This window comes from Lactuca virosa, chromosome 5, assembly GCF_052849685.1.
Source record: "Lactuca virosa cultivar CGN04683 chromosome 5, Lactuca_virosa_CGN04683_v6, whole genome shotgun sequence".
NCBI lineage: Eukaryota > Viridiplantae > Streptophyta > Magnoliopsida > Asterales > Asteraceae > Lactuca > Lactuca virosa.
Genome location: NC_136430.1, coordinates 408,272,365 through 408,344,453, shown reverse-complemented (window position 1 = coordinate 408,344,453; position 72,089 = coordinate 408,272,365). Strand labels below are relative to the sequence as shown.

Below are 72,089 nucleotides of genomic sequence, written 5' to 3'. Positions count from 1 at the left end.
TGATATGTATCCAGAGATCAGCTGGACTTTTAGAAATCAATACTTTATTGACTTTCTTACCAAAGTTCAGATTTCTGATACGCAATTGCTTTGATAAGACTTTATCAAAATCATACACCTTTCCTTAGATAGCTCACTTGTGTGTCTAAACAATTATGAAGAGGGATGCCGTAATCATAATGTTTAGACCTTTTGTCATTCTCACAATTGCTATCTACTTAAAATCTACTTAGTGAAAGAGTTTCCTCACCATCATTTTAATGAATCGGAGAGAAACCTTATGACACTTAGATTTTATGGTGTAAGTGTTCCTATCCATGTGAATTTGTCATAACCATAATCACAAGACAAGGTTAGTGGCAAATCCAAACACATATGGACTGAACTAGTTTCTTGCCACCCGGCAGCACAAGGGCCTACCATTGCTTCCAGGTTGTTATGCAAACAATTGAGAACTCATAGAACTCACAAGCATAGTCAACTTTTAACTGGAATAGACACAGAAATAAGAATATGTCAACACGATAGGTTATAAACCTCAAGTCATGGGCTAGTGATTAACAAAGCTCTTGATTAGTTCTTGAAACTATTTCAGAATCTTTTAAACTCCCACTGTCCTCTTGACATATAAGACTCTCTTGCCCAATATTCAAGAGATAGTGTGGATTCTTTTACAAACACTTCACACAATTGGCCTTAGTTGGTCTTTGTTTTATCCAAAACATCACAACTTACCAATTTCAAATGTACAAGAGTAAGAAAACATTTTACTCTACATTTGACAAGTGTTTTAAACCTTTCTTAAGATTATGTCACTCAAGGCTCAATCTTGGAGTATGACTGTAAGATTTTATTTTGGAATGAAGTATGATTTATCTTTTGATTTAACCATTTCCACAATTCACGATTCCTCTCCTTAGCCAACAAATGCACTAAGGTGTCCTTAGAGGATCAATTGCGATATGGTTCCATAATCACTAAGATAATCATAAAACAAGATACACAAGTACTCTCCCATCTCTTCAAATTGGAGAAACTTTTATCTTTCTGCCTTATTTGATTCTTCTTATTCATTCTGCCATATATTGAAACTTTTCCAATATTTCAGCATTACACTTAAACTTGTAAGCATAATCATATTTACTAAACTTTAGTAAATCATAACGAATAATCTTATCAACCTTTGTGGTGGACCTGACTAGTGCACAACCTAATGTACCCGATCCTTTAGTCCTTCGCTTGACTCACATGTGAATGTGAACAAGGAATTAGTCTTAATTTACCAAAGATGAAAAATCTCATTCATCACACAATACAACTTGCATGATTCCAAGTTTCTATCCAACTGAAACTTGGGTGATGAGAATCTTTCCTTATTTGATAAATTATGACACTACCATAAACGAAAGAATCAAATTCATTTTTCAATATTGCTTATCAATGGAAACATATAAACAACAATTTTTCACGAATGTCTTTGTAAGGATACTTAAAATAAATAAAATCAAAACTTTTCTTTTATTTTAAAACTTGCGGAAAAACTTATCCTTAGAATGCAAATTCATATGAAAACTTTGTTGTTATCTATTCCTAAGCAATATCTCATAACTCTTATGCAGTGGCTCAAAATTCTGGTCATCGAACCATGCGATCAGAATCAGCATACTTTTTCTTTAAGCTTCCTTTGATTCTTCAAAAACATCAAAATGTAATTACATTACATCATGTAGTAAGAATCTCCAAAAGAGACTTAATAGAGTTAGATAACGGACTTTACCTGAAGTAGAGTCAAACTTTTGACTTTACCATCCTTATGAGGTTTCAAGTAAATTCGGTAGCTTCGCAACCAATGCCCCTTTACTTTGGCAATAGGCACACATGGACTCTTTGGGAATGGTACATGGGACTATCTCAGACTTAGCCTTTCTCTTTACCATTTGGTCAACCGAGTTGACTATGGCCGATCCCTTTCCATTGGGAAGAGAAAGTTTTTCTGGATTTCCAGTGTCACCATTGTCAATGTCCATGAAGTTTTGGGAAGTCGATCTTCTAATTAAATTTGCTTTACCAGTGTTCCAAATCATTGTTGATTCAGCAGCACCAAGAAAATAGATAAGATCATTAAAGGGTCATGTCGTGATCTGTCATCAGGGAGTGACTGAAGAACCAAGTCAACAGCCAGCTACCTCGAGACTTCGACACCCGACTCTCTCGGCTTGTCAATATGTGACTTAATCTCCAAGACCTAAGCACATATAGACTTTGTTTGCCAATAGGGATTGAGTGACTTAGAACTTATCAAGTCTTGAAACTTGTGGGATAGGGAGATTTATTGGACGAGGTGGAGGAAGTGAAGTATGATTTCCAGTCCCACTAATACACAACAAAGGGATTGATCTTTCACCTTGATTGCCATTTGGGATATCATCTTCATTAGGATAGCTTGTTCCTAAAGATTTGGGAAGACCATAGTTGTCTGAAGGAGACATCTATAAGGGAGAAATTCAAGTTAGTTCATTTAAAGTCCTTAATATAACACCCAATATGAAATATTAAGGCTAGGATCCAACAACCTATTTATAACTGGAAGAGGGATGCCGTAATCCGAGTTATAAAATAGTTGAAGGTAGGTAAATGACGATTTACCAATTTCCACCATGAAAAACGAAATATAATTAAGTTTTAATTGGATTTGAAACTCCTAGATCTTTTGAGATACATTGAACTTTCAATGGCATGTTTGAATCTCGATTGTGCCCTCTCAAGTTTGTGACTGGGATGCCGAGGATCACAAACAAGGTGTGAATAACCATGCAAATTGACTTGGTAACCTTAACTTTATCACCTAATCGATGTGCTGGTTAACCACACACGCTCCAGCGATCTATAATAAAGTCAAGTTACCCTTTGCCACTCTTACTAGTCCTTATTAGTGTGCCGGTTAAACACACACGCTCCACTAACGACTTGGTAAGGTACAAAGTGTAATTTCATGGGTTAGCACCTATTTCACATTTTCCTAAGTAACTAAGATTGGGAATTAAGAAGTGTTTAGTTACTTAGTATTTATCATTATACTTTTAATTAAGGGAGAATTATAGTCCTTTCCTACCCGTTCGGCTAACGACCCTCCACCAGTCAAGGAAGCGGTGGGTGAGAGTGGACACCCATTAAACTGCCATTTTATAGGCAGTAACCTTATACCCCCCCCCCCCTTATAGACCGGCTTCGTGAATGAGGCCTACTAACGGTAAGACTGACTTTATCTTATACATATCTATATAATTAAAATTATAATAATAGTATAAGTGTTGAATTTTAAACTTTTAAAATTCTAAGGTTCAATTTGGAATTAAAGTATACATGAGGGGTAACTTTACAAATTCCAAAACTTGAGGGCAAGTTTTGAAACTATTCAAGACTTTTCATTTCATAACTTATGAGTTTAATGGTTCATTAAAATGAAGACTCTTCACTTTTATGTAACCTCTTATTCTTTAAAAACACTTTTAAAGAAGTGACTCTTAAACATCCATAACTTGAGGACAAGTTATGGAGTCATAAAACAATTTAATGAAAAAGACTCTTCGTTTTTGTGTAACCTATGGCACTTTTATGAGTCTTAAGATTCATAAATATGACTTTTCATATAAATTGAGGACAAGTTACAAAAACATATTTTATGAACTTCTTTTAGATCAATATGGATTGAATGAAGACTCTTCACTTTTACTGAACAGGCACCACCTCGTGGTAAATTTTACCACCTCGTGGTGAACTGGCAGATTCCAAAAAAACGATTTTTCTTGCAAATAGCATCAAGTATAATTGAAAACAAGCATTGGCTCTGATACCACTGTTGGGTTTTGAGCATTCTAACACTCCTATGGTGTACACGCAACCCTAAATACCTTGGATCTATGTTTTCTCTATTATACATGCAAATATCAATTTTCCAATGTATTGTTCTAACTAGCATAATATAAAGTACACATAATATAAATTCTAGTAGAATTACATACCTCTTGTTTGGTGCTTGACTCCATGGATCTCAAGAGCCTAGTGCCCCAAGTGTGACACCTCAAACGGTTCACACAACATCATGAACACTTGGAATAACTTGAGAGAAAGTAGAACACTTCTAAAATCGGTTTGCCCTCACTTGTTTCTCTAGTAGCCGATTTCTTCAATCATAAGATCATTATATAGTTAGTCAAAATTAGGGTAAACCCTAATTGTCATGGCTTTCCATTTCCTTGGATCCATGGGTTCAAATACACCATGGAGCATCCATGGAGCATCCTATGGGTTTTAGCCCAACTTGATAATCCATGGAGCATAAGCCCACTATATAAGTATGGATGATTTACACAATCAACCCATATATTTAATTAGACTTCTTTTGATCACTTAATTAATTCTAGATTAATTCTTGATCAATACTAATTAAATAATCTTATTAATATATTAGAACTTATAATATATTAATAAACCTTAAGTGTTATTTCTCTCATTTTCGTCTATCCAAATGCATGATGCCATGCAACCCAAATCGACCATGCCGGGTCGGGTCAAGAATATAACAATTATAGTTATGGACTTAGACACTAATCCAACAGTATTTACATGAAATGGTTAGGCGAGTGCATAGTAAGAAATTTGAAAAGAACGCGCAAATTCATGAGACATAAAAGAATCTGAGGCACCAGAATCAAATAAGATGTGAGCAGGTCTAGAATTTACGAGAAATGTACCAGTCACAACATTCGGGTCCTCGCGTGCCTCCTCTGTGATAATCTGGAATGCACTGTCTTTAGCTTTTGACACTTCCTCCTTTTTAGTTGAAGTACTCATCGGTTGTTGAATGGAAGCTTGACTTCCCGCCATTTGGCTAATAAGAGTAGGGCAGAAACGTTTCCTATGGCCAGTAACACCACAAGCATAGCATGTAACATTCTTCCTCGGGCAAACGGGCTTTGTGTGACCCTTTTCTCCGCATCCATAGCAAATCACCGGTCCTTTTCTATTCTGCATTGACCCTGGTGATTCTTTCCACATTTTCGACACGATGGTGACTGAAGAGAAAAAGATTGTGACCTACCGCGGCCACGAAAGGTATTATGAGATTGTACTTGTCTGCTAGGATCAGATCGAGCAGATTGAGCCAATGGAATAGAGGAAACAGAAACAGTTCGATTGACACGTGGATGCATCGAAACAGAAAGAATGGCACCACATATCTCTAAGTCGTGATCGGGATTTCAGGTATATTATTTATCTTTTAGCACATATTAGCATATAAGGCATCTCCCTTAAAGTATGCTAGTTCACACTATAGCAAGTGAGGTATTCAACCTAAGGCATGCTATAACAATTCAATTAGCATATAATATTACTTAAGGCATATACCCTACTTAAGTCTTTCCTATGGTTTGTATCCATATACTCACAATGAATCCGTTCATATATTGAACTTCCGACGGTTTAAGTCTAAATATCAATCCGTGGTATTTAGTTTACTTAAACTACTGTTTTGATACCATTATTGTAAGAACCCTTTCATATTTAACATTTATCATCAAGTCAAAAAACATGCTACATGCATATTGATATTTTATTACAAAAGACTGGATACAAACCGACTAACGAGGTTTTTACAAAGTTTTATATATTACATAACATCCCAGGAATTTATACACTAAGTAGAAAAGTGATAATATTAACTATTCTACATCTTCTTATAGTACATGACTATATTGGATGCTTATCACCTGCAATAGTTAAACACTGAGAGGGATAAGTGGGTGACGCTTAGTGAGTTCAACAATAGTTACAATATACGCTACGCCATATATATAACAACACGACAAAAGAAAAGATGGACAAAGAATAAAAAAGGCATATGTGTATCATATGACAGGCTTTCCATATCAACCAATGATTTGATTCAAAGATTTACGATCAATGAGACACAATGATTTCAACATGATATACATCATAAAAACTCCAACTCAAGAGACACAGAAAATACCATTTCTGCTTATCATTTTGCTAGCATATACAGGCTTTCAGCCCTACCTAGCCCTATGCCAATACCAAAGTGACACGAGTCATTCTCTACATGGCCAAAGGCACAAAGACATTACCAAAGTGATACGAGACATGCTCTACATGGCCAAAGGCATAATACCAATACCAAAGTGACACGAGTCATTCTCTACATGGCCAAAGGCACCAAACCAATATCAAAGTGATACGAGGCATGCTCTACATTGCCAAAGGTATTAAAACTATTACTTGAATAACACAGGAAAGAGCATTGCACATATAACACATAACATACAATTGTGCCTATATTGTACTCACCGTGAAATAACTGAATGATAAAATGATAATTTGGGTAGCACTTCATTTCTAAAAATGACTTTCTCTGATGAAACCGAGGATTTTAATTGAAAACCGGGCATTGTGTGGGCAGAGTTTCGAATGAAAATATTATTTTCTCGGGGTCATCGGTACGTCGGGACTTGCTTCGGGTGTTGGGGTAGTTCCCTAGGCTTCGGCGGTGTTAGGGTAGCTTGAAAGGAAGTAGAGGGTGTGAAAAGGTAAAATTTTATAAACAAAATCGGGCAGCTTCGCATGCCTTTTATAGGTGGTCCGAGGGCTCGCATTACGTTGGGCGTACTTTGGTACGCTGGGCGTACCTCGTTACGCTGGGCGTACCTTTGTACGCTGCGCGTAGGTGAGACGTGGCTTCTGATCGGAACCCGGGCCTCGGACGTGGCTAATTTGTGTCGATATGCGAAGGAAGGGCGACGTGGCTGGCTGCTGACCTTGTTTCCGAGTACGTTGGGCGTACGTACGAAGTACGCTGGGCTTACTTCTCTGGTCCAGCCTCGTAATTTGTGCCATAAACTTCAAAACTTCATATCTTTCGCATACGAGCTCCATTTTTGACGTTCTTTATATCCACGCGTAGGTGAGATTATAGTCTACAACTTTCGTTTAGATTCCGCCGGATAATTTTGAATTTATTTTTTATATTATATTTTAAACAGGCAAGGACAGGAAAAGTCCGTTAAAAATTCATAGCTTGTTCATCCGACGTCCGTTTTCGTCTGTCTTTTTACCGTTGAGCTATTATTGACGAGATCTTTGATTCTCTTTAAGGTAGTATCGGCTAAAAATTGTTCGATCTATAATTCGAATTTCGAGCTCCACACTCTTATGTCGATTCTTAAAAAAAATCATAACTTCCTCATACGAAGTCAGATTTGGACGTTCTTTTTATAAAAGTTCTCGGTTTAACGAATTCTACGAATTTCATTTAGATCACAAAGGCTAAAAAGTAGTTTATCGTAAACTCACTTTTTACGTCATATGGCGTCGTGTCGGTTCTGTCACGAAACTTCAATAAGTCGTAACTTCTTCGTCATAACTCGGATTTCAGTGAGGTTTTCGCCTAAATGTTTCTAACGAGATAATTTAAAACTTTCAATAACATTAGTTTTACTTATTTCCAACTTAAATGTTATATTTTTGTTAATTTTGATAATTGAATTTTGATCGGAATCTCATAAGACTTCCAATACATCCCGAATGATTCTAAACATAGTTTTACTTCAAATCTCATAAAACTATCTTGTTAGAACTCAATGCTTAAGACCATATATTATTTAATAATATTCATTTTTAAACTAACAAAACATGATAACTCAACGTGTATGTTACATTAAATTAGGAGGTCGCGTAGGTTACATAATTCTGGAATTAAATAGTTTTAGAGAATGTGACATTTGTTACACAGCTCTCGTCTGAGTCCAACCGTAATAGGGAAAAATCATACGGTCTAAAAAATTATTAATTTTGGTAGTATTCCCCATATCAGACAACATTAAGTAGAACATGTAGTAGCATCATGAATCCTCGAGAATCCTAGAATGAATTAATTCAAGAACCCTTCGAAATATCATAAGGGTTCAATATCTTTTGACTCTATCTTCCAGTAAGTACTTGACTGATGTCACTACCACTTTATGTTCCAGTAAGTACTTGATTGATGTCACTACCACTTATGTTCCAGTAAGTACTTGACTGAAGTCACTGCCACTCTGTATCGGAAAGTACTTGTCTGATGACACTCTCATTATCTCTCACAACAAAGATCAAATCGAAAGTCAACCTTAGGGAGTCGATTACTCTCTATAAAACTAAACTATGAATATAAAGCATATTACTTAGTTAGTACACTAAACAAACACTATGTAACTATATATAAAGGATGATATAATTACAAGGGGAAGAAATCAAAATCCACACAAAATCTCTCAATAGTGCATTCGCATCAAGCACTAAAATTTGAATTTATGGGACGAAATTTCCTTAAACATGGGGAGGATGTGACAACCCAAGAAATACGCCCCCAACCGCCATCGATAGTCAAACAAAAAAACACGATAAAACAACCTTGTAAACACCAAAAATTCCAACCATCACTCTTATTAACATAAAAACCATAAACTCAAAAATAAGTGTGGAAAAAGTTGTGTCACTTTGCGAGTAGGTTAACATATTTAGATTCTACACGCTATCGCAATACTAGAAATATAAATTTGGCAAAAATCCGACATAGTATGAGCCAGATATGACATTTATAGGAAATAAATGTCTTTCGTACTTAAAAAGTTACAACGACGACAACTACAAGGAGATTGGTCGACTTTTGGTAAAACTCACCAACTAGACAAACGTAGTACTACTTAAAGTAGGAATTATGGAGAAAAGAACGCCTAAGACGGAAATCATATGAGGGAGATATGATTTTTAATGATAATAAAAACTAATCGAAAAAAGAAAGTCAAAACTAGCCAAAACAACCAAAATGAAAGTTGTAAAGAGTGAAGAGGTCTACACAAAAATATAAGAGTCATCGAAAACCGAGTTGGTATGCGAGGGTTACGAATTTTCAAAGTTGAATTATCTCGTCACGCGTACTCACATGCAGTTTGTCGCGTGCACTGACACATGATTTCATCGAGATACGGGATGATATGCCACACTGAGGAGATGACATGTTGCACCATCGTACGGCTCGAACATAATTGCACAGTGAACAATGTGCGACGCATACCCTTAAACCTCCTGTAAATAGCAAGCTTTAACAGCCCATTTTCCTCACCCCTCTCACTCATTCTCTCTCTATATTGATTCTTGTGCCATTATCCCAAATGCCTATCGATATCCTAGCTTGTGGATTCCTACCCTACATCAATGGTTTCATAACTCTCAAGCGCATTCATGTCCCTGTTTTCAAATCTTTTCAGTGGGGAATACATGTCTAAAATACAACTTTACGTAGTTACTACTAATTATAGTTAGATAATTAGGCCCATAACATTAGGATAATATTATACCCTATAGTTACTCTGCCCAAAATCTTTAGCTAATATTATGTCTATTTGTTATGTTGAACCACTATGATAGATAAGATCATACCTAGTTAGTTGTCAAGAAATGCTGAAACTCGTTATTATATCCACATTTGGAAAAGCTTAGTACCTAGTGTTACTCTGCGCAAATTCTCTGCTACGCTAAACACTATATATATATATATATATATATATATATATATATATATATATATATATAAGTATACCATATAAAATACAACGCGAATAACAGCACGAACGACCAGGGGAGGCCCCCTCGACAATAGTTAGATGAGACACAATTCATCACCACGTTGATTGATATTCAACTAGCACCCGACCTATAATCGTTAATTCTTAAATGAGAAAGAGAGATATGTATAGATCTATACATGATTGTCACTCCCACCTGTGGTTGCTAGCTACAACCCGACGACAAGTCGAAGCATTCATAACTTTCTTACCACAGTGATGTCCGATGAAGTGTCACGTTATTTCTTTCGAGGTCAACAATCATAGCTCGATTATAGGAGATCATCATAACTTATTTAAACTAAAACTAGCTATCATAAACTACTAATAAGAATTAATCAAGTAGTGATAGTACACACAAACTCGGGGAGCCAAGTTTAGGTCAAACTAAAAACTTAAGTATCATAAACTATGAATACTATACGTAGTGATAGTTCACACAAACTCGAGGACACGAGTTTGAATTCAACATCCACCATTCTTGAGGAACGCCTTGGTAAGTATTACCTACAACACAATAAGAATATTAGGAGAATATTATAAGAACACTAACCTTGAGATAAGGTAGCAAGCAAAATATACATCTTCTATCCAAATCAGGATTCAGATTTAGTCACTAAACTATCTGGATCCTATTATCAAAAATACTAGAAAATACGCTAACATGTTAACCTAGGTTCAGGTTACAATTAGTGCTAACTTAAGAACATCAACAAAGTATTTTCACACTTACCAAACCTATGAACTCACTAACATTATGTTGTCCCTCTCAAAATCACATGTATTCCTAGGTCAACCTACAGAGATAAAAGACTAAAACACTGAGTATAGACGATTGTCAGATTATAAAATGAATGAAACTTGACACAAAGGCCCCTTCTAGAAAGCCAAAAACTCTGAAATTCACACCGCTCGGTGTTTCCGCCACCAGGGTGAGGTGTGACATTTCGTATATTTATTATTAATAAATAAGATCAATTCTTGTATTTAATTAGAGAATAATTATTATTTTATGAAAATAATTACTAAAATAGAATATAACTAGTTATTATATAATATTTTATGATTTAATAAGTCATGTACAAAGGTTTGGACACTTTGGTTAACCATGATTAAGTTAATGAGTTAACATACCCTCATTAACAAACTAGCTATACAATTTTTGCCTTCTTGTTAAGCACAACCGGAATTGTTATTATAAGAACAGAGGTTTCTTATCAACCTTCTTCTTATGTCCCCCATGCTTCTAAAAGGCTACAAATACGTTATGTTATTATAATGTAAATGTATGCCTTGCATGGGAGTATAAAAGGGATGCATGTGTTTTCATTTTTTGGCTAGTTTATGATATTTCTCTTTTGTAGCCGAAACCATTCCTTTTAAATGTAACAAGATGAAAAAATGACCACTTTGAAGATGACTTAACCACTTTAGACCATAATCATAACCATGAGCTTCTACTCTTGGTTTTGGGTTTGATTATAGTGTTAATTGTTTAAGTGTTACAACCATTAAAACATGAAGACTTGAAGTTCTTTTAGCAAGCAATATTTTTCTTGGAAAGTGGGAGCTTGAAGACCTTTTGAAGAGTCCCCTAAGTCCTTTAGTAAAGACATAATAATTTTTATGATGACTCACAAAATTATTACTAGACATGGCTTTGTTTATACACATTTTAATGCATGCATGTGATGTTTATTTTATGATTTGTTTATCTTATGTTTGATGTATGAAAATGGTTTTTACAATCTAAATTACATTTTATCATAAAATAATATCATTTAGAGTTTGAGTAAAATATATTTAAAAGATAACATAAGATGTTCATAAATGGATATTTCTAAAAACGTTTTTACCGGTTAAATTAAAATCGATTTTTTGTTAAAAATAGTTGTATTGTAAACTTATAAATAGCCAACTTTAAAATATTTCAAATGGTTTAAAATGTCTTTAAACATTATATAAACTCCATTATTTATAATAAAAGATTTTTTCATTAAAATGACTAGAATCGGTTTATAGTATTATAACAGCAAATAATAAAACTAGTGATTATTTTTGCTTCAAAACTTAATATATGATATTAGTATTTTAAAAATAACATAAAAATTTATATTATTTTTTATTCATTCCAAATGAGATTTAAAACATAAGTACCATCACCTAAGTTTTGGTTTATCAAAATATGAATTTTATTATAAGATGCATAAAATTGAGTTTATAAAATAAAATGAATTTATTCTAAAGATTCATGAGGTTAGAAGTTTTTGATTGTTAAAAGGAGATTTAGAATTGTGATTTTAGAACACATTCAAAACTCCAAGTATTAAGTAGAAAATAAAGTTTTCTTAAGACTATTACCGGTTCTTAAAACCGCTCTACGACTAAATTTCAAAATATCGGATTTTTGTTTATAGTTGATCGTGACTAACGATAAATAAAATGAAGTTTTATTTGATACCTAAAGAACCATATAACACGTGATGTAAATTTTAGAAAAAGGTACATGAAATGTTGGATGCACGTAATATTTATGACACCATGTTTTTTAAAATTATATTTGTAAACACATATATATAACCATTTCTTAAAAATACAAGTCATTCCCATCTTTTTTAAAAACACATGGCATCATTTGTATGGTCTTAGTAGGCGATCGGTCACCTGACCACTAGGATTATCCTATAATGTTTGGGTAGATTTGTAGTTTCTTGTGACGAAAGAATCATCTTGTCACTAGTTAGTTGCAATTCTGTAAGTTGTTTCATGTAGGAAGACTTAATCAGAATCTTGTGTGATAAAGGCCACCTAAGAATGAGATGTCTGAGACATAGTTGGGATCAAACATATCAAGTTAAGAAAAGGTTGTTTGGGATCCCATTATCTAGGAGTTATATATCTTATGCAATTGGTAATTGCTACCTATCGAGTTTGATTAAGTGAATGGGTTAAATGGTCACCTATAAGTTACTTGTTTCGTTACTTGGATCCTAGACTTTAGTAAATTAATGTTTTAGAAACAATAAAAGGCATTAATTTTTAAAGACTTAATATTGAAAATACTAAATGAAATTTGTTTAAATTATGTATATAACTGTTAATACTCTTACACCCATGTAAACCTTTTCTTTTAATGAGTATCAAGAGATAGTGGCATTTGATGGTTATAATTTCTATGACCAGTATAATACCTTGATGTTCTACCATAAGGATAAATAGAAATTATATAGACTGAAAGATCCCATACCTGAAGAACCTCTATAAACCAGTTAGTCTGATCATGATGCTTTGATGGACGTATTATTGTAATGATATTTATGTGTATCACATCATGCTGTAATAATTGCCCTTGACTTGCATAAAGTCTTGGATAATTATGAAACATATCAGATGTCTCATCAAGTAAAGGAGATAATCATTATCAACAGTAGAACGTGCTTCAAACCTGTTGAAACATTGTATAAAAGGATGATCTAAGAGATTGTGTACTCTAATAGACCTATAGTTTAGTTAAGGGAAATACATCATAAACCCATAAATCAATAAAGGAACTATTATTATCATTGTTGTTTCTATTGTGGAAGAAACTGAACATTGAAAGAGAAACTGCTACTCTAATCGCATCGAGTTCAGGAATTCTGACTTGACCAATACTTCAAATATCTATATGATAGAACTATTTATTTTTCAATCATTCAATTGATTATGTTATACTTCATGTGACACTAATAATTGATATTATGTGTTAATGACTGGGAGAAAAAATTAAGTAATTATAAATGAATGGCATTTCGTGCTGAAGATATAACAATTGATGTTATAATCTGTACTTGAACAATAGATGTTTTGTACTCATTCTTATAGGAACATGTAATAGTTGAAATTTATGAATAAATCTGGATTTACTTATCATTTAATGGATGTTCACATTCATGTTCTGAAACAAAGTATTCTATGTTAAGAATACTTTCTCATAATGTTATTTATGGAGTAAATTATAAGCTTTCATTAAATTGATAGTTTTGATCATAACACTTAAATAATCAAATGATATTGATTTAAACTTATCTATCTCATAATTATCATGACTATGTAAATGTGAAACACATATGCCAACTTCAAAAGGAATTATTGAAGGAAAATGAGCTTGATTTATATGATATATGTGAATCCTATTTATCTGGGAAGATGATTCACAAGTGTCTTTACTTGTTAGTAGTTAAAGAATAAAAGGATTGACAAATAATTATAGATAAGTGATGTATGTAATCTTTTCAATCCATGAATAGATTTGGTGATAGATACATTGCTAATTTCACTGACAAATTTTATTCATTTTTGTTGAAACTTTTGATATGCTCAAGTTATTTCATAGTGAAGATTGAAATACAACTTAATGACACCACCATTAACCTTTCTTTATGATAAATAAAATGTTTTTTGTAAACCAAGTCTTCTTGGAACATCTTAAAGGGTTGTGGAATCGATTCACAGCTCATTCCGTCAAAAACACTCACTCATCATTTGTACGATTCTTGTGGTACGGGATTACCTGGTCACTTGGATCTATGTTTTGATGAATAAAAATATTTTCAAGATTAAAGCTAACATCTCAAAGTAAGAATCTTCTTTCCCATAAGTTAACTACATAGTGTGATTTAATTATAGATCAAGATGACTCTTATGTTTCCGATAAAGCTAGTGGGAGCGCAATAACATTCCTAGTGTTATATGTAGTCAACATACTAATTTTTGGAATAAAGATATATATAGATAGATCATGACAACTTAAAGGATTAAGTGAAATTACATTAATTGTCAAGGGTCTTAAAGAGCTTAAGATAAAGGACTTTGAGAGAGTTATCTTGTCAAATACCATTTGACATGATTTTGATCACCACTCAAAGAAGTTAAGATCAATCTCATTAATTGTCAAGGATCTTCAAGAGCTTAAGATAAAGGACTCTGAGAGAGTTATATTGTCAAACATCAGGTTGGCACATTTTGTATATTTATTATTAATATGATTATTAATAAATAATATCAATTCTGATATATAATTAAAGAAATATTATTGTTTTGTAAAAATAATAATTAAAAGAGAGTATAACTAGTTATTATATCATATGTTATGATTTAATAAGTCATGTACAAAGTTTTGGACATTTTGGTTAACCATGATTAAGTTAGTGAGTTAACATACCATGGTTAATAAACTAGCTAGACAACTTTTGTCTCTTTATTAAGCATGGTCGAAATTATTATCATAAGAAGAGAGGTTGTCTATCAACCTTGTTCTTATATACCTCATGCTTCTAAAAGGCTACAAATATTTTATGTTATTATAATATAAAGGTATGTCTTGCATGAGAGTATAAAAGGATGCATGTACTTGCATTTTTTGGCTAGTTTATGCTATTTCTCTCTTATGGGCGAAACCATTCTTCTACTCCTCATATCTCTCTCCATCTCTCTATCTCTCTCTCTCTATCTCTCTCTCTCTCTCTTTCTCTCTTTCTATATATATATATATATATATATATATATATATATATATCTTTTGAAGCTAGTTTGGTGATTAGAAGCTCCCTTGAGTTGTCTCCTTTAATGCTTATTTGAGTTAAGTACTTAAAGTATTAAGAAACTCAAGAATACAAGAAGTAACTAGCATTCCAAGTGCCTTATCTGCATGGTGGATACTTGTAGAGAAAAAATCATTCTCTTTGATTTTTCTATCTTCACCAACACCCCAAAACTCAGTAGGTTCAAAGGCTCAACAGGTTGTCATTCTAAAACACTCTATGGTTGTTTTTTAATGTCATTCTAACCTTTATAAATGAATCCTAGATGGTTTGGTTTTGTTATAAACTCAAAACTAAACTTGTTATTTTTAAAAGCTTCTGTTGCGGTTTTATGAAAAACTAGCTTATATTTTGTATCAAAACCTGTTAGCATCCACATTGGTGAGTTGGTTTGAAAGGTTCTTGACTTCTTGACAGTAGGCATCCATATTGGCATAGTTTTCAAGTTTTGTGTTGGTGAATTTATATTGAAGGTATTGAGCTCTTCCAGGTTTACCAAATTGAAGAATAACAACGATACGACGATTATGTGGATTGTTATGTATATACTCTTGCATCTTGTACGCATAATCGCCCCACAAATAGACATGAAGTTGCAAGCCTCTGAAAAGTAAACTATTTATCAAAAAATGATATATTAACATGATATAATTTAAAATTTAAAAGACAAAATTGCAAAAATGGTCCTTGTGGTATGCATTTTTTTAGGTTTAGTCCAAACCTCGATTTTTTTGGGTTGGTGGTCCTTTTAAGCTAGTTTACTTGTAGTTTTGATCCATGTCGAAACTAAAAAGACTATTATACCCTTAATTATTTTAATTTTTATTTTTCTTTCACTTTTTAAAATTATTATTATTATTATTATTAAATATAAATTGGATCCACATCTCTCTCTCTCTCTCTCTCTCTCTCTCTCTCTTACCTAAAATGATCAGATGATGAACGTCAACTAATATTCGTGCGACTAATTGGCATCAATGCGCTATACGTTGATGCAAAATGGTTGAGAATTAGTAGGAATTAGAAGAAAAAAATGTCGCAGAGCAATATTACTACTAGTAACTTGAATGTACCGGTGAGTGAAGTCTACTGGTCTGTTGTAGCTAAAGCCGATAAAAAGTTCTCCTAAATTAGGGATTTGTTGTATTACGAACGCAAAAGGTCAATTTCTTTCTCTTTGTTGTAATTTAGTTTGTATTAGTGTATGTAATAAAGCTAGCGATATGTCCAGAATCTCGTTTGGTGAATCGTATGTCTGGAAACTTATACAAATACATTTGAGCATGTTGCTGTTAATAACTTATACAAATTCTGCATTTAAAGTGATGGGAAGTATGTGATATTGCATTGCGAATAGGGCTAATTTATTTCAGACAATATATGAGAACAAGTGTGGCTAGTTATCTGTCAGATCATATATCTTTTATGAAGCAATCTTAACTAGTGAGTATTTCAAAGATGGACTCTTACAGGATGTGAATCTTGCCAACAAGCAGTTGAGGTTCGTTGCAAGATTCTTGACTATTTTCTTAATGTTGAACAAACGGGAAATGGTTTATCGGTTGGTAAGTCAGCTGAAAGTGTTAGCTGCTAACTGCAAGAGGACTTTTCAGGTATTTAATCTTAGGGTTTATGTCATATATCTGGAAAGTGATCTGATCATGGGCACTCTTGAAGACATATTCTTTGCTGGCATATAAAAAATCTTCATCAGGAGGAGCAGTGAATGAATTTTACGGTATGATTTTGGTGTGTATGTGTGCATTTGTGTTCATCCTCATATGTTGAATCTGACATCAATTTTGGGTTTGATTGGGTTTGATTGCAGTGGAGGTCCGACAATGGTGAGAAACAAATGTTACAGACGGATCTGATTGGGTTCATCCGTTGGCATGTTACAAACAGATATGAGTAGACTTGTGATAAAGAATGACGGAAAAATGGCAACGGGGGTCGGTGACGATCTGAATATGGTGAGCAGTGATGGTGGAAACTCCAACTATAGTCTGAAAATGGTGAGAGGGGGATGTTCAGTAGCTGCCGGAGGTGGTTGATTATGTGTCAAATGAATTTATGAAGTAGTCTCGTCTTCTACCTTTCTCCGGTGGAAACTCCGATGGCATTCACGTTCAAGAAAGATTTGGGTTTGACTCCAGGTTTGAATTACTGTGTGTGTTTTCTGATCAGAACTATGTGGGTTTTCTTAGGAGAGAGAGAGAGAGAGAATGGGTTGTTGGAAAATTAATTTTATTAATTTCCAAAATGGATTTTCTCCATTTTTGAGCACAAATTTTGGACTCTAAGTATAATAAAAAAAAGTTATTGATTATATATTCGTGTTCTCCTCTGTGATATCTTTGTTTTGATATATCACACGTCCAAAACGTATTAAAAATGAATGAGAAATTACTTGTCAAAGTAGGGCAATTGGAAGAGAAAATAAAAGAGTTAAGTGGGTTTTAAAACTCATCCCACATTGGTGGAAGAATGAAAAGGAAATTGGTTTATAATTACAAAGACTAACTACCTTTGTAAGACTTATTAGAACCAAGGCTCTCTCTTGCGCGCGCGCACGCAGGGGGTGCAAGTGCGAGCCAAATTGGCTTCGGGCCACTGAACTTGTGTGCGAGCGCGCGTCCTGTGGGCACGAATACACCACTTGTCGACCAGAAAAGTTCAAGGACCTTTTTTGTATTTTTTTTCCTTTTGGTTAACAGTTACAAAAAGTAATTAAGAGCAATTAATCATAGATTTCGGTTTTTATTTCTTGATTAATTTTCTTATTTAAATTGTGACAGTTACAATTTCGTTTTAATTACATTGGGTAGTATATATACAACGTCTATGTGACTGATTCATTACACCGAATGAAACAAAATCATTCTCTTCCTCTCTTACGCTTCTGCTTCATCTTTTCTCTCCTGCGGCAACCAAGGTATCATCCGGGTCAAGTGAGGGTTCGGGCAATCTAGAAGAATTGCTTTCTACTGTTGTATCCTGGGAAACAAACACCCATATAGGGCGAATTTGTTTTAAGGAAACTGTGTTAAACACACGCCTCAGTCAAGAAGTTTTTGTATTTTGTTCTTTCGCACAGTTTTGGTTTATATTTTCCTAACAGTCTTAAAACAAATCGTTTGTGCGAAACGTGTTGGGTTTTCTACGCATCAAATACACTCTAAAACTAGGCAGCGGAAAAATCGAAACAACGATATACCTAAGTGTACATGCATCCTATGGATCTATGGCTTCATGCTAATTACATCAACCCAAGAAAAACTAGAAACAAAGAAGAAAACATACCTCTTATGTTGCCCTTGATCTTCATGCTTGAGATCTTGAACCTCCATGAAGTTGCTTGGATGAAAGGATCCAAACCAAAATCCCTCTAATGGTATCACACCCAATGAAACCAAAGAGTGGAATAAAAATAAGTAGGAGAAGGGTCAATTTCACAAACCCAAAGGGGTTAGAAATCGTCCCTAAGGGAGGGAGGAAGAAGGGTTGGCGAAACTTCAAGCCAAGGTGCAAGGAGGAATGAAATCCCTAAGGCCCTATTTATAGCCTTGGATGCCTCCTAGGGTTTAGTACTCCTTCCCATGTGGGATGGGAGCATAACCACGAAATTTCACTCCTTTCCCATGTGGGATGGAGTGATTTTCATCCAACCCTAATTCCATAAGGGTTCTGGAACATTCCTGATTAACCAACTATCGATTAATGAACATTCAACCCTTTAATTAATTAAACTGTTAATTAATTCCCATAATATATTTCCAAAATATATTTCAATTAGTTTCTAATTAATTATTAGTCCTAATAATTAATAAACCAATTTCTCCTTTATTTATTCTACTCAATTTGGGTCTTGAGGGCAACCCAAAAGGACCTTGTTATTATTAGAAATATGACCAATAGTTAATGACCTTGGACACTATTCCAACAGTCTCCCACTTGGACAAGTCATCAACTATACGAGGACCAATATTTCTCAACAATCAACAGAGAGTTAGCCATCCAATGCAACTACCGAACTCTTGATCTAATCAAGATTCAACCCTTAGATAAGTGATCAACTATCCCTTCGTTCTATGATATCTGTATAAATTCGAGACATGGATAATGGTCAATCTCAAGAATTCAAGATTATGTTTCCCGATATAGATTTGTGACGACTACATCTGACTACTAAATCGAACACATCAATTCCAGTCAGGGCTCGGCCAAGCACTTTAGATGTCAGCACCAAATCATCGAGGGGCCCAGAGATATCACTTCTCCTATTAAGGCAGAAGGAACGAATAAACTTCGACTACATAGTTTTTATCTATTTCATCATGTCACACATGGACATACCCTTTATAACTACCAGTTACAATGAGCGTTGGAGTAGACCAACGCATAACAGAATCATAAAGCAAAACCCCACATGTATCTAGGTTTGAAGAATAGAAGATATTATCGTCTTAGAATTACTTGTGACTGAATCCATGAAGTAATCTCTAAGCGTGGGTTGGTTCAATACTTAAATCTCTATTAAGCACTCATGAGTGTTAGCGCAATCACTATGCTATGTCTAATAAATATGGACAATCCACCAATACTCATGACAGTCTTGAATCACTACTTACTTCCAAGAGTATGACCGACTGTGGACGTTTGAGTAAATTAATACTCGGGAAGTGGGTTCCAAACATGCAAAAGTGAGAATGCAGTGATAATCTAATTGAAATGACCGAACTCCATCATATATAAAGATCACCACTTAATAATCGCCAAATCAAATTAAACTTATACCGCTTAAAGTTCTCGGGTTTTTAAAACAAACCAAACTAAGAGTTTTTAAGCCAATTCACTTGCAAATCTAATGCCTATCGACTTTGTCTGACTGTCAGACTTGGTCAATGACATCATCTTAGGAATGGATCGACAAGATTATCTTTCGATATGACATATTGACTATGATGTCTTTACATTTGACTCACTATTAAATGTGTTGGTACTTACTGAGTATGTGTAATATGATCTTGTGTGACTTGGGATCCATACTCGAGGTAAGTTCACCCAAAGTCACAAGAAACTTCATAAGGACCATCAATGATTGAATTTCAACAAAGATGTCACTAATGAATCTCTTTTAGTCACATTGTCCACTTTGCAATTTAACCAACTGCAATATACTCTAAGTATGTTAAATCCACTATGGTGTATTACCCGGTACTCTTTCAAGCTAATATACCATCATTCAGTAAAAGCACGAATTCCGACTGCGAACGGAATTGCCTTTATTAGTGCGGAACTTAGCATCAATGTAACTCTTACAATGATCTCTTCTATACTATCAAGATCATCTCTTCTGTCCTCCAAGGACACTTAAGAATGTTCTTGATCTTGATTCATTGATTCTTGCTAAATTGATCTAATCCAACTTGTCATGCTCAAGGCATACGAGTCATCAGATCTGGTACATGTCATGGCATATATGATCGAACCCATAGAAAAACATGTGGGACACGACTCATAACCTCTAGTAGAACTTAGGACATTAGCATCGCTCAATTTTATGCCATATTATGCACGAACCTTTCCAAGTTCTGCATGTTGAGTTTCCTCAACATTCCATGTACTTTGGCTTAATCCAATGAATCACCTTGATATATGTACGTGTTCTGTATCTCCCATGTATATCATAGCGAAACAATTCTCATACCAAGCCAAGCTTTTACACTTGCTAAGTTAGAATATAATTTCCTATGAATCGTACATTATCTATGTACAATACAAGGATGACTATAGTGCTCCCACTAGCACTGACATATATATGGCTTATCTATGTTTCTCGAAATTCAAACTCCTTGAACATTCTCATTGAAACAAAGAATCCAATTACTCCCACTAGCTTTCACATATGTATGGCTCATCTTTATTTCTCGAAATTCATACACTTTGAACTTTCTCATTGAAATAATGATCCATCTTGCGAGATGCTTATTTCGGTCCATAAATGAACTTGTTAAGCTTACACATCCTTCAAAACCTATCTTGGTTTAATTATGTGTCTGTTCCTATCCATGATTGTATCTACTTGAAGATCCACTTGCATTTAAGGGCTAAGGTCAAATGCTTGATCTACCAAAATACAACATACATGGATTGAATCTCGCTTTCCAATTCCTCCTTATATGTTGTAGCCTTTAGGGCCTACCATAGCTTCCGATAGCTGGTACACTCTACCAGTGACTCACATACCTTAGTAATATAAACTCTTATATAACTAGGTGTATGACGCCCTCTATCAGATTTATAAGGAAAAAAGTGGAAATATGTCAGTTTCCTTAATAGCTCTTTCAATTCTAAATTGAATGCTATGTCCAACTTTAGGCTCTTTGTTGGTTGACTCTTGAATCTTATCAATATCAATGTGGCTCCCACTAGCCCTTTTGGAAATTAGCTCCCTCTCATGGAAGACAGCCCTTCGAGCAACATACACTTTGTTCTCAGAAGGATTCTTAAACAATTATCCAAAATGCTTGATGGGTTCTCCAACAAGGACAACCCATCTCTATTCAAAGTCCTAGATTGTCGAGCGCTTCACGACGAGCGTAAGCCTCATAATCTTAGACTTCCATATATGGAAGTAAGGATAGAATCCCACTTCACATAACATAGAGTGTTTCAAGAACCTACTTAGTTGGCACAAGACCAAAGGACTTCTTGTAACACTATTCATGATACAATCCACGAATTGTTAGTGTGCATAATGCGACTCATCTAGTACAAAATCAATTAATGATTTGTTTCTCTATCCAACTAACACTTCCTAGCGGTAGTGTTATGGGTGGAGATAGATCGTGAAACTCCTTCACAATTCCTTAGATGATCGATAAAGTTTGGACTAAGATTCTCACTATGAGTGTCTCATCCTATTGCCCAATTGATTCTTAACCTCGCTTTATGAGAGCTCTAAACACCTGAAAGGTTCCAGACTCACATTCATATGAAGTTGGTCTCACCATGTATCGTGGTTGATCTGAACCGTCTATTAGTGTGAACAAATTCCAACAGATACTCACATCACTCAGTGACGTATTCATCATCTATCTTGATAAACAATATTTGCATTTATCATAAGACTCGAGGCCAAATGATATCCAAAATCCGATCCAACTAGATATTTGGTAATGCATTTCTAATTTATGTATCCAAGACTATGATTCCACAAATACATTTCACCCAAACCTTTGGATGTATTTGAATAAGTACATATTGTGATTAATCTGAACGATCCATTCACAATAATACACCTTATTCAAATATTTGAATCAACTTTGAACTATTGTTACTATACTAGTTTCATAGTATAAATATTTCAAATTATAACACCATAGAATACACATTTTGAAAAGAGTTTATACTATCTTGTCCATGTTTTAGTCTTCTCACTTCATTTTAGTAACTACACATTCTTGCAAATGTCAGTACTAATCCTTAGTAAAATACTCAAGGTTTAGAAGTAATGTTTCGATGGCATTATAAATCCATATATTTGATTGAATACCAAACATGGAAGAACTGGTTATCTTTTGATCCAATGGAAAGTAGCACGGGCTCGTGATCCATGATCAAATTTAACTTCTTCATGTTCCAGTCCTTTCACCTCAAATATACATTTGGGCAAGTTTGCTTTCTTAGTCCTTTTCTTGTTATGGAAACAAATAGCTATCAGAACATGTCTCATAATAAGCCTTCCTTTGTCCTAGGTATTTGGGCCTAGATTAGATATACTAATCGCCTTTTAAACCATGGACAATTGACTTTCTTCTTCTTGACACTTCTATTCATGATAGTAAATTTATGGGAGTGTTTAGAAGTATGAGTTTCTATGATTGCCATGTTAATTCCAAAAGGAAACTTCAACATGCTACACAACTCCTTCATGGTCATTCCAAGTTGTTCATATCAAAATCAAAATGAATTGATTATATGTACATGTCAGCTAGTTGACTAACCTAGTCAACTTCTAACTCAAGGAAATTCAATTTTACTTAAATATGTCAATTTACAACGTACAATTGATAATTGCTCTTTCTAACAACTTAGAATGCAATGTTTGAAGTAACCTAGGAAGAGCTTAAACAAAGGCAGGATCTTTCCTTTCATTTATGAAAACTATTCCCAAACTACGAATTTTGACAAGATTGATCATCCTTATAGCTAATCCTTTCAAAGGTTTTATAGCAGTAGATTTTAGTGGATAAGGTTATAGACCTCATTCAATAACAAATTCCATTATAGTTTGTCTTACTTATCCTTAGAAAATAATCACCCTAAATAAAATTATTTTAGAAGGCTAGGATCCATATTTGGCTCCATGATGTGTAAAGGGATGCCGTAAACACACCATAAAGTTATTTAGGTAGGCAAAGCCCTTTGCCAATTTCGATCACCACGAAATTCCTAGATCTTTGAGATTCATTGACTATCAATGGCATGTTAATCTCGTATTATGTTCATCTCAAATTCAATGACGGGGTCACCGCGGATCACTGAACAGATGGTGAATCAACCATACAAAATTGCATGGTCCCCGGCTCAAGTTACGCTTGAGATTCGCGAGTTCCACATCATTCTCTACCTATACTCTCAAATTGACGTGTCGGTTAACCACGCGAGCTCCATCAACAAGTTATAAAGAGAATGTGCAACTTTTATGGATAACATAAGATTCACATTAAAATAGATTGAAAATTAACCTTGCAAAATCGCATGGTCCCCGGCTCAAGTTACGCTTGAGATTCGCGAGTTCCATATCATTCTCAACTATACTCTAGATTGATGTGCCGGTTAACCACACGAGCTCCACCAACAGAATATAAAGAGAATGTGCAATTTTCATGGATAATATGAACTCACATTCTATTAATAAAACGGGATTTTGTTTTATACTTGTATTTAGAATACCTTTAGATTGACCATTATCACTATCAAACCCTTTCGGTAACTCCATTCTCAAAATGCAATTGGGCGGTGAGGGTGGTAAGCGCGAAGCATATTAAAAACCGACCTCATTAGGAATCAAAGAGACCTCGTTAAACCCTTACATTAGAACGGGTGAGCCTAGTCGAGGTAAGACTGACAATGTCAATATTTAAACACGCGAGGGCGCATGATGTAACTTTCTTATACATATAATAGACACAATTCTAATATATATAAATATAAGGGGTAAACTTAAAACTCTTTAAATTTAGTTGTCTATTATTAATTCTAATTAATTGCGAGGACGCAATGTAACAATTAATAAATCATGAGGGGTTAATATTCAAATTTATAAACTTCTATTATAAATAATATTAAATATTTAAATTCACTATTTAAATAACAAATAAACACATTTAAATAATATATATCAATTAATAAATATTCAAATTCAAATAAACATATTTAAATAATATTTATCCATTTTCAAATAAATATTCAAATTCAAATAAACACATTTAAATAATATTTATCAATTTTCCGGATTTAAAAACAATTTAAATTAGGTATTTATCCATATTAGATAAAGCTTCATATTTGAAAAATGCAAAAAATCCGAAACCCTAGATTCTGTCGAGTTCACGTCGTGAGCTGCGACTAGGGTTTTAACCATTACGAAATTTTCAATTATTCTTCTACCATTCAATTTCAAACAAGTTTTTACAGAAAATATGGACCTAGGGTGAAAGTAACCATGAACCAATGGCTCTGATACCACTATTGGGTTTTCTACGCATCAAATACACTCTAAAACTAGGCAACGGAAAAATCGAAACAACGATATACCTAAGTGTACATGCATCCTATGGATCTATGGCTTCATGCTAATTACATCAACCCTAGAAAAACTAGAAACAAAGAAGAAAACATACCTCTTATGTTGCCCTTGATCTCCATGCTTGAGATCTTGAACCTCCATGAAGTTGCTTGGATGAAAGGATCCAAACCAAAATCCCTCTAATGGTATCACACCCAATGACACCAAAGAGTGGAATAAAAATAACTAGGAGAATGGTCAATTTCACAAACCCAAAGGGGTTAGAAATCGTCCCTAAGGGAGGGAGGAAGAAGGGTTGGCGAAACTTCAAGCCAAGGTGCAAGGAGGAATGAAATCCCTAAGGCCCTATTTATAGCCTTGGATGCCTCCTAGGGTTTAGTACTCCTTCCCATGTGGGATGGGAGCATAACCATGAAATTTCACTCCTTTCCCATGTAGGATGGAGTGATTTTCATCCAACCCTAATTCCATAAGGGTTCTGGAACATTCCTGATTAACCAACTATCGATTAATGAACATTCAACCCTTTAATTAATTAAACTGTTAATTAATTACCATAATATATTTCCAAAATATATTTCACTTAGTTTCTAATGGCTCTGATACCACTGTTGGGTTTTCTACGCATCAAATACACTCTAAAACTAGGCAACGGAAAAATCGAAACAACGATATACCTAAGTGTACATGCATCCTATGGATCTATGGCTTCATGCTAATTACATCAACCCTAGAAAAACTAGAAACAAAGAAGAAAACATACCTCTTATGTTGCCCTTGATCTCCATGCTTGAGATCTTGAACCTCCATGAAGTTGCTTGGATGAAAGGATCCAAACCAAAATCCCTCTAATGGTATCACACCCAATGAAACCAAAGAGTGGAATAAAAATAAGTAGGAGAAGGGTCAATTTCACAAACCCAAAGGGGTTAGAAATCGTCCCTAAGGGAGGGAGGAAGAAGGGTTGGCGAAACTTCAAGCCAAGGTGCAAGGAGGAATGAAATCCCTAAGGCCCTATTTATAGCCTTGGATGCCTCCTAGGGTTTAGTACTCCTTCCCATGTGGGATGGGAGCATAACCACGAAATTTCACTCCTTTCCCATGTGGGATGGAGTGATTTTCATCCAACCCTAATTCCATAAGGGTTCTGGAACATTCCTGATTAACCAACTATCGATTAATGAACATTCAACCCTTTAATTAATTAAACTGTTAATTAATTCCCATAATATATTTCCAAAATATATTTCAATTAGTTTCTAATTAATTATTAGTCATAATAATTAATAAACCAATTTCTCCTTTATTTATTCTACTCAATTTGGGTCTTGAGGGCAACCCAAAAGGACCTTGCTATTATTAGAAATATGACCAATAGTTAATGACCTTGGACACTATTCCAACAAAACGAACTTGAAAAAAAAAATTGTTTCTGATTTATCTTTAAGTGTTTATAAAAACGAAATTTTTTTTTCTCTCCATAACACTTGCAGAATCTGTTTTTAGAAATCGTTTTCTAAGACATTTTCTACTTCTTCTGTTTTTTTGTTTGCTAGTATCTAACTGTTTAAGTTTATTGCATCCATAATCTGTTACTGTTTTCAGAAATTGTTTTCTAAAACAATTTTCAAATTCTTTCCTTTGTTTCACGGTTTTTCAGAACCTGGTTTCTGGGTACAGACAATATTTAACAGTTTAGTGGTTATTGAATTTTAATCTTTGACAGTTTTCATTTTCTTCCCTTTGTAGCATGACTACTGGTGAAGGTTCCCAACCACCAAAGCCTAATGAAACTCCTAATGCTCAAGGAGCTCCAATGATGACCATGCCGGTCAATCATGCAGAGAAACCTGAGAATTTCTCTGGACTGAACTTTAAGAGGTGGCAGCAGAAGATGCTCTTCTATCTTACCACATTGAATCTTGCTAGATTCTTAACTGAAGAGGCTCCTCGGATGCCCGAAGGAGAAGGAGATGTGCAAGCTTTAACTGCTATTGATGCTTGGAAACATTCTGATTTCTTGTGTAGGAATTATGTTCTTAATGGTCTTGTTGATTCACTTTATAATGTATATTGTGTAACAAAGACAGCCAAAGAACTATGGGACTCATTGGACAAAAAGTATAAAACTGAAGATGTCGGGACAAAGAAATTTATGGTTACCCGATTTCTTGACTATAAAATGGTGGATGGCAAAACTGTTATGTCCCAAGTCCAAGAACTACAAGTCCTCCTACATGACATGCATGCCGAGGGTATGGGGTTGAATGAGCCTTTTCTATAGCTTCCATGATTGAGAAGCTACCCCCTAGTTGGCTTGATTTCAAGAACTACATGAAACATAAGAGAAAGGAGATGTCCATTGAGGACCTTATTGTTCGCCTTCGAATTGAAGAGGACAATAAGATGGCTCAAAAGAGTAGTTATACCCCTAATTCTGAGAAAGCTAATGTGGTGGAGCATGGTCAAACTTCTAGGAAGAACAAATCTGGAAAGGGAAAATTCCAAAAGAAAGGCAAGGGTTCAAACTTGGGAGCCAAAGGTGGAACTTTTAAGAAAAAATTTCAATTAAACTGCCATAACTGTGACCAACGGGGTCATCGGGCTGCAAATTGCAAGCTTCCAAAGAAGGCTAAGGAGGAAAATGTTGTGGAGAAGATAACCAAAGATGTGTCTGACATCGATCTTGCAGCGGTTATTTCTGAAGTTAATCTTGTGGAGTCCAATCCAAGGGAGTGGTGGATTGATACGGGAGCTACCCGTCATGTTTGCTCAAATAGAGAATGGTTCAGAAACTTCAAGGTTGTGGATAATGGTGACAAGCTGTTCAGGGGAAACTCGGCCACCTCTAATATCCAATGTGTTGGAAAGATTGTGTTGAAGATGACGTTGGGAAGAGAGCTGACGTTGAATGATGTGTTGTATGTACCCGAAATTCGTAAGAATCTTGTGTCGGGTTGGTTGTTGAACAAGCATGGTTTTCGCTTGGTGTTTGAGTCAGATAAATTTGTGTTAACCAAAAATGGTGTGTATGTGGGTAAGGGGTATGCTGATAGGGGTATGTTCAAACTTTGTGTAATGGCTCTTAAGCCAAGTGACAATGATAATGAAATGAATAACTCTTATACTTACTTGCTTGAGTCTTCAAATATATGGCATGCTAGATTAGGACATGTTAATTTTGATACTCTTCGTCGTTTAATTAAACTCAATCACATACCACACTTTCACATTGACTCAAAATACAAATGAAACACTTGTGTTGAATCGAAATTAACACGACAATCTTTCAAGTCCATTCAAAGGACAACCGAACCACTTGGATTAATTCACACCGATGTGTGTGACATGAAATCAATTCCATCTAAAGGTGGAAATAAGTACTTTATTACTTTTATTGATGATTGCACTAAATTATGTTGTGTCTATTTACTTAAAAGTAAAGATGAGGCTATAGAGAAGTTTAAAGTATATAAAAGTGAAGTTGAGAATCAACTTAATAAGAAAATTAAAGTACTAAGAAGTGACCGTGGAGGTGAATATGTATCACCGTTTGAGGAATTCTGTGTAACTCATGGTATCATACATGAGCTTACTGCACCTTATTCACCACAACAAAATGGTATGGCAGAAAGGAAAAATCGGACCTTAAAGGAAATGATGAATGCCATGTTGTTAAGTTCTGGGCTGCCACCCTCAATGTGGGGAGAAGCTATACTTTCAGCTAACTACCTTTTAAATAAGGTCCCACGAAAGAAATCGGATAAAACACCATACGAGTTATGGTCAGGTATAAAACCATCCTACAAATACCTCCGAGTGTGGGGGTGCCTTGCAAAGGTCGTGGTACCTGCACCCAAGGTGGTTAAGATAGGACCCAAGACTGTTGATTTCATATTTGTTCGATATGCACAAAACAGTAGTGCATATCGATTTCTTGTACATGACTCAAAAATTCCAGAAATTCACAAAGGCATAATAATGGAGTCAAGAAATGCATCGTTCATTGAGAATGTGTTTCCATGTCTTCATAAGGTTGAGACAAATGATTCAAAGTTAATTGAGCACAATGAATCCTCTTATGAAGAAGAAATAGAGGAAGAAACAGAGCCCCGTAGAAGTAAAAGGGCACGAGTGGAGATGATTTCTACACTTACATGGTTGAAAGAGAGCCTCAAACTTTCAAAGAGGCAGTCACCTCCTCAGAAGGAACTCAATGGAAAGAGGCAATTAAAAGAGAAATGGATTCAATCTTGCAAAACCATACATGGGAGCTAGTGGATTTACCTCAAGGTTGCAAACCACTAGGCTATAAATGGATTTTCAAGAACAAAATGAAAGCGGATGGAACCATTGACAAGTACAAGGCAAGACTAGTAGTTAAAGGCTATAGACAGAAAAGTGGCCTTGATTATTTTGATACGTACTCTCATGTCACACGTATTACATCCATTAGATTGGTACTTGCAATTGCTTCTATAAGAAATCTTGAAGTACATCAAATGGATGTTAAAACAGCTTTTCTAAACAGGGATTTAGAAGAAGAAATCTACATGGAACAACCAGAAGGGTATGTTGCCCCAGGACAAGAATCAAAGGTTTGGAAACTAGTGAAGTCATTATATGGGTTGAAACAAGCCCCAAAACAATGGCATCAAAAGTTTGACCATGTGATGTTGGAAAATGGATACAGGATTAATGAATCTGACAAGTGTGTTTATGTTAAAAACACAAGTGCGGGTTATGTTATCTTGTGCCTTTATGTTGATGATATGCTTATTGTTGGTAGCAACGATAAAATGGTTCAATTAACAAAGAACATGCTAAAGGCAAGATTCGACATGAAAGATATGGGTCTGGCAGACGTCATCCTTGGTGTGAAGATCACAAGGACTGAATATGGACTTACTTTGAATCAAACCCATTATATGGATAAAATTCTTGAGAAGTTCAACTCTGGTGATACTACTGTAGCTAGGACACCAATTGATACAAGTCATCATCTAAGTAAAAATAGAGGCGAAGGGCTTGCACAAGTCGAATATGCAAGAATCATTGGTAGTTTGATGTACCTTATGAGTTGTACCAGACCCAACTTATCTTTTGCAATAAGTAGACTAAGTAGATATACCAGTAATCCAAGTGTTGAACACTGAAAGAGTATTAAAAGAGTATTACAATACTCAAGGTACACTCACAATTATGGGTTGCACTATACAAGATATCCTGAGGTCATAGAAGGGTATAGTGATGCAAATTGGATATCTGACATTAAAGACTCCAAGTCAACCAACGGGTTTTTGTTCACACTTGGAGGTGGAGCTATATCATGGAAATCTTCAAAACAAACAGTTATAACTAGATCCACCATGGAATCTGAATTTATATCACTTGATAAAAGTGGAGAAGAAGCTGAATGGCTACAACAATTTTTGGAAGATATACCAGGTTGGCCTAAACCAGTTTCTGCAATCTCAATCCATTGCGATAGTCAATCGGCAATTAGACGAGCGCAAAGTGCTATGTATAACGGTAAGTCTCGACACATCCGTCAAATACACAACACCATTCGACAACTACTCTCAACAGGAGTTATCTCAATTGACTACATAAGGTCCAAGGATAAAATTGCAGATCCGCTAACTAAAGGTTAAACAGGGAGTTAGTTGCAAAATCGTCAAAAGGAATGGTATTAAAACCCATGAACGAATAAGTTATTGCGAAGGAAACCCCAACCTAGTTGACTGGAGATCCCAAGATCTAGGTTCAATAGGACAACCTACTTGCATATAACATATGTGGATCACTGTGGGGGTCAACCCCAACCCATTCCTATAAATAACAGTGATGCAGGTTAAGCTTATAGTAGTTGGTGATAAGTTGGAAATCATCAAGCTTTAGCTTTTAATGATTATGATATAATCATCTATGTGAGAGAGAAGTGGGGTCGCTTCAAAGGGAATTGAATGGGAAAGTTCCTAAGAGCTCTTACAGAACCAGACAAGTCTCCACGACCAAAACGGACACACCAATGAGAACCTAACTAGGTCAGGGAGAATCATGTGAGACATGTATTGATTATTTACACAAATGGCAGAACAACTCAAGGACATCGAGTCTACTGGTGCGCTAGTAAAAAAAATATGTATCTTAAGGAAAGGTTCAAAGGGTCATACCTACTTATCCTGTGCATGATTCAACTGTTGGATTTTACCTAAAGCAGCTTGGAAATGCGGATGCTGAAGCAATTTTCATTCATGTGAGGGATTGTTGGAAAATTAATTTTATTAATTTCCAAAAATGGATTTTCTCCATTTTTGAGCAAAATTTTTGGACTCTAAGTATAATCAAAACAAGTTATTGATTATATATTTGTGTTCTCCTCCGTGATATCTTCGTTTTGATATATCACACGCCCAAAACGGATTAAAAATGAATGAGAAATTACTTGTCAAAGTAGGGCAATTGGAAAAGAAAATAAAAGAGTTAAGTGGGTTTTAAAACTCATCCCACATTGGTGGGAGAATGAAAAGGAAATTGGTTTATAATTAAAAAGACTAGCTACCTTTGTAAGACTTATTAGAACCAAGACTCTCTCTTGCGCGCACGCAGGGGGGGTGCAAATGCGAGCCAAATTGGCTTCGGGCCACTAAACTTGTGTGCGAGCGCGCGTCCTACAGAATGCACCACCGGTAGACCAGAAAAGTTCAAGGACCTTTTTTGTATTTTTTTCCTTTTGGTTAACAGTTATAAAAACTAATTAAGAGCAATTAATCATAGATTTCGGTTTTGATTTCTTGATTAATTTTCTTATTTAAATTGTGACAGTTATGATTTCGTTTTAATTACATCGGTTACATTGGGTAGTATATATACAACGTCTATGTGACTGATTCATTACACCGGATGAAATGAAATCATTCTCTTCCTCTCTTATGCTTCTGCTTCATCTTTTCTCTCCTGCTGCAACCAAGGTATCATCCGGGCCAAGTGAGGGTTTGGGCAATCTAGAAGAATTGCTTTCTACTGTTGTATCTTGGGAAACAAACACCCATATAGGGCGAATTTGTTTTAAGGAAACTGTGTTAAACACAGGCCTCAGTCAAGAAGTTTTCCGATTTTGTTCTTTCGCACAGTTTTGGGTTATATTTTCCTAACATGGGTGTAGGCCCTATTTTATTATTAAAAAACATTAAATTAAAATATAAAAAATATATCAAGAGGGAAATTTAGTCATTTCAATTTCCGGAGGGGCCATGTCTACATAGAAACATGGCCAAAAGGACTGTCAAACCAAAAAAGTAGAGGTTTGGACTAAACCTCAGAAAAAATGCATACCATAGGGACCATTTTTGTAGTTATGTCAATTTAAATATTAAAAACTGTAAAAATATAAGAAAACCAACTTTGCATCTTGGATGTTGATGTTGAGCTTGTGTTTTGATTTATCTGGATGATCTTGTTGTATCTCAGCAACTGCGACAACTAAACCCACAACATCTATAAAACAAAAAAAAGTAAAATGAAAGTTATGTTGGGAACTGGAAAACATAATATTATATTTAAACATATAATGATATGTACTAACCAACAGATGTATCTTGAGGATGGGCCAATGATAAAATGTTTTGATAATCAACAAATGAAAACCCAAACTCATATCCAGAAAAATCGTTACACTCTGTAACAACGGTTTCTTGGACGAATGTGAGTTTTTGATCCTGAGGAGTTAACTTAAAACTACCTGTCTTCAGTGCTGCAAAGTTTGAACCTTTGATGTAAAATGTCATGCCATCCTTTACTACATTTTTGAATCGATATATGTTTCTTTTGGAGACCGTTGCTTGTATTTTGCTCCCCTAAAAATATTTAATACAACAACAAAAACTTTAAAAGTAATTAAAAATAACGAAATATGTGTAACAAATATATAAAAGTAATTTTGTAAGGTACATGTTCATCCATTAAGATCATTTCAATTGACCAAATTTCATTTTTTTTTGTAGAAACACATTTGATGCCAAAGGTTTATGACACGAAGCTTGAAAGTCAAGTCATACCTAGTTATATCCACATCAGGTATCAATGTAAGATTTGATGCTGCCATTTATCTACAAAAAAAAGTAGAAGAAAGAAAAATTAATAAAATAGTTGACTTTCATACCATACATACTAAATTGTTAATTGGAAAAAGTAAAAATTTTGTGGAAAAATATAGCATAAAATGGTCCCAATAACATAAATATTGTAAGAATTGGATTGTATAAAAAGGAGAAGAAGAAAGAAAGAAAATAAAAAAAAGAGAAGAGAAAAGTATGATTATACAATATGATAATAAGACAATAAATAATATTGCATTTCCCTTTGAGTAAAAGAATGAAAAAACAAAAATCTCTGTTGTAAAATTCACATAATTGAAACTTATGATGCTATAAATGAAAAAAATAAACTTGAAGAATGCTATTACATGGCAAGTTCATTATTTTAATGGTTGTTAACTGGAAAAAGTAAAATTTCTGTGAAAAAATATAGCATAAAATGGTCCCTGTAACATAAATATTGTAAGAATCGGATTGTATAAAAAGTAGAAGAAGAAAAAAATAAAATAAAAAAAAAAACAGAATGAAAACTGTTAACTGATGATGATTAAATTTGTTCATCCCTTTTTTCTTTTGTTTTTGATATAGAATATTAACAAAGTATAAAAAGTCAAGTAATGGGTTCTATTCATACGTGTAAGAATTGGATTGCAAAAGAAGGAGAAGAAGAAAGAAATAAAAAAAAGAATGAAAACTGTTAACTGATGATGCTTCAAATTGTTCATCTTTTTTTCTTTTGTTTTTGAAAAGCAAAATCGACAAAGTATAAAAAGTCAACTGATGGGTTCTATTCATACATGTAAGAATCGGATTGTAGAAGAAGGAGAAGAAGAAAGAAATAAAATTAAAAAACAAAATGAAAACTGTTAACTGATGATGCTTCAAAGTGTTCATCCTTTTTTCTTTTGTTTTTGAAATACAAAATCGACAAAGTATAAAAAGTCAACTGATGGGTTCTATTCACATGTAAGAATCGGATTGTAGAAGAAGGAGAAGAAGAAAGAAATAAAATTAAAAAACAGAATGAAAACTGTTAACTAATGATGATACACTAACCTGATGATTTTTGTATTATGTGCACTGTGAATGAAAGTGAAAGGTTGTCGAATTCTATTGGAAATGGTTAATATTAAGTTGATGATATTGATGATATTTGATGATATAAACGTATAAAATTTAGCCTATAAATCAGGAATCAATATCAAATCGTTTTTTATTGATTGATATTGATTGATTATATGTCGAGAAATAATTTGAATGAATTCAAATTCAGCTAATTTTGGATGTTTAGGATATTTACGATATATTTTAGGATATAAATAAGATAAGATAACGAATTCTGCATATTTAATTTCTGCATATTTTCTTCCTATTTTTATGCATATTAACTGAACCGAATTTTTATGCTTATATGTAGGAATTTGAATGTCAATGGATGTTGTGATTCTATGGGCGAAAAAAGAAGATTGGAGAATCATGGAGCAATGACACGTGGCATGATTTAGTGTTAATAAATGGACATGTGGCATTTAGGAGAGTGTTTTATTAGGCAGAGAGAAATATATATATATATATATATATATATATATATATATATATATATATATATATATATATATATATATATATATATATATATATATATATAGGTTCAGGTTCATTTGAGACCATGTTAATTTTGTGAGACCGTGAGACCAAATCTAAAAATAATTTTAAAATGCAAAATAAAAGGAAAAATCCAAAAATTCTTTTTTTAATTATTATTTTCGGAACTTTAATTACCTAAAAAAATAAAAAATAAATAAAAATAAATAAAATAAAATTACCGTTTTTTTTAAAATACGTGAAATATTCTAATAAAATATTACATTGTAAATATTCTAATGTGATTGGATGTTAGAATATTATAATAGATTTTTCGGATATGTAGAATATTCTATTATTCTACTAAAATATGTAAAAAAAAGTTTTTTTTTTTAAAAAAAATTTTGGTATTTTTTTTTGGAAAATATAAATTCCAAAAATAATATTTGAAAAAAAAATTTCGAAAATTTTCAATTATTTTGCATTTTAAAAATATTTTTTGTTTTATCTACCAAATGAATTACTAGGATTGCGTCTACGGTCTCACAAAATTAGGTCGTCTCACATTAACCTATATATATATATATATATATATATATATATATATATATATATATATATATATATATATATATATATATATATATATAGGTTAATGTGAGACGACCTAATTTTGTGAGACCGTAGACGCAATCCTAGTAATTCATTTGGTAGATAAAACAAAACCTAAGCTTAGGTACTAAACCTCTAAAATATGTCGTTTTAACATGCTAAATATGTCCGGTTTGGTTTCACTTGGTAAATATATCATCCTCCATAACATTTCTTTCTTTCATTATCGTTTTACCATCTCTGTTTTCTTTCCTCAATTATCGTTTATTACTTCACCCAAGTGAACATTACTAAACCCTAAACCTAAACCCTAAACCCTAAATTTACACCCTAAACCCTAAACCTAAACCCTAAACCCTAAATCTAAACCCTAAACCCTAAACCTTAAACCCTAAACCCTAAACCCTAAACCTAAACCCTAAACCCTAAATCTAAACCCTAAACCCTAAACCCTAAACCCTAAACCTAAACCCTAAACCCTAAGCCTTATTGTGTCGATCTTGAATTTACATCTTGAAGTATTAACCGTGAATCCATTGACCATAATCTCTATATAGTAAAACAATGTATTTTCAAGAGGTTTAGTACCTAAGCTTAGGTGGGGCTGTAATGTATATTCTCTTTTCCCTTTTCCATATATATATATATATATATATATATATATATATATATATATATATATATATATAGAGAGAGAGAGAGAGAGAGAATTGTCATTATATAAAGGTATAGAAATTTTAATTATAAATCAATGTATTTTTGCACAATCTTCCCTGGTTTTTCCGTGGATCAATCTTGTTCGAAATAATCAAATAACCGTAAGAGTTTTTTTAAGACATAACAAACATCATATCTATTCATAATTGGTCCCTAAGTTAAGGTTTTGACTTAATCTCACCTTTGATAGGTCTCTAATTTAATCTTTTAAACTTAACATATTATAGTTATGAAATTAAGGTCCATCAATAAAAAAGTGGCAGAAGATGAAAACCATGTTCTTTTGTTTCTCATTTTGGACATCTCCAACATCTTTATTCATATTTAAGAACCGATATGAAATCCTTAAATTAAAATAATAAGATAATAAAAAACGGGTAAAAATTCTAATGCTATTTAAGGAGGTTACAGTAAAATATCATAACCTTTTTTATTAAACCGCAATGGCACTAAGCAAAAAAACTAAAAAAACTAATAATAATAATAATAATAATAATAATAATAATAATAATAATTAAAAACAAAAGCTAGCCATAGGCTAGCAAAACAAAAGCATTACAAAATAGAAATAGCTAAAACAAGGTTGCACACCCACGCCCTCCGATTGAACTATAATATCTGCTCCTACCAGAAATCCAATTAAACAAATGAAGAATACACATAAAGACGAGACTTTCACTGGCGCCTTTGCGCCAATTAAAAAGAATGATGTTTTTCAAACTCCATAGCTCCCATAGCACTAGTTTGATGATAATTTTCTCTGTGTTAGTCTTCCAATGAATGTCCATAACGTTGTAAAAGTAGCTATACCTTCCCAATCCATCAAGGTTAATGTCCCATTAGTTTCATATTTTTAACCACACTACCTTTAAAAAGGGACATTCAAAGAAAACATGATTTGTACTCTCAACGTGTAGGTCAGGTCACAAATGGAGCATATGACATGATCCAATTCTATACCAATTTTATTAAGGTTAACATTTTTCGATTATCCAAGAAACGAGTCAATTGAAAATGTTAACCTTTAATTTACGTATCGGTAAGTTTTGAGCACCTAGTTCGTTCATGGAAATTCTCTGCGAATTTGCTATCTATGAGACTTCGAAAGGAAGACATCGAGTAGACGCCCTTAGGTTCAAGAGACCAGGTCCACGTGCCCCGAGAAGCCTGGTCAAGATGAACACTAGTACCTCATTTAGATTATCGATCGGTTCCTCTATTTCATTCCCACTACACACCTTTCTTATCTATGTCCAACAAATGTAGCATTTTTAAAGTGATCAAAAACCGAGTAATTAACCAACAATTCAAGGGCGAATAATCTCGGATATAAATCTTTCAACAAATTAATTACAACACCACCTTTCTTTCCAAAATTTGGTCCCAGTCCCACTTCCGGTTCATGTAGAAAACTAGGCTTCTACCAATATGCAAACTATTCAACAACTAAATGATGGATTACTTCGGACATAAAATGCAGTGTTACACTACAAGAATAGTGGGCAACAGCGGCGACGCGTGTCGCCGCTAAAGGTATGGGTTGTTGCCGTTGATATCTTTACCGGCGACGTGTCTCTGCAAATGAGTCGCCGGTAATGCTTCGTCGCTAATGCGCATCTTGTCGCCGCTAATAGTGTATCGTCGCTGCTATTGTCCTGTCGCCGCTAAAACCTTCATGTCGCCGCGAATACTATGTCGCCGCTAAAGCCTTCCTGTCGCTGCAAAAGATGTTGCCGCAAAAAAATGTTTGATTTTTTTTATTATTATTTAACATTAAATTCATAAAAAACAATATCACATTTATAAAATCTGATAAAGTTTTAAAGAAATATTAATCTATACACAACCAATCCAAAATATTAATATTAATCCACAATCCAAAATATTAATCCATACCGCAACCTAAAGTATTCTTCCAAATTACAAAATATTTCATAAAATCTTAAAGTAGCTACTCGTCTTCATCATTTCCTTCATTATTATTTGGTGGCGGCAATGAGCGAAACCACTCTTCCAATGCTGCAGAACAGGTCGGGTCCTTTAGTATCGTTTGCAACATTTCCAACTACAAAGAAAACAAAATATATTACCAAAATATCATAATAGCATTATACAAAATATCAACATATCAAATCATAACGAACATATCATTATAGCATTCTACTTTCCATTATAGCATTTACTTTCCAAAAATTACCAAATTACAAAATATCAACATATCAAACCATAACCAACATATCATTATAGCATTTTACTTTCCATTATAGCATTGTACTTTCCAAAAATTACCAAACTACAAAATATCAACATATCAAATCATAACCAACATATCATTATAGCATTCTACTTTCCATTATAGTATTTACTTTCCAAAAATTACCAAACTACAAAATATCAACATATCAAACCATAACCAACATATCATTATAACATTCTACTTTCCATTATAGCATTTACTTAAACTAACAATTACTTGTGATTGTGGTGGTTCTTGTGTCACTGGTTGTTCCTGATCGTACATAGACACAACGGTAGGAGGTTTACGTCCAATGCCTCTGATATGTCCGCGTCGAACACCTAATATTCTTTCAAAACAGTTTTTATATCAGTGGGTGTTAGACCGCTTGCTTCGGAAGAAGCTTGGGTTCGTTGGTTGATCTCCTGGAGTAAATCATTATGTATTTTCAAAAAATAATAAAAATCATAAAAATTAGATAACTAAATACCCTTGACGATATAAACACTTATATGAAAAATACAAATTAACCACTTACGTATTATTGCTCGACTGTAGGACTACAAAATACCCCTTGACGATTGAATTAGCCTTACGAAAAGCTTCAATTCGACAAATATCCTATTTAACATTATAAATTAGATTACTTATACTTTAAATAAACATTTAAATATATCATAGCTTACTTCTTTGAAACATGCATTGATGTACGAGCTCGACCCCCCTCTGTTTACAACTACTTGTTTTGCACGGACTTCTGTGTTTGACGCCGAACGCCTTAAAACTTCTGGCGTTTGAAAATGTTCGACTGCCTTCGCCCAATTTTCAGGTGACATACCATTGGGGGGGGGTTGTTTAATGCGGCTGGGATATCTGCAAGCCCCCCGATTTCCTTAAAATAAGAATGGAGTTTACTTTTTCGGCCTCTGTAAACTTTTGCAAGACTCGAATCAATGCTCCGAAACAATTGAGCACGCTCCGGATCTACGTTAACCTTATCCAAATCAAATTTATTCTACAAATACAAAAAAGTTAGTTAATTAAATAACAATCACAACTAAACTTAAAATTTTATCCAAGTTACCTTTAGATGCCCATATCATATTTTTGGAAGTGTACCGTGAACAATACAAACAGCGTAGTCTAGGGGTCACTGGAAAGTACCGTAACACCTTATGAGCCACTTTCTTACCCTTGGTGTTTTTATCAATCCACCGACTCTCTTTAAAAACGGGACAATATTGCAATGACTTGTGTTCCTTCCAAAAGAGAAAACAATCGTTTTTGCAGACATGTATTGACTCATACCCCAAACCTAACTTCTTCAGTTTTTTTTTTTTTGCTAAATAATATGAACGGGGAACCTTGTTGTCTGGTGGAAATGCCGAATGCAACAACTCAAAGAGTTGATCAAATGAACTATCAGTCCATTTGTTGTTGACCTTGATATGCATCAGCTTTGCCAAAAAAATAAAGGAAAGAAAACTTGCAAGCAGGATATAACTTGGTTTCGACTGCCTCTATCAACTGTTCAAAATCATCATCGACACCGCTACCCCCTGTATTCGAGGTTCCTTTATCGAGGTTTGTATCATTTTCTCTCGACTCCCACATAACATCGTCAATAACAGCAGCCATCTCGTTGCTTCGCGATCGATCTCTACAACTGGAGGGATTAATGGTTCACCATGATATATCCACGTTTTTTATGATTGACTGAAACCATATATATGAACATGACGTCTCATTGCTTTCGGATCCATGAAGTAACGATTATCACATTTCTCACACGGACATCTGGTTTCACCTTTACAATCTAGGTGTAACATGGATCTATTGACAAAAGAGTCGAGTCCTAGCTGGAACTCGGGAGATTGACGATGTGGATTAGTATTCACTACTACAAAATAACAAATAGAATACTGTTAAAATGAAACATAGAATACGGTTTTACAGCGGTACTCTATAAGGGGGGTTTCCTATTCGAAAATGTAATACAATACGGTTGTAAAATCGTACTCTATAATCATCATATAGTACGGTTTTCTAGATAATACAATACGGTTGCAAAACCGTACTCTACAATCATCATAATGTACGGTTTTTAAATAATACGGTACGGTTGCAAAACCAGTACTCTATAATCATTATAAAATACGGTTTTAGGGTTTTTTAAAAGTAGCCTTATTCTTTTAACGGAACACATAGAATACTGCTTTTTCAATGTAACCGTACTCCTTATAAAATATTGTAAATTACGGTTTCTTATTGCCAAAGGACATTCTAAATAAATATATTTCATAAATTAAATACAATAATTACACTTTTCTATAAAGAAAACATGCCTATAAATAATTTCTACACACAAACATTTCATGAACAAACAGAATATATATAAAAGTCAAAACAAAAGCATGATTAGTCATTAATTTCAAAAATTAACAATATCCATTTCAAACATAATTTGCCATAAACCCAATTTGTCCATCCTAATCAACAAAAAAATAAATATATAAAAAGACAAACAAATCCATCTGGTAGATGTCAAACTCCATAATTGCAGCCACATACCTGCGACATAAGACAAGAAAAGAAACTAAAAGTTGCAACTAATGGAAAAAAGGGAACATATAACTGTTATGATAATAAAAAATTGAGTTAATTTGCAGGAAATAGCAACATAGTTTCATTTATTTGTTTATTAAGACATCCTACTACCATTTCTTCCTATTGATATACATTGAGACATATATCCCATAATAGCAAGATCCTCCAAATTCAAATTATTTTTTACAATATATATTTTTTTGTAGTTTAATGTCCTAATAAAATAAAGATTTGAAAGTATGATGCTACAGTAGGTTCATTTTTAAAAGTACAATGTCTTGATGAGTTTTTTTAGGTACAATGTTGTATAAAATGAAATGCAAGTGCAGTGTTATAATAATCAAGTACATTAAAGTAAAATGCTATAACAAACAATTAGGTAAGAATAACTAACCTTTCAAAGGGGCACTTGACTCAAATACTTACTCTCAAACCTTGAGCTCCACATAACGATGATTTCATTTAACACCCAATCCGGAAATGGTTTTTTATCGTTCCAGTTTTTCTATATATAAATTAAAAAATAAATTATAATTTAATAAAGAATGTTTAACATATTAGACAAATTGCACAAAGATTTAAGATACTTACTTTGTTTGGGAATTCATTTTGTCGAGTCAACACGAACTCAAACATCCATCTCATGATGTAAAAACCACACTCCCAACCTGATGGTTGTTGGTTGCACTACAAATATTAACAATAAAGGATTAGAGAACTTTTACTTTGAACCTACGGTTTTGATCTGATGATGGAACAGGTTCCGTGTTCCAGGTATCAGTTTTTAATAAAAAAAATTTAACAAGAAGCATGTTCAAGGTACCCATGAAGTACTTTTACCTCGACAAGTGTCCAATTCATTGGGTGTGTTGTGTCAATATCTTCCTTAAGCCTTGTAACAACCCTAAAATGAAGATTAGAAAAAAAAATTAAAAAAGCTATAGAAAGAAATAACAGTCGGAAATACAAAAAGATTTCTTACTCTTCGACATATTTCACGACTATGTAGTTCTCCACGGGCTTCTCATCCGGATTTTTTTGGGAATCCAAGATATACCATGTGCCTTGGTTAGGGCAGATTACTAGCAGCATCCAATGCAATCTAGTAATGTTAATACATTTTAGTATACACAATAAAGAAATAAAGCCAATAAAAATGAAAGCAGTAAGATTCAATACCCTTGCCAATAGGGTGCGACAAAAAACTGTTTGTCTTTATGGAAGCGCATTGCATCAACAATGTAACTTACAACACCCTCACCATTTGACTCACATATTGTTGCCTGAATCTCACTCGGGGAAATGAAAGCACATTTGTTAACTTTATTCCCACCACGTGTTTCAAGCATTGAATGTAACATGCTACAAACCAGAAAATATACATTATAAATGTAAATACTATAAACGAAAATAATTTAAACATTGTTGTTTGTACTTACATTTGAAACCAAGTTATGACACTAATATCAAGCCATTGTTTATTCAACAGACGTAAAATCTCCTCGGGGTAAATATATGTTTCAATTTTCCGAGCTCCAAGGATCCCGGGTTCGGCTTCAACATAAATCGCATCATCAAGAGCTTCACGATTCATCAAACGTCTATACATTCTTTTCATGATCAGGGGCATTTTTTCTAGTTCGACTTGCTTATTAGAATTATGTGGTATCAAACTTTCCTTTGATGGCTTGGTCTTCTTCATAACACCCTTCGAGATTACTGGCACACTCTTGGTTATGCGAGGTTGCTTTGTTTTTGAACGAACATTAAAAAATTGTTTGATTATCACATATTTGTACAATTTATAATATACATATAATAACTAATAAGGTTGGAGAAATTACCGGGTCGATAGCTACCGGTAGAGAGGAACATCTTTTATCTTGTTCAACATTTGGCTTGAACTGTGAGGACTGTTAACAAGTTAGATGTGTGAACAACTATTTATTACTCTAATTCTAAACAAAGTTAATGATAATTCTATGTACCTGAATGATCTTAATTGCATTCCTTGGCCACTGAACTATACCATGAAGCGCCTCACACAGCTTACTCGCTTCTTTGGTCGAGACAGGAAAAGGGATACAATCATATTGGTCATAGATCTTGTCTATGGATACCCTCAAATGATTTGCATTTAAAGGAACTGAATGTATTTGTCCATTCCCATATGGAAAGACCATCCCTTTTGCACATTTTTGGTTCATTGCGCCGTATGGTATCACTAACTCGCAAGCAGTAGGAGTCTGCAAACATATAATGTATATGTTAATATATGATCAAATATCTTGTATATAAGAAAAAAAACACATGATTACCTTTATCCCATCCAACTCATCTGATACAGTCGAGACGACACTATTTTTCTTCAATACCGGACTGGTAATGTGTATGCCTTCATTCTTTGAGAGAAGCTGGTGCATATATGTTTTCATCTCTTCCATCTGAGCATTCATCTCTTCTATCTTCGCTTCCATTTTGGCCTCCATCATAGCCTCAGCCTCGATCTTCATCTTCTACTTAATATCTTCCAAGTTATATTTATCATGGCTCTTCCTTTTTTTCTTATCAACCCTAGGCATGGATTGTCTCAAGCCAACATTGTGCCCAACAGCCCTCGTACGACCTGGATGCTCGGGTCCTAACACCTCTGTAAGCACATCAGCTCCAGGTCCAGGAAACCAATCTCCGTGAGATAATTGGGTATCTTTTTCAATCTGTTAGTCCAAATAAATTTGCAAGGGTAATTAAATCCTAAATAGTTTTAAAATAAATGATAACATTACAAAATGAATACTTAACTTACCAATTCAGATGCCAAGGAGTAGAGATCAGTAGGTAACGAGTATATTCCTGTGGGATCACGTTTTAACCTAGCAAGGATAAAATTCCTTGCACGTTCACTTCTTATATTATGGAACTTCGTTGACTCACCAGACTCCATCTCTTTTTCCCATTGAGGTTTCATACCACGATAACCACGTGGGCCTATCCGAGGCGGATACTTGTTCAACTTTGTAGTCTCTGTAGCTTTGCTGCTTATTTCCTGGAAAGAAGTAAGTAGCAGAATGAGAAACACTGCAATATAGTATTATCATATAAAGAGGGGTAAAGTGAGACAAACCTGGAAGCTCGGTGATGTTTTGAGTTGAACAAAAGCATTCCATGTAGGCTCGTCTAGGTATAGGATTTCTACCCTTCTTTAGGTATTCGGTAACAAGTCTGCTCTTGTAAGCCTTCCATGACTGATTGCAAATTTTTAGTACCTGGTTTTTGTGCCTATCATCTTCTATATTCCAATGTTTCTGTTTTTTTACAATAAATATTAGTAATATATATATATATATATATATATATATATATATATATATATATATATAAATGAATGTATGAATTAAATGAAAGTACAATTAACAGGCTCACACAAATACCTTAATGTTTAACCATAGTTCATCGATTTCAGCCTTAGGAACTTCATCCCAACGCAATGAGGATAGAAATCCTCGTCCTTACCATGACTCCACAATAATTGCTAAACTGAGATTGGGTAGCTGATAGCTCCGATATTTTGGCCTAGCTTATTAAATTCAATTTCCAAATCCACTTTGTTTTTCGGGTTTCCCCTTATCAGTGTCACACTTTTTTTTTCTTTGTGGTTGATCCATTGTATGCCTACAAAACCAAGTAACATAATTTCAGATATACATATTAAGGAAGTAATTGTTAATGTGTATTATGGTGAAGAAGAAGATGGTTCGGAAGTTGAAATAGGTGTTTGATGATGATTGTTGGCTTCTTCAAATTGAGAAGTCAATGTGCTAACTTCAGTTTAATCTCTCCAAAACAATATATTTGTTGGGAAAGTTTGTGAATCCCCATTTTCTGTTGATTCTTCTTGTGTTTGATGAATTTCAAGCAAATGTTGGACTGAAATTTCAATCTGATAGGAACAGGGTTTCTACAAATCGGAAAAGTTGAATGTCAATGAAACCACATATCAATGCATTCAACATGAAATCCATGGCTACATTTTGGTAGAATTCGAGTTTTTTCTCCTTCATCGAGCTCTGATACACAAATAGCACAATCTAATCCATCTTTGAAGTCATTCGGGTCGAACCGGAATACCAATTATCAGTTATATTTTCTGTAACAAAATACTAAATCCCTAACTTGAAAGTGAGGAGTTACAATTTGTTATATGCACAGAAACCAGGAAAGAAAAGAACTTGAAAAAGTTTTATACAACCACACTAATTTGTGCCTGTATCTTGGGTATTGTTCACGAAATGGGGGAAAATGATGATTAGAAGAATTACATGTGAAATGTTCTCACAAAACGATTGAACTGCTGTCTGCTTTCGTCACAGTGGTTTGCTCTCCGATGCTCTCACAGAATTTTCTTTGATATCTATGGTCTCCCCGTCAACTGCATTCTCAAGCCTTAAACCCTAAAATTGAATAAAGCCGGGAAAATTGCGCGCCTAAAATTGCTCCTACCATGATCTAATGGATCATGGGGTACTGGTTTCTCGAAAGTTAGCAGCGTTTTCCTCAAAATTTTGATCGTGGAGCAACTGGAACTCACACCCATTTTTCTGTGAGTCTATTGAAAAGAAAATTAGGAATTTATGAGTACATTTGGCATATAAACCCTCGGTATACTCATAAAGGTGTGTTAATGATTATAAAATTAATAAACATCCGTATCAAAATGTATGAGTTTTTTTTTTTTTTAATAACCAAGTAATCCTTATATTACATCTAAAAATATTAATATTATAAATGGATAGATACATACATATCTACATGCATACACATAAATAAATATAACATTTATAAAAGCATTTTTTTTAACGTAACTTTACTAAAGTGAAATAAAAATCATATAATATTTAAACCAAAAATACTAGAATTATTTATAACTTACCAAAATTCTCAAAATAATTTGAATCATGTTCACGCATGTTCCATTATTTTCCGTTTTAATGTCTTTTCTCATGACATGTTACTGCAAAAATACAAATTGTAATAATAGTTATTATAAAGTACTAAAAATTTATAATCACTTTTTTTAGTTTCACGACAGATAAATAGTTTATTACCTTTCTTGCATTCCGTTTGTGTTTTTTTGCAATGGGAATCATATGTGTCAACAGAACATGACAATCATGAGACTTCATACTAAGCAATTTCAAGTTTTTCATCGACACCAACTTCTTAATGTTTGCAGAATAGCCGGATGGGACTTTCACCCCATGCAAACATTTACAAATTTGGTCTTCTCGGCCTTATACATTGTATAACAAGTTGGTGGTAGATACGTACACTTTCCATCATTCTTAACAGGTGCAAGTTCAGGCCGAATTCCCATTTCGACCAAGTCTTCTCGAACATTGATACCATCATTCGTTTTCCAAGGAATATTCAATAACAAGCCTATCAAACTTTCAAAAACATTTTTCCCAATATGCATCGGATCAAGACAATGTCGGAAAGTCCAGGTGCTTCCAATATGGCAACTCCCAAAAAATAGACCTCTTCTTCCAAATATATTTTGGAGGTTTTTTACAACACTTTCCAAACACAATGTTCAAGTCATTAACTTGTGATAATACATCTGGTGGTGGTGGTGGTGGTGGTGGTGGTGGTGGTGGTGGTGGTGGTGGTGGTGGTGGGTATTTTTAAAATAACCGTATTTTTTTGTATGTAAATAAGTCCTGTTGGTTATGAAAACAGTATTCTATTTGATTTTGTACGGCTGTTTTTTGTCGACAGTACTCTATCTCTAATATGATACGGATTCTTATGCAACTGTATTCTATTAAGAGTATTCTATTTGCCAGTTTGTAGTAGTGATTCCAGCTTTTATCAATAGACATGATACAACTGAAACATAATTTAGTGTTTAAGGTTTACTCTACGGGAAACAATAATCAAGTAGAGTATTCATAAAGTCGATGATTCAAAAAGTATCCCAACACGGGAACACATGAACAAATAATCAGAACTTGCCCAACATTAAGTCACTAATAAAATTAAGCACTTTGATTTTAAAATTAACTTAATTTTATTTTATAATTAAATTAATATTTTATTTTTTATTATTAGTTTTTTTTAACATTAATTTAATTTGATTTTATAATTAATTTTATTTTATTTTAATATTAATATTAATTTGATTTTATAATTAATTTAATTTGATTTTATAATAAATTTAATTTGATTCTAAAGGTAACTTAATTTGATATTCTAATTAATTTAATATTTTCTTTTTTGTTATTAGTTTAATTTTTTAGACTAATTTTATTTTATTTTAATATTAATATTAACTTGATTTTAAAACTAATTGAATTTGATTTTACAATTAATCTATATATTTTTATTGATTTTTTTAAAATTAATTTAATTTTATTCTATTATTAAATTTAAATTACTAGAAGTACGTTGCTATTAATAACCTAATTAAGCCAAATGTATACATCCAATTTGTATGTTCCAATTTCATACAATTAAACAAAATGTATACAATACATTCAATTCCAATTTTCATTTCATTTTAGACATACAATACAACTTGCATATTCTAATTTCATACAATTAAGCATACAATTCCGAACAAATGTATACATCCAATTCAAACAAATGCATACATCCAATTTCAATTTCATACAAATATATACATCTAAATACAAAATCAAACAAATGTATATATACATCCAATTTCAATATCAAATTTCAATTTCATACCAAATTTCATTTTTAAGCCAATGTGGTATAAACATAAATCAAAGAAACATATACAAAATGCATAAACACTTCCCACAAATCTGAAAAAACATATACAATCCCACAAAATGCATAAACACTTCATAACATATATACAATCCCACAAAATGCATACACTTCATATCTCAAAATACAAACATAATCACTCAACAAAATTAAAGAATACTAACAATTTATCATCCAAATTAGCACCAAAACAGAAAAATAAGAGAAAATAGGGAGGAATTCGACCTTTAATGTGGGCAATTTCGGAATTGAGATGATGGGTCGCCGGTATGGAGTGCTAGGTCGCCGGTAATGGAGAATTGGGGGAAGGTGGCGGTCTAGCAAGGGAATGTCGCCGGTTTCCAGCCTCGTCCTCGTCGTGTTAGTGAGAAAGAACAGAAAGGAAAGAAACGAGAGAAAAGGGTAGGGACAGAAAGAACGACACAGAAAAGGAAGCTATGGGGGGTTATCTACGACGGGCTTTAGCGACGACAGACAATAGCGGCGACACCTTGGAGGGTAAAGTCAGCGCGTTCCTCTACGACCGTTCGATTGAAAACAAATCGGATGGATGAGGTTCATTTGACGCGGATCACAGTTAGTTGGCATTAGCGGCGACGCCTTTAGCGGCGATGGAGGGCAATAGCGGCGACATATAATGCGTCAATTACAGGTCGCCGCTATTGCCCTACGTCGCCGCTAAAGGCGTCGCCGCTAATGCCAGTATTTCGTAGTGTTCACTCACGTCAACCTCTTCACGTCAACCTTTTGAGAACATATGCATTTTAATTAAATATTGAGAATATTATTGTTAGAAAAGTTAACTTTTATTTTAAATAATGATATCGTGCTGTCTATTTATTATCTAATCTGTATTTTTATTATTTTATATTCCAATAAAAAAAAGACCTAATATCTACATATGAATTTTTTATGGTAAAATACATGTTCCACTAAAAGTAAAAGTAGAAAAATGGACTTTATTTAGTGGATGATGATATAAAAGATGCTATTAGAGCCCAAAAATATTGCAATGTCGTAAACAAAAAGCATCCTAAACCCCGAAAATGTTGTAGCGGTACAACCACAAAATGTCGGGATAATGACTTAAAAGGGTAATATATTTTTCGATTTGTACACATTCGGTCACTAAAATTTTTATTCGTCCACATTTACCCCTTCAACTTGTTAAACTGTACACATTCAGTCCTTATGATCGGTTACTCCAGGTTAGCCGGGAAAAATGACTTAATAAGGTAATATATTTCTCATTTTGTATACATTTAGTCCTTAATATTTTTGTACACATTTAGTCCTTAATATTTTTTTGTTTCAAAATAAGTCATTTTTGTTTTTGTACTCATTCAGTACTTATGAATGTGGGACAATCATTGATGAAGTGTGTGAGGCTGTTGATATCTATGTGTAACGTCTCATTTTCACAACAAAAAAATTTCATTTTAAAATAAGACAAAAGTCCATAATTATAAATCCATTATTAAGAAAAAAACGTTTATTCCAAAATACATTTATCGAAAATCAGAGTACTATAAGAAATGCGGAATCTTCAATACTGTTGACGAGTGTATACAGTCATGCCTTCGCCTTCCAACGATCAACGATAGAACCTGAAAACATAAACAACTGGGTAAACACAAAGTTTGGTGAGTTTCCCCCCAAAATACCCGATACAACAAACGTATTATCATGCATAACGGGCCCACACTCATCATATTGGAATACCTTGGCCTAATCAGTCATCGGACTGGAATGCCAACATGCAACAAGTCCAATCAGTCATCGGACTGGAATACCCAGGGTTTGTCGGCATGCCGCCTTAACCCAACCGCTCTTCCCGAGCCTCCGTGCCTACGACTTACAGTCGGCCCGCACCAGGTATCTTGGCCTACAACATATAGCAAGACCACATCAACCTATCCCACCACCATATGGCTATCCCACGTAAGATGTCGCGAGAAAAACCTAAAGAAATCATTCATAAGTACTGAATGAGTACAAAAACAAAAATGACTTATTTTGCAACAAAAAAAAATATTAAGGACTAAATGTGTACAAAAATATTAAGGACTAAATGTGTACAAAGTGAGAAATATATTACCCTATTAAGTCATTTTTACTGGTTAACCTGGAGTAGCCGGTCATAAGGACTAAATGTGTACAGTTTAACAAGTTGAATGGTAAATGTGGACGAAAAAATAAGTCAGTGACTAAATGTGTACAAATCAAATAATATATTACCTTTTTAAGTCATTATCCCACAAAATGTCACTAAGGGCTTACTAGCAACGCTTTAATGAGACTTTTCTTTGTGTTGTGGACTATAGTAACACTTTATTGGTATTTTGGGACGTTTTTCTATGTTACTAAATTTTATTTTATTTATAGTGTATATTTGTAACACTTGCAAAATTTTAATAATTTAAAATGGGATATACATCAGTGATAGCACAGTTGAACAAAATGGAATAAAGAGTAGTGATATCACAGTTGAACAAAGGATTAATATAAACAAAACTGCGTCATACAAGCGCCAACTCTATTAGTTAAGTATATCGAGGAAAAAAGAGGGGCGCACTCATTAGGTGAGGGCAAAGTGCGGACACCACACGCCATGTTAAACTTGTATTTGACTGGCACGGGCTCCACTTGAACTTGAACCCATGCATCCTCCATAAAGTTTATTTGTTTTACGGTTTCAGTATTTTATTCTTACTAGAATATTTATTCAATCGATCGTATGAGCTCATTAGCTACGATTTATTCCTTAATAGAGTAGTAACTGATTTTGTATTCATTGATTTATAATATAAAGGAACTTCTTTTTGATGAATACATACTTAAAAGAAAAATGACAAATAAAATTCATGCACGGTTGAGTACCAGAATAGAATCTCATGACCCTCTTGCTCGTTCTTAAAATGATGTAGTGGTATTCTAAAGAGTTTGTCTGTTGAATTTAAAATGCTATAGTTAACAAATAAATAAAAGTACGTTACTATTTCTAGACAAGAAGTAAATGAAGTGATTGTTATCGAAAAATACGTTGCTGTTTCAATATGTACCAATTATCTCGATAAAGAAAAAAAAAAGTAAGAAATGTCTATGTACTTTAACTCATTTATTTACTATATAGCATTCTGCTTCTTTATCTGAGTTTCCATCCACGTCCTTTATCTCTTTATGGCATGGTTTTAACAGATCTTCATGGAGTCCATCCAATCCCTATATTTAGGGGTGAGCATGGTGCGGTTTGGTATGGTTTTAGGGCCAAACCGAACCGCAAACCGCAAGGTGCGGTTTTTTAAGTCTAGAAACCGTTGGGTGCGGTTTTTCAATGGTTCGGTTTTGCGGTTTTTTAGTGCGGTTTCGGTTTATATTGGTTCGGTGTCAGTTTTAAACCGAATCAAACATATGGTGCGGTTTTTTATGTTCACCGGTACGATTTTTTTTACCGTGGTGTTCATGTGGAGATTTATGATTGTATGACATGGTGTCACTTCGTTTCCTCACATTTAGAAGCTGTAATTTTGAGTTTTTTATGTTGTTTACTTGATCACTTCATTTGCAACCCATATTCTCAAGCTCATTTTTTTTTATTTAATTTGTGCTTAGAAGTTACAAGCTTGCAAGTTGTAGCTCACACAGTGTTTACACTTTATACATAATCATTAAGTCACAAACACAAAATGACAAACTCACATATTAAACATAATACCTAATTACTAATTACCGTCAAGTTCAATATATAATATATGTATAAATTAGAATTTATTAGTTTTTTAAATAATATGTATAATTGAATAATATAAATCAGTGATTTATTTTATTGTTAATAAGCTTGCGGTGCGGTTCGGTTTTGGTGGTCCGGTTTCTAGATAAAAACTGCACCGCACCAATAAATTCGGTTTTTCAAAAAAATTAAATCCACACCGTCGGTTTTTGCGTCGGTTTCGGTTTTTCGGTGACGGTTTGTTACGGTTTTTTTTTATCGGTTCTGTTTTTGCTCACCCCTACCTATATTCAAAAGATTATATCAACAAATATATATAAAAAGGGCATTTTCGTAATTATAAAACTTGAGTTTCTGACTTTAGGTTTCCATATATGCTCTGTAATCAAACCAAAGCCTAAATCGAAAATTGCCCTAAATTAAAATGAACAACAAATCAAAAGTTAAAGCAAAAGCCTTACTTGAAAAATATTCAGCCGGTGGTGGTGGTGGTGACGGTTGTACATAGTGGTGTGGTAGAGGTGCTTCTTCTCTGCCGCGGTGGCAAAGATAGTGATAAAACAGATGATGGTGGGAAGACGTCTGTGGTGGCAAAGATGGTGGTAAATCCCTTAAATCTTGGAGAATCCCCTTAAATCACGTCTACCTTCATCCCATTAAATCCCCGTCGACTTCATCTCAAGTTTCCCGATCACCTGCCTTGTTCACATTCTCTCATGTTACATGCATGCATATACCAAGGTTTCAACTGGGGACATAAACAGATCACCGAGGAGAGACTCCGGAAATCGGATCTTTGGTTGTTGCTTTTTTTTTCACCAATTACAAAAGCAGGTAAGTATCTACCAATTGATTACTTTTTCGATACTAAAAAACTTGAATATAGTTGAATTATAACTCTTGTTAGGGCTTCTTCTTTTCTAATTTCGATACCAATTGAATATATTCGAATATGGTGTGAAATTATAACTCTTGTTAGGGCTTCTTCTTTTCTAATTTCCACACGTATTGAAAATTTCATATAATATGATTGTTTGTAAATTGTAATAGTTGGACTTTAGAGAAATTCATTTTAACTAAGTGCGACTGCTTCATATAAGCTAATGGAAGCTTTTCAAATTGTCTTTGATTTCTATTATACTTGCATTTCATTGGCTTGTATGTTGGGAATATGTAAGTGATGAAAGGAATTCATTAAATCTATCTATTCTAATAAATGAATAGTTATATTTTCCTATTGACAAGCGTCATACTATTAGAACTCATCATTCATCTATTATGCCACTTGTCAACTTATTAATTATCCATTTTAAATTTCATATTTTAAATTTCTCACTCTAATTACAATAAATTAATAATTGATTCTACATTTTAAATTTTAAAGTTTTTCTCTCTAATTATATTAAATAAATAACATTAGATTAAAAAATAAAATAAAATTAATACAGATTATAAAGTGATATAACTTCACGTATTTATTTAAATCAACGATTATAATTTTATATAACTAAAAAATATCTCCTAAGTAATAATTTATTTAAAATAATTGATTAATAATTTTAATTTTTTAATATGAAAGTTTAATTTATTTTATAACCGTGGTTCTCACGGGTTTTTAACAAGTTGTGATATATAGTTGTAATGCATAAGGCTAGTGGGTGTGGTGTCATACTTGTCACGGTCTACGTAGGTGCCAAATCACACTTGCCACATTCTTAAAAAAATTTGCCATTTGGTAGGCATAGTTTGCCAGACTTGATATGCTATTTTTTTTTAATATACAAAATAGATAATTTAAACATAGCATTTTTTTGATATGTTATTTTTTTGATATGTTATTTTTTTAATAAAATTATTACAGATTATAAGGTGATATAACTTCAGGTATTTATTTAAATCAACGATTATAATTTTATATAACTAAAAAATATCTCTTAAGTAATAATTATTTAAAATAATTGATTAATAATTTTAATTTTTTAATATGAAAGTTTAATTTATTTTATAACCGTGGTTCTCACGGGTTATTAACTAGTGGTGATATATAGTTGTAATGCATAAGACTAGTGGTTGTGGTGTTACACTTATCACGGTCTACGTAGGTGCCACATCACACTTGTCACATTCTTAGAAAAATTTGCCATTTGGTAGGCATATGTTGCCAGACTTGATATGTTATTTTTTTTAATATACAAAATAAATAATTTAAAGATAGCATTTTTTTAAAAAACATAAAATTCATTAAACTTAAAGTAAAAATACAACACACCAAAACATAGAAATTCAAATTACAAACTTAGAAATTTAAAAAAACATAGAAATGTAAAAAAAAAGACAATAAAATTAAAAAACCTAAACTAGATGTTATATTTTTTTGCAAGCTCCTCTCTGGCATTTAAAGTCATTTCTCGTTCGCGTCCGGATAGCTCGTTTGTGGGTCTAGTTAAAATTGACATGACACGAGTTTTTTCTTTCTCTTGTGCAAAGTTCAAGTAGCGCTCCAAGGAAGAATTCAAATCGTCATTTTTTTTGTTGATAGTTTCTCGCCTTCTTCGGAAGTAGTTGTCGCCACTTTTCCCTTTCGTTTGGCCTTGTCTCTTCCCATGGGACGAGTGATTCATGAAACGTCAAATGGCTCCTCTTCATCAATCCCAATATGCGCATCGGACAATTTACTATTTGTCGTTTTAGACGTTTTGGTTCTTTTAGACAAACCACCCGTAAAAGTTGCAAAAGATGCCACATCCTGCCATATTTTTGACAATTTTACAATGTTCCAAACATGTAAAAATTTGAATGACGCCCCTTTTTATTCCCGGTACATGTGAAGAGATTTTGGCAAAATGGTTTTGTCATTTGCACCACTTTGTCATTGTCGTTTCACACTCGAAAACAATCCGTTTAGCTCCGTCACCACTTTGTTAACATTTCGCAAATTAGAATAAATTTGGTCTTTTTTCCGGTAATCACCAAGATTCATCTCGTTCAGAAACCGGTGCGTGATTTTCCGGAAGAAAGTTGGACAATCTTGGTTATTTTAGACCACCGGATCTTCAGAAACATCCACCCAAGCACGCGCTAACGTCTTTTCTTCGGCGGATGTCCATTGCTTTGGTGGCGCATTTCCACTTTGTTTTGGTTGTGGTGGATTCTTTTCCGGCTCAGATTCTGTTTCCGGGACGACTTCAGATTCCGCTTTAGTTTGAAATTCGGTTTGGTGGTTCATTGGGGAGTCGAGAAGATCATCAAATGGATTGAACTCATGCATCATTTGGGATGAGAAGTTCATTTGTGTTTGATTTTGAAAATGAAGTTGCCTTTGAAATTGTGGTTGGTTGTGGAATTGATGTTGATTTTGGTATTGTTCTTGATTTTGGTATTGAGGTTGATTTTGGGCTTCAAATGGGTAGTAAACACCACCAAAATGTAGATTTAGTGCAGAATAAATAAGCCGATCGTGTTGCTTTTGAATGAAAGTTGGTGAAAAAGGTGAGACGTTTGGGTTTTGAGTGTTTTGTTTGATATTTTTTTTGAACTTTTGGGTTTGGAGGAGGAAGCCATTTTTTTCAAAAAAAATTGAATGGTTTGAGTGATAATTTGAAGGTGGTGAATTGGGATAAAATATGGGAAAGAGTGGTATTTATTTAAGGTAAAAATGAAGGATTTTTGTTGATTTTTTTTTTGAAAAAACGGTCATATTTGACCATCTCCAGCGTTCACATTTTTATCCCAATACACCCTCTCTCCTTGGTGAAAGCTAGCCGAGTTGCGGAGCCGAGCTCGGCAAGCTGAGGGGTCCGCACGGTGTTTTCCGAGTTTGCCAAGGTATCCGAATTCCACACCGTCTAGCCTAATAGGTGTTTAATGAAATGCCTTAGTGAAAATTTGAGTTTATGATTCCTAACCGGTGAACAAGGGAAAATTCCAATTGATTTTTATGAAGAACTAGTTCATTATGAATTATGAATTATTGTGTGAGGTCTCATGATCCTATTTTAGTAGAAATTAAACTAGTTTATCATAAACTTTGTTTCCTATTTTTACAAAATACTTATGATATCAAGAACACTTTATGTTATACTCATTCTCACATAAAAAAGAGGTTCATTCTCACTAAGTTTTCTTATTATTATCAATTATTCTTAATGCTTCTCTTTCTTGTTCCGAAGTTATCAAGAACACTTTATGTCGTCACTAATACGTCGTCCCTATTGCCTCGTAGATATTGCACAAAAATTGTCACTAATGTCAATGTCGCCTCTATTGGTGTCGCCCCTATTGATATATGTCGCCCCTAATAGTGTCGCCCAATTTTTCATTAATTTTTTAATAAACAAGTATTGACTGCAAGATTACTCTATGACTAACTTGTTCATCATTCATGGAGTTCTTCATTTTTCTACATCTATTCCTTAAAAAGGTTCGTCATTTACATCCGCTTTGTTATCAAAAAAATCCAAAAAAAATTATTTACTTTCACATTACAAAAAAAGTCTATTATTTTAACTCTCTAACAATCTCTTTCTCTATAACTTTCTGTCTCTCAATTTCATAAATGTAAACCTAGTGAAGTGAAGGGGGTGCTTGAAGGTGGCTAATATCGGTTGACGGCGGAGATGTTGTTTGATGATGGTTGATAGAGGAGAATGGTGGAAGATGGGTGCAATTGTGGGTTTTCTGTTGGTGTTTGATGGTGGAAAATAGTGGAAGATGATGACGTGTTGCAAGAATAAGGTGGTTCTAGTGGTGGTGGATGGTGGCCAAGGTTGGTGGTGGTGGCAGCTGTAGTTTAGTTTTTAGAGAGAGAGAGAGAGAGAGAGAGAGTATTGTGGTGGATGGTATCCACGGGTGGCTTATAGATCACGAGAAAATAAAGTGGACCATTGGATTGTCTACAAGATAGAGGGTCTGAATTACACAAGACGAGAGCACAAAGATCGTGAGCAATAGTGGCAAAACTATCAGTGACGACGGTATTAGAGGCGTCACTTGCAAAGCATTAGCGACGATATGAAAAATGTAGGGGAAGATGCTATGGTTTTTTTCGTAGGCATTTGTGACGACACCAATAGGGCGACAAGAGGCATTAGTGACGACATTCCTTGGTGTCACCACTAATGCCTGTGTCATCCCTATTCCTATTTGGTGTCGTAAATAATGCCCAGCTTTCTTGTATTGTAATATGCATCTTCTTAAAATATGTAATATTTTATGGTTCAAAAATGTTGTTATTTTTTAGATGTTATTTGTTATTTTTCAAGATGTTAATTCTTTTTAGATTAAGATAATTATCCCCTAAAATACCCTTGACAATGACATTTATGTTATTATAACATTTATGTTATTATAAGACACATGTTATTCTATTTTATTAACATATACCATAAGATCATAGTCTTTTATTTTTTTCATTCATTGCATTAATTGGTCCAGCATTGTCGGTACTAGGAAGATGCTAATAAATCTTATATAAATAAGAAGATATAAAAATAGCGGAGCTACTACTAGAAAAAACATTTTTAATGACAGATGAATTCGTACTACAGTTTTATGACAGACAAAATAATAATAATAATAATATTGTCATGTTATTTAAAATATAAATAAAATATGATATAATTTCTTGTCTAAACTGAAAAAAGCACTTCATATGAAAGACGACTAATGACCTTAAAAAAACCCACTTTCACTCAATATCGTTTCCTTATAATCGATGCCCTTTCTATATATCGAACACTCAACCTCTAGAAGATGAAAACGACGAAAACCACATGCAATTAGTTTTACTCATCGGAGTTGTGATCGAGAAATCGACTCGGCATTGCCCGTCACCAGTCGACGTACGCCTTCGCACTAAACACAATATTGCTTCAGCTATATCTGCCTCTGATTGCTTCAGAAACGAACGACTCCACAACTCCAATGCTGGGCTCACAGGGTCAATGTCATCGTCGGTCACGCCATCAAGAAATCGACTGACGTTTTAGGGTTAATCCACCGGTATTGTGCCCAGGGCCTCAAGAAATCGATTCCACCACTTGATTTAGGGTTTATCTATTTCCCTACGTCGAATCCATTATGAAATTGACTGCGATTTAGGGTTTCTAAGTCAAAACATCAAATGTACGATTTTCAGATGGAAAAGCATTGGCGTCATCATCAATTTCATGCCCACCGGAAAGCTGGAGGGACAGAGAGATGGCATTTGTGATTCTCTATTTGGTAACAATTTCTCTGTACACGGCAATTGTCTCTGCCTCGAAGTGTTCAATCAACGGTCGGTTTTCACATTCAATTTAGATATTTAATGTTTGATTTATGTTTCATATACTCACCTTTATATCATAACTTAATTAATTTCGATGTTTTATTTCAAATTTCGTTATTCATTCATAGCATAATTCGTTCAAGTTGTTATGCAAATTTGAGATTTTTATATACGATTTCTCTATATGTTTGAATGAAATCTCTGTAACTAGTTTTCCTTGTTTGAGAATCCAATTTGATTTTCATTTCTGATTTTGACAAGCAGAAAAGTAGTTATTTGCAACCATATATTACTCTCATATACTTGTTTTGTTGATTGATTTAGTTAGATTCTTTGGTTTATTGTCATATTCCTGCTTGATGAATATTGTTTTTTTTTTTCTTATGAATGTGGCACTTACTATAATCAACACTGTGTTTGTATGATAGTTCTAGAAACAGTTGGAGGAAGAAACACTAAATTCTCAGTACAACATATTAGTAGCTTGAAACATACTAATGCTACCTTTTAACTAGTCATAGGAAAACCCATGTTTTTCTAAGTTCATGACATAATCTGATGATTAGGAACATCATGGCATAAATTAAATCATCACTCACATATCAAATGACATGTTATATACAACCACTTGACTCACTAAGTACAACCGATTGATCCACTAAATAACACTAAGTAAAAGTAAAAAGACTCTAGATTGGAATTACCTATCATGTTATATTCGTGTGCATTTGCTATTAAAAGGGAATGATAAGTTAAGAAAAAGGCTAGAGGTATGAAAACATTTTATTTCTGGAATCTTTTAAGTCTTTACTAAGTTTATAAAATTTCATATATATTTTGGGTTCAGAAGGCTCTAGTGGAGTTAATTTGCAGCTCTTTATGGCATCATGGACAAGTGTAGTGAAGTATAATGGCCCTAGATCATGTGCAAGGCCTAAACATATAAGTTATTAAATATTTGCATTTAGTTTTTCGTTATAATTATTTTATCTAATGAATTAATTTGATTTCAGTGTTTGTGGCTAACCATACATCAATGATTGATTTCATTGTTTTAGAGAAAATGACTGCTTCTTCTGTTATGGAAAAAACATCTCAGATGGATTGGTATGTAACTACACACAGTTTTCTTTCTTTATCATTTTAAAGAAAATGATTTATACAATGGTTTTTATAACTTCTACAAAGCACTACTTTGGATAGTTTAGGATGTATATGGTTTAATCGTTCAGAAGCAAAATATTGTGAAATTATAGCAATAGTCTATGTAAAATTGTAAGCTTATATGTCATTTTATTTTCATTTTATAAATTTTTAATAATTTTGTGACATGAGATTGTGATTTTAGGTTAAGGTAGCATACTAAAGGGGTTGACAACAATCCTCTCCTTATCTTACCTAAAAGAACTTGCGTAAAGAATTAATACACTATTATGTTCAAACAGGTACATTTGTTGATCTATATTGCATTTTCAACATTTTTTTTTTTAATTTTATAAGAAGTGAAAAATTCTTTCTTTTCCATTAAAATATTTTTAGTTTTAGTTATATATTTGATTTATTGGTAATTTATATATTATAGGGTGCATTTAAACTTACGTCCACTTGCCCAATTGCAATTAAGTACAACAAAATATTTGCTGATGCCTTCTCGATAGAAAAAACTAAGTATTTTTTCTTCCAATATTAATTTCTTGGATTAGTTTGTAACATCCCGACTCCCATGTATAATATTTATATATTTATATATGAGATGATTGATCAACTCGACGAGCGGGTGCCCCAACTCGTCGAGTAGAGACATTTTGATCATGTGGGTTTTACAACCAACTCGACAAGTCGGAGAGACCAACTCGGCGAGTTGGCGCTGTGAGAAGAAACCCTAGATCTCCGGAGTTGGGTCCTATTTAAAGGACCTTAAGCCCTCATTTCCGCCTCACCAACTACCTTACTCCCCAGAGTGAAACCCTAATCGCCTAGAGTGAGCTGAGAGAGAAAAGAGAGTTAATCTTGGGCATTTTTTTGATCTTTTGGAGGAGAAGTGGAGAGCATCAAAGCTTGGATTAAGAGGAGGCTTTTGGATCCAGAGATTCTTTAGAGATTTGCTTCAGTTGGAGGTAAAAAGATGCAAACTTGATCATTTCCTTATGAGATCTTGGTTTAGGGAGTTTTTACGGTTTTCTCCCATCCATCTTGTGTCATTGAGTCATTTGAGCATGGCGTGAGGTTGGAACCTCATATCTGGACTGTAGGAGGCCTTGTGAGTCCAAAGACCCGAGCTTTATTGAGCTGGAGGCAAGCTCTTGTGCATTTAACCCATGTTGGAGCTTGTATTGGCATTATGAGCCTAATATGCTATATATGAACGTAAAGCTTGCAGCTTTACGTGATATTCGAGCCTTAGGAAGATAAATCAGGAGTAAGGGGCATCAGTTCTGCCTTGAAACGTCTGAATGAGAATTCGACTTAAGGGACTCGACGAGTCGATGAGCTGACTTAACGAGTCGGTTGGAGTTTGTCCCGATGAGTCTGAACACGCTGTAACTCGGCTAGTGAGGGAGAAGTGTAACATCCCGACTCCCAGGTATAATATTTATATATTTATTTATGAGATGATTGATTAACTCGACGAGTGGGTGCCCCAACTCGTCGAGTAGAGACATTTTGATCACGTGGGTTTTACAACCAACTTGGCGAGTCGGAGAGACCAACTCGGCGAGTTGGAGCTGTAAGAAGAAACCCTAGATCTCCGGAGTTGGGTCCTATTTTGAAGGACCTTAAGCCCTTATTTCCGCCTCACCAGCTACCTTACTCCCCAGAGTGAAACCCTAATCGCCTAGAGTGAGCTAAGAGAGAAAATAGAGTTAATCTTGGGCATTTTTGTGATCTTTTGGAGAAGAAGTGGAGAGCATCAAAGCTTGGATCAAGAGGAGGCTTTTGGATCCAGAGATTCTTCAAAGATTTGCTTCAGTTGGAGGTAAAAAGATGCTAACTTGATCATTTCCTTATGAGATCTTGGTTTAGGGAGTTTTTAGGGTTTTCTCACATCCATCTTGTGTCATTGAGTCATTTGAGCATGACTTTAGGTTGGAACCTCAGATCTGGACTGTAGGAGGCCTTGTGAGTCCAAAGACCTGAGCTTTATTGAGTGGGAGGCAAGCTCTTGTGCATCTAACCCTTGTTGGAGCTTGTATTGGCACTATGAGCCTAATATTCCATGCATGAACGTAAAGGTTGTAGCTTTACGTGATATTCGAGCCTTAGGAAGATAGATCCGGAATATGGGGCATCAGTTCTGCCTTGAAACGCCTGAATGAGAATTCGACTTAAGGGACTCGACGAGTCGATGAGCGAGTTGGTTGGAGTTTGTCCCGTTGAGTCTGAACACGCTGTAACTCGGCGAGTTAACGAGTAAACTCAGCGAGTTGAGTTGGACTTTCATGAGGGTCTGAGGAACCGAAGGGACTCAACGAGTCGCATAGATGCACTCGACGATTCGGGTCAAAATGGACTGTTGACTCGAGTGTTGACTTCTGTTGACTTTAGGGTTTGGTCAAACTTGATGGATGGAGGTTATGGAGGGGTAAAATGGTCTTTAACCCATCCCAAGAGTTAAAGAGGGACTAACATGAGTTTATTTAGAGTTGTGATCTTTAAGTGTTAATTAGAGATGCTTATTACATGTAGGCGGGGATTAGACTGTTCGAGGGGTATTCAGTTTCCTTGCGAGGTGAGTCTTCTCACTATACTTACCTAGAGTGGTAATCTTTGTGTGACCGGAGGGTCTTATGTGCTTATATTGAGTATTATGATATCCTAGATTATGTATTTGTGATTTATGTTGTGTATTATTCTGAGCTTAATGAGCTAGGACCGGAGGGTCCACCCGAGTTGTGGGACCGGAGGGGGTTCCATTGAGGCACATTGACCGGAGGGTCTTATTCGAGTATAGCCATGAGAGGCGAATGAGATGTGTGTGGTATTTTGGGGAACTCACTAAGCTTCGTGCTTACCGTGTTATGTGTTATGTGTTTCAGATACTTATCAGGATCACGGGAAGGCGCCGACTTGATTGTACACACGAGGCGGAGTTGCATTTTGAGGATCTTGGATTATGTTTAAAACATTTTCTGAATATGTGTTTTTGAAAACATTGTCATTTGGGGTTTTGTGAATTATTTTATGAGAATTGCGTGATTTTAAAAATGAAAAATTTGTTCTAAAATTTATGGTGCTACATAGTTTATGTTATAGTTTTATCCCTCATTTTGCAGACAATCATTTACAACTCATTTATTACAGTTGATGACATCATGGGTTGTGGTTTGTGATGTATGGTACCTTGAGCCTCGAAATATGAAGCATGGAAAAATAGCTATCGGGTTTGCAAAGAGGTTTGTATATTTTGAAAACTTTGTTTTTTTTTTTTAAAATACATGGACGATGAAATACCATAATTACCCCTAGTTTATGAAGTTATTACAATTGTGTACCATTTCGTAGGGTCTGGGATCAATACTTGAAATACTCTAGTAGTAGCCCAAAACATAGGGAACACAAGTAAATTCAAATTGGGTGCTTATAGAGTACTAGCCATTCAAGCAACCACTATTACCTTGATTTTCTAAAGTATGCCAATATTGATACACAATTGAATGTATTATAATTTTTTATTTATATTTTGGCTAATCTATTAATTTTTGTCTCATTTGGTGAATAATGAATATATAAATGTCGAGTTTGATAAGGTGCGTGAAGATTGAGCTACTTATGTCGGAAACTTTATCTACCAGTGATATATGTATTTGACAATTATATTCTTATGAATTTGAAACTTGCTTCTGTATTTACACTATGATTTGTATAATGTATTCTGTTTTTGTACATATGATATTTTATTTTGCATTATGAGCCGTTAAATGTTTATTTTAGTTTGATTAATATCAGAGTGTGTGTGTGTGTGTATATATATATATACATATGTCGTAAAATTATGTCAAAATTCATGACGTACAAAATATGTCGTAGATGTTTGTCAATAGTTACAAAAATGTTATGAATTACGACGTACAAACTCACTCATAAATATATGTCGATAATGCATGTTGTGTATGTCCGTCGTAATTGTAGGTCATAAAGGTATGTCATAAATTTTATGACAGACCAAATGCCTCTCATTTTCATCCATGACATGACTTTCAATGAGAGACATTTGTCTGTCATGTATAGGCATTTACGACAGACATTGTCTGTCATAGAAAACCTTTTTTCTAGTAGTGTACATCCATCATGCCAATTCAACGAGGCAAATGTGAATCTACGCTTAATCCAATTAAATGAAATAAGTTAAATTTCATCCACCTATTTTCCATGGGTTAATATCTCACATTCTTGAAAATAAGGTTGTTCTGCGCATTCAATATGGACCACACCAATGTAAGCCAAAAGCTAAGAAAAGCTTGCATATGAATTTATCCAACTTCATGGACTTCACGGCCAAAAGAATAGATAAGTTATACATAGGACATGACAACAAGCTGGACCAAGTACAAAACCAGCCCTAAATCACCTCAGCATAATTGCACCAAAAAAACAAATGCTCCCCACATTCCTTGACTTGCAAACAAAAGGCACAAAAAGAAGACTTCAAGTGTATACCTCTCACGACAAGATTACAAGCCATCAGTATCCTGTTAATAAACAAACCCCAAACAAAACAGTTCACCTTCAAAGAAACCCACTTAAGCCAGTTGAACGTGTAGAGATTATCAATCAAATCAGCCTCCACCATGTTAAATCAAAATCAAATAGAAAAAGAATAAAATCTGCAAAGTGGGGGAAAAAAACTTAAAAAATGGAGCATCATAACAAAAAAATTATGAACCCCACACGGACCACTTTTCTAACATGGTTGACATGAAACGTACTGATCATTGTTAAATTTTTAACACTTGCAGTATTTTAATAATTTAAAATTAATTTATTACAAGAGCAGTGAGATCACTCACATAAACAAAATGGGATAAAGAATGTTTTTGATATCACAGTGGAACAAAATGGGAAGGATCAAATAATATAAGAATTTACGTCTACTCTCACTATATAAACGCCGACTTCTTAAGTTCAATATATCTACATGCAGGGAAAAGGATTTGCACACTCATAGATGATGCCAAAGCAGCCCAAGCGTGGACACCACACACCTTGGTTAACTTGTATTGGAGTAACCAATGGGAAGTTTACTTGGAGCTTTCAAGTGGCACGAGCTCCACGAGAAGCCATCCTCCAAAAGAACTATTTGTTTGATTATAGCTAGTTTCAGTATTTTATTAATCTATTCTTAAATAGAATATTGATTTATTCGTGTGAACTCATTAGCTACCATTTATTCCTTAATAGATTCACAACTGATTTTTTATTCGTTGATCTATAATTTGGATAAACTTGTATTTGAAGTAAAAAGAATATTTGTATAAATATACCAACTCATTATGTTAACTTTCCCATTAAATTTATCTGCAAAAAATCATGCCCACTAGTAGAAGAGAAGGAAAAGAAAAGATGCTAGCATTAACCCCTCTATTCTCAACTACCTATGGATGGCCCTCAGAGGATCTCATCCAGAAGAATGTTGAACTGGACTGCAATAATATTTCTTTGGAAGTTGAAACAAATTCATATGATCCTTTTCTTGATTTTCATAGATATGATGACATCCAGCATGACTTTTTACCTGTAGAAAATTCCATATCTGCTGGAGGGCTTGTAAATGGCGATTCCACTGATCCTTTCATGGTGGTGAAGAAACTCAATCATAATGCCAGTGAAAGACATCGTCGTAAGAGGGTGAACGACTTATATGGTTTCCTTCGTTCACTGCTACCCATTTCCAGTGATCAAAAGGTGCTTCAACATCTAATATGTTGTGATATGAAAGTGAGAATTTCAATAGTTAATATAATTTTCGTTGTCAATCTGGATGCATGATCTTTTATATATATATATATATATATATATATATATATATATATATAAAGACCAAAACAATCTACAGTTCTACATGTGTTAACATATGACTGACATTTGAGTTGCATGTAGCTTAATTCTTGTAGTGACTTATTTTATTCAGTGGGCTTAACTCTCTTTAATTTGCCACAGAAAAAAGTAAGTATCCCAGGGACAGTATCTCGTGCAGTTAAGTACATACCGGAACTAAAGAAGGAAGTAGAGACATTAATACACAAAAAAGAAAAGATTTTGGCATATTCGTCATCTGAAGCTAATTTGAGGCAAGAACATGTAGCAACGAAGAATAAAAGTGGTAAAGATGCAACTATCGAAACAAAATCATGGGTCGTTTCTTGTGTAAGAATTTTAGGAGTGAAAGAAGCTGTTATACAACTGATTTCTGCAACTGATGATATGAGCAAGGGTGGGGATATTGGCCTATTGTCTGACGTTTTGGAATACTTAGAGCAGGATGAAAATGGGTTTGTTTTACTGAATGCAACTTCATTCAGATGTTCAGGAGACGGGATGTCATTAAGCACTCTGCATCTTCAGGTACATAAATGGTCTTCCCTCCCACAAATTTCAAATAATTTTAGCGATTATGTAACTTCATCCAGAATATATGGCTATTCTTTTCATGGAAAAAATCATACACATTATAATTACATGTATATATTGTAACTAATACTTTATGGAAATAGCTATAATACATCTTTGTGTTAAACAGGTGCAAGGTGATAATCGCATAGACTTTGAAAGACTGAAGGAGAAGCTTAGCTCTTTCCACCATCAATCAGCTCGAGATTTACGCTAATTAGGAATAACTATAAAGATTATGTCTAGCTAGTAATTAGCAAGCTTTAGTTTTGACAGACTAATGTTGCGGTGTTAAACTCATAAAACTCGCTTTTATTTAAACAGAATACAAATACATTTGAAACCTCATTACAAGATTTGCTCACATTTAATCAAACAAAGTTTAATATAACAATCATGCAAAACTGTAAAGAAAGACGACCGAACTCTATGAACAAACCCTAATCGTATGAACAAACCCAAACTATAGAGAGAAGTGGTAACAAGTCTGTAAAGCGTGTGAAGAGATAATGAGAATAATGAACGAGTTCTCTCTTCGGTCTTCACTATAAACACAGGTCACAAAAGAGTGAAAGACGGTCTAAATGTTGGTTCAGGCCCTGTTTCACACAGCAAAAACAGAGTAAAAAAGAAAGAAGATACGAGAGAATTTTTCTGTATTTATTCCAATACTACAATCAATCGATTACAAGGATATTTATATAACATACTTTCAACTAATTGTCCTAAAATGACTGCATCTACTGCCTACTAACTCTCTGGAGCCAAACGTGGCTATTTACTTGGTCATACTCCTAACAAAAGACTGAATTGCCCCTAAATAAAATACATGGCTTTGACCTGGTTTGGAATAACACCAACATTCTCCCCCTTATTCCAAACCATTTCTGCCAAAATTCTTTCTTTCTCTCGGTCTCTTTGTCAGGTAAACTGTCGGTCTCGTTTACCTCTTCGGTCTTCGGTGGTCTTCGGTCTAGTAGCCACCCGGTCTTGAAGCTTCTCATTTGGTCTCGCTTCTTTCTTTCTTCCTCGATCAAAACAGATCGCTCTTGCTGCTCGCTTTCTTTCTTGTCTGCTACTTGCTACAGACTACATGCTTGCTATCTTGCAACCGGCCCTTCCTGCGTCTTAATCACTTGCTGCTTGCTTTAAGAACACAAAGTTCTTATATCTTGCTCTTGCCAAACTTTCTATTTTCTTGTGATTACCAAAGGCGATCACACTTGCTGCTTCGACCTGCTTGCTTGTTTTCTTCCTCAACAGCCGTCTTCTGCTATCTCTGGGATCGAACAACCACAACCAGATGAACTTTCATCTGGTTTGATCCTCCTTTCTGTGTTTCTGTCTTTCTCAAGAAAGCAACATCCAACAGGTTGCATGTCACAATCTTCACCTTGCTGCTTGCTTTTTTTTCTCACATAAGCAAGCAACTGCCCTCTTCTTTCTTCTTTCTCCTTTCTTCTTTCTTCTTTCATCTTGTCTTTCTTCTTTCTTCTTGTCTTTCTTTCTTTCTTCTTTCTTCTTTCTTCTTGTCTTTCTTCTTTCTTTCTTTCTAGCAGCCTTCGCTGCTGTAGCAGCCAATATTTAATTTGGACTCAAAGCTGCTGCACACTCTGATCAACAACCACGATCAACCTTGCTTCTTATCTTCCTCTTGACCTTTCTGTCATAGAATTGGTACTCGGGCTTCCAAAGCTTCTGGGGTTTTCACTTGACTCAACCCCTTCATCTTCTTCTTCTACTTCTTCTCCAGCTTCACCATTTTATCTGCTGATCTCACTGGCTTCTTCTTTTCCGTTCTCAGCCCTGCAGCCAAGGGCTGCTCCTCCTTTCTCTACACCGACTCTCAAACCTGCTTCAACCTGCTCTGCTACCAAATGTTGGTTCAGGCCCTGTTACACACAGCAAAAACAGAGTAAAAATGAAAGAAGATACGAGAGAATTTTTCTGTGTTTATTCCAATACTACAATCAATTGATTACAAGGATATTTATATAACATACTTTCAACTAATTATCCTAAAATGACTGCATCTACTGCCTACTAACTCTCTGGAGCCAAACGTGGCTATTTACTTGGTCATACTCCAAACAAAAGACTGAATTGCCCCTAAATAAAATATATGGCTTTGACCTGGTTTGGATTAACACCAACAACCCAAACCAAACCCTAGTATCTGACATAGCACTAGTAGAGAATCATGATTTTCTGATGGAAGAATCCGTGGGTAATAGCCTTTACCAACGGATTTCCAACAAAATTCATGCTGTCACATTTTTACTCATGGGTAAACTTTACCGACAGATTGCAGTCGGAAATACAAACAAAATACCCGCAGATTTAGTTGTTGCAAATTTACCGACGACATTTAGTTACCAACGGAAGTGACATATTTATAACGGGACGCAATTTAACCTAGTTTGACGATTTTATTAACAAATTTCCTAACAGGACCCAATACATTAAACCTAGAATAAAATTACTATTCAACCACAAATTAAACTGATAAACATTACAATAAACTTTGTCAGTTATAAATATGTACTTTGCATTTACTCATATTTCATTAAGAGCTGATAACTTAAATACAAGCCAATACAATTCATACATTTACAATGTCATGTTTGTCAACATTCGCTGTTATCTAGTTCATTTGTTCACATACGAAGGTTACCAAGCAATATGTACTTCTATAAATAATAACATGAGAAGTTTTAGTATTCAAAATCCCTTACAACTAATCACCAAGCATGTACAATTGCCCCATAATATGACCAAGTTACATAGTTGTAACCTGGAAGCGAACCAAATAAAAGTAATATCAACACTCTCGGCCTTGTTTTGCACCCATAATAAATGGATTTAATTCGTATATTGATACCAAAAATTTAGTTTTTACCTCCTTCAACGAAATTAGAAAATTCAGAGTAGATGGAGGCGGTAGTAGAGGCGGAGATAGTGGAGAATGGCAGTGGGAGCAAGTCGAAGATGATGAGGTGGCATATTGCGGTGACACTAACCGTCTTCAATGTGTATCGGCGACAAGGTGGACCGAAGAGGGTTTCCAGCAAGGCAGAGCTTTGGTGGATCAGTGGTAGCCAGGTCAACCGGTCAACCGGTGCTGGATACTAAATCGATGATGGTGATGGCAATGGCATATGAGAATGAATATGGTATGCACCCTGATTTCAAACCCTGGTGTAACACTAGAGTTCCATGTAATTTTAGTAATGGCCCAATTTCCTTAAAAGTTACAAAATTGGTCCCTACGTTAGGCATACGGGTTGGGTATGTCGGGCATAGGACCTTAAGTGACGATCGTGGACCCCCCTCACGTACGATGGGCGTACGTGTGTGTACGTTGGGCGTACGCAAGCAGAGGGAAAACCCTAATTTAAGGGGTTTGGACCCTATTTAAAGGACATTATGGACTCTAACCCTTTCCTACCTCCAACCTCCATCTCTCATAGCCTCCATTTCGAAACCCTACTTGTGTGTTTGTGTGTGTGTTTTGAAGCCTTAGAATGTCATTTTGGTGTTCTTGGCGGTGAAGGAAGACTCTTGGAATTGTAGTGTTTCACTCAAGCCTTTGGGATCCAACAATTACTCATCCTATTGCATCTTCTGGAGGTATAAAGCTTCAACCTTGATGCATATTCCTTTAGATCTTGTTCAAGCTTAGATTTATACCTTTTTTTCCCAAAATCTTGATCCTTATGAGTATGGAATACTCCATGGCCTTTAAGCTGTCCTTTCATTCGTTTTGGGGTGTTTGGTGTTATAAAAATGCAAGCTTGGGCCTTGGTTTTCATCCATGCAAGTGCTAGGGAAGTTTAGTTGATAATTTAATTTAGGGTTGTGTTCTTATCTTCCTTGTTCAATGAAAAGGCATAAAGGTTACAACATTATGAATTTAGACATTTATTGGATGCTAGATCTGAAGTTTGGATGTTGGGTCTTAATGCATTAAGACCTTAATAGAGTTTGTGGAATCTGACAAGTACATTGGGCGTAATCAAGGGTACCCTGGGCGTACCTAGTTGTGACCCCGTAAGCCTTCCGAGGACAAGCTGTACATTAAGCGTAGCACGGTGTACGTCGGGCGTATGCTCACGATGCCTTTTGGGCCATTTTGGGACTTTGGGTCACTAGGAAGTTTTTAGGCTTGGTTGGTTGGGCCAAGTATGGATGGGCAAAATGGTCATTTCCCCTTGGTAGGATAAATTTATATTTAGACCAATATTTATGGGTTAAACCTCGATTAATTAATTAAGGTTATTATTGGGTTATGATTAGTGTGAGGAGCCGTGTCAGTAGCAGCCCGAGTGTGCGATATAGTTTTCTTCTATTAGAGGTGAGTCTTCTCACTGTATCTGTAGGTCGAAGGCACCAATGTCGGCCTATTATTTTGTTATGTAGAATGCTAACTGTTATGTGACTTTTATATGCTTGCATGATTGGGTAGAAATAAACCCCAGGGTTGGGACCATATTTGTTGATCGGGTTGAAATAAACCCCAAGGATGCACCCATCATTATATGACCGGGTTGAAAAAAATCCCAGGGTTGGGCCCATATTTGTTTGAACGGGTTGAAATAAACCCCAAGGTTGCGCCCATTATTATAGGATCGGGTTGGAATAAACCCTAGGGTTGGGCCCATATTTGTTTGATCGGGTTGAAATAAACCCCAGGGCTAGGCCCCAAGGCTGGGCCCATATTTGTTTGACCGGGTTGAAATAAACCCCAGGGTTGGGCCCATATTTGTATATAGGGTTGGAATACACCTCAGGGCTAGGCCCAATTTTATTTTTGGTATGTGTTACTTTGGGGATCTCACTAAGCCTTGTGCTTACAGTTTATGTTTATGGTGTCAGATACTTCCGGTACAAAATGGAAGGGTACGACATGATGATACAACATCCTTCCTTCATGATTTCTTTACTTTTTGGATACTTATACCCTGAAGTTTTGGATATTCTACATTGTGATTGTCTTGGAACAATTTGATGATTGAAACTACTAAATTTAATGAAAATTTCTATTACTGCTTTGGGGATGTTACACGATCTTATTAAAGCCTTGGTTTGATGGATTCGAGCAAACTTTTGGTGTGTCAGAACTCAAACTGTGGAAATGATAATCTTTACAAAAGGGAAAGAAGTTGAATTTGTAAAATAATTTTTACTAAGTAAGAAGGGGCGCAATGCGTGATATCAACCGAGCTCAAGTAAGTGGTTCCAAGATCACCATACCTATGTATTACGATTAGTATGCTTGATATGTGAATTGCAAGCTAGATTAGGGATAAGGATACCTTTAGGAATCATATGATACAATTACCTGATTTGTGTGATGCCTTATAGCCTTGGAGGATTGGTTGCTATGTATTACTTGGAATTGATATCGGTTCAGTTCATTGCTAAGTGTATGCTTTTTTAAAGTTGTATAAAAATAGGATCATATAGCCCTAGAATGATCTACTTATCCTGATTTCCTATTCCTTGTTTGGTTGTGGACTTAGGGTAGATTCATTATTTGACAGTCTATGTGATTCCATTTTGTGTATAACTTGCATGTATAAGGCAACCATCGGTGTTGATTGAGGTTCTCGGTATTGCGGGTAGTGGAGTGGAAATTCCTAGAAGAGTCTAGGATATGTATGTCGTTTAGCATAGGATCGATATATAGATTTAGTGTGATAACTTAGACGAATCAGGACAGCTCTTGAGGAAGGTACATATAGCTGTGAAATGTAGTATTGGGCATGTACTACTGGAAGCACAAGATCTATATTCGAGACAAGGACGTACCTAGGGATTCTAAGGAGACTTGTATATTGTGAGTTCCCTCGAGTTTTATTTTGCTCGTTTATATGTTTGTATTTCAATTCGATCATAGTGATGGCTACTCGTGGAGGGGGTTCCGGTTCAGTTTCAGGTTCAGGTTCTGGTTCTGGCTCTAGCACAGAATCGATTGATGAGAGACTACGAGAGCTCATAGCATCCAAGGTTACTCGTACTATCTTGGATGCTACTCCTGTGATGCTCGATACCATCCAGGAGGGTATTTTGGAGCTTATGGAGAAGTGGCTCAGGGATTTCCATGTCGATATCATTGTGGATCAAATAGGAGCACAAACTCCCTCATTTCAGGAGTTCAAAGCTTGTGGAGCTCCTGAGTTCTTTGGGGCTAAGAACCCCATCGCTAGCCGAAACTGGATCGCTGACATGGAGAATGCTCAGCGGACGAGTTTCTGCCCTGAGGCGGAAAATGTGGGATTTTCATCCTTCCTGTTGAGAGACCGAGCACGTGACTAGTGGGATGAGGTTGGCCAAGTTATCGGGTCTGCGGTAGTGGCGGTTACGACTTAGGAGGAGTTTGTTACGAGATTCCAGAGGGAGTTTGCACCAACGATCGAGTTGCAGCAGCTAGCGAGAGAGTTTCAAGACCTTCGCCAGAGTATTGGGACTGTGGTGGAGATCACCACCAAGTTCCAAGAGAGGGCTCTATTGGTTCCGCAGTAAACTACGTATGAGGAGATGAAGAAGACGAGATATCACGACATGTTGAAGGATGGCACTAGGGAGTTTGTGAGCTTTTGGTGGTGTAAAAGCCTAAATGATATGATTGAGAAAGCCTATTAGTGGGAGATTGGGTTGAAGCTTCGGAAGAAGCGTAAGCCGGAGTAGGTGCAGATAGTAGTGGGACAGGCTAAGAGCCCCAAGACTTCTGATTCACGCCCTATAGGCCAGC

At 34.6% G+C, this 72,089-nt stretch overlaps 1 protein-coding gene and 2 long non-coding RNA genes across 4 annotated transcripts; 2 read left to right on the top strand and 1 right to left on the bottom strand.

The window, feature by feature from the left end:
- Positions 1-42,484: 42,484 nt before the first annotated feature.
- Positions 42,485-42,994, bottom strand: LOC145114713 (uncharacterized). The gene is made up of 3 exons (XR_013711170.1): positions 42,923-42,994; positions 42,779-42,847; positions 42,485-42,681 (listed from the first exon to the last, which is right to left on the bottom strand). It is a non-coding gene; the product is annotated as an uncharacterized LOC145114713 (long non-coding RNA).
- A 14,132-nt stretch (positions 42,995-57,126) lies between these two features.
- Positions 57,127-62,514, top strand: LOC145111673 (uncharacterized). The gene is made up of 5 exons (XR_013710339.1): positions 57,127-57,736; positions 58,741-58,834; positions 59,076-59,172; positions 59,310-62,121; positions 62,231-62,514. It is a non-coding gene; the product is annotated as an uncharacterized LOC145111673 (long non-coding RNA).
- Positions 62,515-64,217: 1,703 nt separating this feature from the next.
- On the top strand, positions 64,218-65,683 carry LOC145115870 (transcription factor ORG2-like). Of its 2 annotated transcripts, none has more exons than XM_079052227.1 (3): positions 64,218-64,630; positions 64,886-65,290; positions 65,466-65,683. In XM_079052227.1, the coding sequence occupies exons 1-3, from the start codon at positions 64,256-64,258 to the stop codon at positions 65,550-65,552; spliced, it is 867 nt and encodes a 288-aa protein (XP_078908353.1). In that variant the 5' UTR covers positions 64,218-64,255; the 3' UTR covers positions 65,553-65,683. The 2 variants fall into 2 exon arrangements, with proteins under 2 accessions (XP_078908353.1, XP_078908352.1); XM_079052226.1 differs by having other exon boundaries at positions 64,218-64,663.
- Positions 65,684-72,089: the final 6,406 nt, after the last annotated feature.

Coding starts and splice junctions, on each gene's coding strand:
- LOC145115870 (XM_079052226.1), top strand. CDS start 64,256: ATGCCCACTAGTAGAAGAGAAGGAAAAGAAAAGATGCTAGCATTAACC. Junction 64,664..64,885: donor TAATATGTTGTGATATGAAA/GTGAGAATTTCA, acceptor AATTTGCCACAG/AAAAAAGTAAGTATCCCAGG. Junction 65,291..65,465: donor TAAGCACTCTGCATCTTCAG/GTACATAAATGG, acceptor TGTGTTAAACAG/GTGCAAGGTGATAATCGCAT.